This window comes from Balaenoptera ricei, chromosome 2 (genome assembly GCF_028023285.1).
Source record: "Balaenoptera ricei isolate mBalRic1 chromosome 2, mBalRic1.hap2, whole genome shotgun sequence".
Classification (NCBI taxonomy): domain Eukaryota; kingdom Metazoa; phylum Chordata; class Mammalia; order Artiodactyla; family Balaenopteridae; genus Balaenoptera; species Balaenoptera ricei.
The window spans coordinates 26,341,556-26,413,644 of NC_082640.1; the positions used below are offsets into that span (position 1 = coordinate 26,341,556).

General features: G+C 39.8%; 3 protein-coding genes across 6 annotated transcripts in view; 2 read left to right on the forward strand and 1 right to left on the reverse strand.

Annotated features, from left to right (window-relative positions):
• Positions 1-313: 313 nt before the first annotated feature.
• On the forward strand, positions 314-37,885 carry LOC132359023 (dihydrodiol dehydrogenase 3). Of its 3 annotated transcripts, XM_059912224.1 has the most exons (11): positions 314-426; positions 15,096-15,145; positions 18,940-18,977; positions 22,492-22,659; positions 23,511-23,627; positions 24,787-24,864; positions 25,594-25,716; positions 28,292-28,401; positions 29,334-29,499; positions 31,875-31,957; positions 37,813-37,885. In XM_059912224.1, the coding sequence occupies exons 1-11, from the start codon at positions 314-316 to the stop codon at positions 37,883-37,885; spliced, it is 1,119 nt and encodes a 372-aa protein (XP_059768207.1). The 3 variants fall into 3 exon arrangements, with proteins under 3 accessions (XP_059768207.1, XP_059768208.1, XP_059768209.1); XM_059912225.1 differs by lacking the exons at positions 314-426; positions 15,096-15,145; positions 18,940-18,977; positions 37,813-37,885 and adding exons at positions 20,091-20,174; positions 34,162-34,204; XM_059912226.1 differs by lacking the exons at positions 314-426; positions 15,096-15,145; positions 18,940-18,977; ... (4 more) ...; positions 31,875-31,957; positions 37,813-37,885 and adding exons at positions 20,091-20,174; positions 23,718-23,720.
• A 12,110-nt stretch (positions 37,886-49,995) lies between these two features.
• Positions 49,996-72,089, reverse strand: part of AKR1E2 (aldo-keto reductase family 1 member E2) — a 32,228-nt gene continuing 10,134 nt past the window's right edge. The window contains exons 3-5 of one of the 2 annotated variants that reach the window (XR_009500690.1): positions 67,779-67,957; positions 66,965-67,043; positions 49,996-51,101 (exon numbers count right to left, since the gene is read on the reverse strand). The gene's annotated coding sequence lies outside the window, so the exon portion shown is untranslated. The remainder of the gene's footprint in view (positions 51,102-66,964; positions 67,044-67,778; positions 67,958-72,089) is intronic. The other variant, XR_009500689.1, reaches the window with a different exon arrangement.
• On the forward strand, positions 50,018-67,828 carry LOC132359024 (aldo-keto reductase family 1 member C3-like). The gene is made up of 9 exons (XM_059912227.1): positions 50,018-50,104; positions 51,781-51,948; positions 54,132-54,248; positions 54,932-55,009; positions 55,988-56,110; positions 62,862-62,971; positions 63,694-63,859; positions 64,449-64,531; positions 67,786-67,828. The coding sequence occupies exons 1-9, from the start codon at positions 50,018-50,020 to the stop codon at positions 67,826-67,828; spliced, it is 975 nt and encodes a 324-aa protein (XP_059768210.1).

Consider the following 72,089-nt stretch of genomic DNA (forward strand, 5'->3'; position numbering starts at 1 on the left):
TAGATTTTCAATTTCCTGGGTGACCAACACTTAAATGACTTACCTTCCCATCTGGGCCCCGAGTGGACCATCTCTGGACGCTCTGCACAGAGAAAGAAGATGGAGAATAAGTCAGCCCAAGGAAGGGAGGGGATGCGGAGCTCAGCCGTGGACGTGTGGGGATAGGCCATGATTAATGACACGCATCTCTCTTGCCTGGCAGAGTTAAGTTTTTCACTTAGCCCTAAGTGACCCCTGCCACTCGGAGATGTAATTGCTTCACTTGCCAAACTGAAACAGATTCACTACTGAGTTTGGAAAATGAGACAACCTGATGGCGAAGCTGCCTCCTTCACCTGGGACAGCCAGGGAGTCAGCAGCACTGAAGGCCACGGAGGAGGGAGGAGATGTTGATCCCCAGGTTGCCCTCCCTACCTTCCTGCTCAGGTACTGGCTCTGATGGGCCCCGACCCAGCCCCACCCGGGGGCTGAGATGCAAAATGCTGCAGACATCCTTCCTTGACTGGGATCCTTGCCTGGCATTTGGTCTCTGATTTATGGTCAAAGTGACTCTCTTTACTGCAAGAGTGACTAGTAATGTATTCATTTGCTTAAACATGAAAGTGAAAATTGGGGGATTTAGCTTCAATAGGTTTGACTAATTTACCCTTCAACGTGGTTACACCCAGTTTTCATCCCGCCGGCTGGGTATGAGTGTACAAGTTCCATATGCTCTGTGTCATCAAACACACACATTATCTTCAGGCTGATGAGCGGGAAGAAATATCTCACTTTGCTTTCATCGGCATTTCCCTGATCACGAGTTGATCAGCTTCTCATATGTTGATTGGACATTTTTGTTTCCTCTTCTTTGAGTTGCTTGCTTATATCCTTTGCCCATGGTTTCTATTTTTATAGTCCTTTTGTATTGATTTTAGGAATTTTTTATATTTGATGGCTTTAAGTCCTTTGCTGGATATTTATGATATTTCTCCTGGTTTGTCCCTTGATTTTAATTTTCCTTGTGGTCTCTATTAGGAAACTCGAGTTTTAAATTCTGATGTAGTCAAATTGATCAGTCTTTTCCCTTTTTTTTTTTTTTTAAAGACCTGACTTTTTTTTTTTTAATTCTTTATTTTATTTATTTATTTTTGGCTGTGTTGGGTCTTCGTTTCTGTGCGAGGGCTTTCTCCAGTTGCGGCAAGCGGGGGCCACTCTTCATTGTGGTGCGCGGGCCTCTCACCATCGCGGCCTCTCTTGTTGCAGAGCACAGGCTCCAGACGCACAGGCTCAGTAGTTGTGGCTCACGGGCCTAGTTGCTCCGTGGCATGTGGGATCTTCCCAGACCAGGGCTCGAACCCGTGTCCCCTGCATTGGCAAGCAGATTCTCAACCACTGCGTCACCAGGGAAGCCCAGTCTTTTCCCTTTTGATTTTGTTTTCTTGTGCCTTAATTATGAAGGTCTCCCATCCTCCTAGAGAGATTCCCCTATATTTTCTTGTAATATTTTTCAGATGTTGCCTAATATTGCCATTTTAACTGAGGTTATCCATCTCTCATTTTTTTGGAAAATGTTGTGAAGTGGGGATTTAACTTAATTCCCCCTCAACTATACAAACACTAGTGCTAATACCCATCAGTGACTGCTTCTCCACCCTCCCCCTTCCTATGGCCACTGCCTGAAATGATGTCTATACACATGTACTAAATTCCACATCTACTTTGTTTTGTGTCTGGGCTGCATATTCTGTTCCATTGACGTATTTGCTGATTACTGTTCTGTTAACACGCTGAATCACAGTAGCTCCAGAATATTTGCAATCTGAGGGCGGGCTCCACGTCTTGTTCTTTTTCAACACTTTCTTGGCTCTTCCTGTGCACAGGAATTTTAGCATCAGCATTGTTTTGATGATTGTTCTTTGCTTGTTTCCTTTCCTTTCCCAGTTGAATCTTTCACTCTTTTCTCTTCCCCCCCCCCTAGTTTTGTCGCTTTGCTTACTTTGTCACCCACATTTCTTGTTTTCCTTTGTTTTCTTTGGGGAGGTGAATAGAGCCCTGGAGGGGAAATCAGGGAATCTGAGTTTTAACGCAAATTCTGTCACGAGCGAGCTGTGTAACCCTTGGGCAAGTGGTGCCTCCTCTCTGGGTTTTAGTGTCTTTTTCAATAAAACGAGAGAGTGGACAAGTTCTGCTCTTCTTTCACAGGGCAGCCCATTCTTCCAAGTGACTCAGCTCTACTCATCAACGTAGGACGTAGCAAAGCCCTCCTTTCTCTCTCTGCAGCCTCCCACCCCAGCCTTCCCCTCTGAACCGCCTGCACCTGTACCCCACCCCGTCCCCCTCATTCAGGTGTGTGATGACCAGGTGCTGCTGACCAAGATGCTTGGACTCAGTATTTCCAGGCTGCTCCTCAGCAGAACAAAGAAAGGGAGCATCTGGGGCTGCCACAGCGAGGCTGAACTGGCTCCCCTTTCCCGGAGTCCCACTTGAAGACACAGAGGGCCTCGCTGCCCTGCTCACCCGGGGAGGATTAGCTGACAACTCGCTGCCCACGTAACCACCACCTGTCGGCCATGAGGCCTCCATCTTCAACCTTGCAAATGGCTGGGTTGTATTTGCCTTGTCCGGCTGCTGTGTTTGCGTTTCTAACTGTAATGGTCACAGTTAGAGAGTTAATGAGGCAATAGATGCTCTTCTGGGTAATTAAACGCTCAGTGAAGGTGAAGCATTAGCTCAGGCTCTCTGCATCCTCATTTGTCTGGAGGGAAGACTAGTGGGCCACCCTACTCATGTGAATTTTCTAAGGTCGTGGGGGAAGGTCTGTTCCATTCACCTGGGACGCGATGTACCCTCTTCAGACATTTAAAAGGGCGTGTGTGTGGCCACTGTGGCTTGATGATTTGGTCTAAAGTTCTAGACATTCTTGGAGGGCAGGATGGTTCACATCTGTATCCCCCATTGGAAAATTTTTAATTTTTATATTTTTTTATACAATTTTAAAGGTTACACTCCATTTACAGTTATTACAGAATATTGACTATATTCCCCGTGCTGTACAATACATCCTTGTAGCCTGTCTTACACACAGTATTTTGTGCCTCCCCTCCCCCACCCCTATGTTGCCCCTCCCCCACTCTCCCCACTGGTAACCACTAGTTTGTTCTCTATATCTGTGAGTCTGCTTCTTTTTTGTTATATTCACTACTTTGTTGTATTTTTTAGATTCCACATATAAGTGATATCATACAGTATTTGTCTTTCTCTGTCTGACGTACTTCACTGAGCATAATACCCTCCAAGTCCATCCATGGTGCTGAAAATGGCAAAATTTCATTCTTTTTTTTTTAACTTTTTTTTTTTTAACATCTTTATTGGAGTATAATTGCTTTACAATGGTGTGTTAACTTCTGCTTTATAACAAAGTGAATCAGCTATGCATATACATATATCCCCATGTAACCTCCCTCTTGTGTCTCCCTCCCACCCTCCCTATCCCACCCCTGATCTCCCTGTGCTGTGCAGCTGCTACCCACTAGCTATCTATTTTACATTTGGTAGTGTATATATGTCCATGCCACTCTCTCACTTCGTCCCAGCTTACCCTTCCCCCTCCCCCTGTCCTCAAGTCCATCCTCTAGTAGGTCTGTGTCTTTATTCCCGTCCTGCCCCTAGGTTCTTCATGACCTTTTTTTTTTTTTTTTTTAGATTCCATATGTATGTGTTAGCATATGATATTTGTTTTTCTCTTTCTGACTTACTTCACTCTGTATGACAGACTCTAGATCCATCCACCTCACTACAAAAACTCAATTTCATTTCTTTTCATGGCTGAGTAATATTGCATTGTATATATGTGCCACATCTTCTTTATCCATTCATCTGTCGATGGACATTGGTCTTCTTTATGGCTGAGTAATATTCCATTGTGTGTGTGTGTGTATATATATATATATATATATATATATATATATATATATATCTTGTCTTCTTTATGCATTCTGTTGGTGGACTTGGAAATTGACCCCGGAAGCAAGAAACTGCCTCACCCAAGGTTGTATGTCCTACTGGGGTGATTCACTGCCACGGATTGCTGGTGCCCGTACACAAAGGCCTGGCCCCCGCCTAAACTCAAGACAACTTGCAAAGCTCCCCAGCCCAGTGGAGCCTCAGCTGCCACTGCTTTGCCGGCCGGCTCCTCCCTTGGCCCAGTCTCGCCGTCCTCATCTCCTCACGGGTGTGTCTCCAAGAACATTCACCCAAACCTGCATGTAGCTCTCTGTCTCAGAGTCTGTCTGGGGACCCTGACTTCAGACACACAGAGGACACACACACTGCATTGTCAGCTTGGGTACCAGCGCCTTCTTTGGGGTCAGGTGCTCTCGTGTCTCCACCTCCTTCATGTGGGGTCTGACCCAGAGCGCTCACGCAGTGTTCATCGAATGAATGAATGAATGAAAACAAAGTGTGGTGGATGAGATGGGAGAAGTTTGGAATTATGTTCAGGCATATCAAAGTGAAAAACAGGAAAAATTCACAAAAAGTCACTTTTAAGGCAGTTTCTGAGAGAGCATGGAAAATGACTCCGGGGAGTGTATGTTGAGATGGTACAACTTTTACTATATTGCCCAGTGGGCGTTTTTGTTATCTTTTCAGCAAAACGACTTCAGATTTGACAGGTGGGTGGTGGGACTTGAAGTGGCCGGCAGCTTGGGACCTGAAGGGGTGCTGATGCTCTCAGCTCCTTGCTGACTCTCTCCCAGGGACCCACAGGCAGGTCTCGGCTGTTCTCAGCTGAGCCGTGTCTTTATCCATCCCCACTCCCGCCCCAGCCCTGAGCTCTGCTGACACCGGCCTTGAACTTCTGGCTCAGGTCTGTGGGCTCCTCCGTACCCCTCCCACCAGGCGGGTCTGCTGGCTGCCAGGCTTCCAGCCAGGGACTTTGCACCTGGCTTTTCTTCTCTCAACCTTGAAGCCACCCTAAGAGGCTGTTCCTGTTCTTCAAGAATCCAGTCTGTGGTGAGCTCACGACAGCTCCAAGGGCAGGAATCTGGCCTAGCTGTTCTTCTTTGCCCTGCAGCAAAGAGTAATTATTACTGGGATTTTTCCACTTTTGTTGACCTTTTCCATGGTCACAAGGAGTTCGATTTTTTGCTAGACATTTTGTTCTTCCTTCACTCAGGCTCTTTTCAGATACAATCGTTGTCCAACACTTGGACTGTAATGTCCCGGAGAGGCAATAGTAATAAATTAACGTTTACTGAGTGCTGCTGATATGATGAGCTAAGGCTTAGGTTATACACACATCCCAACACTCCTAGGAGATGCAGCCCAGGGAGGGTAAGTAGCTTGTCCAGTTTACTGCAGATGAAGGAAAGTTTCGGGAAGCTGCCCAAGGTAACACAACGAGTCAGGGATGGGATTTGAGCCCAGCAGTCTGGCTCTACAGGCCACCCACTGGGGTACCCCTAGATGGGACTGCTCTGCTGAATAATGTGACAATTTTCAAAGAGCCTCAGGTCACTTGGGTTATAATCTCAGCTCTGTTTTGGACTTTCTGGGTGAGCTCCGGAGAATCACCCAGCTCTTCTGGGCCTTAGTGAAACAAGAGTGCTTCTCTGGGTCACCTTGAAGATTCACGCTGGCTGGGTGATTCTAAAAACCCTCTTTCTTCTTCCCTCCACCAGTTAAAATCTTCCTCTCCTAGCCCATCTTCCCATTCTTGACATAGAACACCGGTGGTATTTGGGGAGAAAGGATAGTTTCCTGGTACAAAGAAAACTTCAATGCCTACTCCCTCTCAGGGAAGAGGTGAACAGCTGGTTTGCTACTGGTGTCAACTCTTGAAATATGCTTATTACAAATATGGGTGCCCCTGATCAGCAAAGAAACTCTATGGTTCCAGCCAGCATCAGAAGGTGGTTCATAAGTGTTATTCTCTCATGAGCTATGGGAATTAATAGGGAACTTGATATCATTTAACAGCCTCTCCAAGGGCAAGACAGTTGATTGTTGCTATTTTAGTTTCTTCCTGGTGTCGGATAATATTAACTAGTTAACATCTGACATCCTAAGTCTTTGTACTGCACTTAAAATTTCCTTTAAGGGACAATCAAACAAAGAGGGTCACAGAGTTTCAGCTTGTTGGCTGTGGAATGTGATTTAGCCACCAGAGTGGCCAGATGACGGCAGCGTGACATCTGTCTCAGCTGGCCTGTGGCCCAAACAGAAAGGAGCGATAGTCTTGGCCTAAGAACCTGTTTTCCCTTATAAAAGGTAAATATCTTATGGGTAACATACCAAGGTGGTATTCATGAGTTGCTCCCACCAGTATGGAGTTATACAATTCTTAATAGAGAAACTGTAATTTAAGAGCAGCTTTTCTTAGAGGGAGCAAGTGAATTTCTCATTTTCTCATTTTTCTTTCTGGCAAAAGTGCTTAAAAATATCCAGTACCCAATATCTCCCCTCCCTTTCCATCCTCTTTTAAGTCCACTCCCATGGAGCTTTCTCCTCCTCAACCCCGTGAAATCCTTCTTCTCAAGGACACTAGCAACCTCCGTGCTGTCAAATCTCACTGTCCATTCTCTCTCCTGCTTTGCCTGACCTGTCAGCACCACTGACCTTCTGGGGGCCTGGATGGATTCCCCACGTGCTGGGTCTGGGGTGTGCTGTACAGAGAGGAACACTGAGCCTGGAGGATTCACCACTTTGGCAGCAAGCGGAAGGAGCCTGCCGTTTGGGGAGAGACGTTACTCCACGCTGAAAACTGCTTGCTGTGAACACGACCCTGAGAAACAGCCTTGGTAAAGAGCAGTGAGGCCACACAGTCTCAGTCCACCTGGCAAGAGTATGCAGGGATACCCAGGGCCCAGGGCCATTCGCCTCTGCCAGCAGCGTGTCCCAAAGGCCATCATTCTCCAGTTCTCAAACATCAGGTCTCCAGCCTAGCCCTGACTACTGATCATCAGCAAATATCCCATCATTAACCTACACCTTATCACGTGATGTATGTAACCAACGTGCTGATCATCTCCCATGGGGTGAGCCTGGAAGTAGCCTCCTTTAACCTCCACGGCCTCCCAGGAAGGGCAATATTTCCCAGCTCATACAGGCTACTAATTCAATCAGTGAACAGTCAGTGGTGGAGCTGAGAGTCCCAGCTGGGTCTGCCTGGTTCCAGAGCCTATTGTCTTGATGCCTCTCACACTTCCCGACTCAGTATGCCGCGTTGCATGAAGTGCACACACGGGAGGGGATGAGGGAAGAGGCATGGACCAAGGATCACACATTGAGGGACCTTGAAGAAGCCAAGAGGTGAACTTTTTACAAGAGGGACGGTGAGCATCAGGACACAAGAGCTTAGGTAGATAAAGTCTGAGGTGGGGCCAGCGCCTGACTCCTCACGTAGAAAAGGCATTAGTGGTGGAAGCTCCTCGTCTTCTCTGACTACTAGACTGTCAGTCAGAGCCGGGTTTTCAGATTAGCTGATTGATAGCTTGTCCACGTCATAAGACACAGAGAACTTGAGGCGATGTCTTTCCAGAGGTGGAGGGGACGTAAGGGAACGTGGGGCTGCAGGACCGGCTGGCTGGGAGTGGAGGTGACCGAGGGAAGGAGGCTGATGATGCAGTGCTGGTCTCTGGAGTCGGGCAGACCCGGTTCAAACCCCCAGGCCATCACCTCTTAGCTCTTTGGAGAACCCTTTCACATCCCAGACTCTACATCTTTCTCATTTATGAAATAGGCATTGTGATACCCGTGTCTCAGGTTTTTGCAGGAATTGAATGAGCTAAAGCACTGCCTCAGGTGTACAGATTTGAATGTGGTTGAAAAAGAGATCATTACACTTTCAACTCAAAAGTTAGCGTCATGTGGAGCAACTAAACCCATGCGCCACAACTACTGAGCCCACGCGCCTAGAGCCTGTGCTCCCAACAAGAGAAGCCACCGCAATGAGAAGCCCGCACACAGCAATGAAGAGTAGCCCCCGCTTGCCACAACTAGAGAAAGCCTGCGTGCGGCAGTGAAGACCCAACACAGCCAAAAATAAAATAAAATAAAATAAATAAATTTATTAAAAAAAAAAAAAAGAAAGATAGCATCATGTACTCAACTTACATTCTTACTGCATTGTGTTCTTCACCTCACCCTGGATTTCATCCTATCCTGAATCTCTACTTTCTAGGGCTGGGGTCTATCGTTTTTGTGTGTGTGTTATGGACCCCTGGCAGTTTGATGAGGCCTATGGGCCCTTATCATAGTAATGTTTTTAAATCCAGAAAATAAAATAAAAATACACAGGATTGCAGAAGAAACAAATCCTATTGAAATTCAGTTGTACTGGTTTCTTATTGCTGCTGTAGCAAATTAGCACAAACTCGACGGCTTAAAATAGCACACATTCGTCTTGCAGTTTTGGAGGACAAAAAACCAAAATGGGTCAGCTGCGTCCCTTCTGGAGCTTCTAGGGCAGAATGCTTCCTGGATGGTTCCAGCTTCTAGAAGCCTTCTGCCTTCTTTGGCTCCTGGCTATTTCCTCCGTCTTGAGAGCCAGCAATTGCCTCCCTCTGACCTCTGCTTCTGCTGTCACATCTCCCCTCTGACTCTGATCTCCTGCCTTCCTTTTATAGGGAGATTTGTGGTTATGTGGGGCCCACCTGAATAATCCAGGATCATCTTCCCATCTCAAGATCCTTAATTTATATCTTCAAAGGTCTTTTACTCTATAAGGAAACATCTTGTAGGTTTCTGGGATTAGGACATGGACATTTTGGGGAGGCCATTCTCTTGCCTCCACAACAGTTAACAAAACATTTTTATTATCTGGTAATACATAAGCTTCTTTACTGATGCATTAAGTAGCCAGCTCTGGTGGCAGGTCTAATAAGTACTGTGATTTCAAAACTGCCATGAGGGTAAAGGATCGGATATCTGTAGCAACTGCACTGCGGTAGGAAAACCCCTGCTTATGCTGTTGGTGAGCCCCGGGCACTGTGAAAATCGCTGTGGTTTGTTGTCTACAGTTAGAATGGCAAGGATGTTAACTTCAGTTAAAGCTCAGTGAAGACGAGGATGTGATTTTTTTGCCTTTCAAGTTCATGGACGCTCAGAACTCTGTCCCTAGGCAGTCTGCGGGCCCCAGATTAAGGAACTCTGCTCCAGAAGGCGTCTCAGAGATGAAGTGGGCCTGGCGGGTAGGGGAGCACCGGTGACAGGCCAGGCTTATCGACAGTGGGAACCGAGATGTTTGTAATTATGGTTACCAAGGGGGAAAGGGGTGGGGGAGGGATCAGTTAGGAGGTTGGGAGTAACACATACACACTATTATATATAAAATAGATAACCGACTAGGTCCTCCTGTATAGCACAGGGAACTCTACTAAATATTTTGTAATAACCTGTAAGGGAAAAGAATCTGAAAAAGAACAGATATATAACCTAATCAGTGTGCTGTACACCTGAAAGTAACACAACATTGTAAATCAACTATACTACAAGAAAAAAATTTTAAAAAATCAGGAAGTGTTTGTAGATCGCACCTAAAACCTGCCTGCTTCCAATAGCCTTTGACAAAATATCCCTTGTCACCTGACACATCGGAAGCTTTCAGTTGATTGCACCTGTTGTTCTTTCTAGACTGAGTTGCAAGGTCAGGAGCGACAGGGGAGAAGGGGGAAAAATGAAGAAGACAGTCATCACCACACCGACACTAAGCCAGGGCTGGCCCTGACACGGCCTCCGAACCCAGAGGTGGCTGCAGCTTTGGCCTAGTGCACTGATTTTGGTGCTTTGCTGTGGCTCACTGTCTCCCCCACTTCCCGTCCTGTGAGCACCATCCAGAGCCAAAGATAGAGGTGGGGCTGTTGGCCTTGTCATTGTCACCTTATGACGATGATGAAGGAGTAGGGGTGAGTGCACAGTGACAGGGTCACCTGAGCGCACCAGGCTGAGACAGGTTCAAACTCAAATGTCAGTTTTGTGTCCATATTGTCTCTGAGTTATTAAAAACCTTCATTGACATTATTCTTAATAGTTGTCTAATATTCCAGTTACGTATGTAACATAACTTACTTAATGATTCCTCTACTATGAAAAATTTAGTTTGATTTCTGTTTTTCCTAATATAAATGGCCCTGAGCTAAACATCAAGCTTTCTCTGTATTATAGAAGACTTCTTTAACTAAAAATCCTAGAATTGGAATTACTATATTGAATGATGTAAACATGCCAATGCACTGCAAAATTGTTCTAGGAAATGATAAATGTTAATTTACATTCTTACAGCGGAGGCTTGTTTTACCCTGTCCTCATCAGCATGATGCTCATTTGTTCATTTGTGTCACGTGTTCATCATTTAACACGGGACACGGAGATCTTCTTTCCCAAACACGTCACCCCACCCCCAAATCTGAGAGCCAGGTTGTGATTCAGACCCTATTGTTAATTTGAATTTCCACTTAGGGCATTGGAACCTCTAATATTTCATATGATGAAAAATTACTTTTCCCTCCATGAAGAATGTGACAGTGACCACAAGGACATAGGACGATCCTATCATATTGGGATACCATCCTATCTTCCTTCTTCCTCTCTTCATGTCTTGGCCTCCCTCTCTTCTTTGAGCAACTTGTGTTGTTCTAAGATCGTTGATGGCTTTCACCAGTAGCCCCTTGATGTATTGTGGGCAGACTGGAGTTACTTTTTGGGGGTCAGCATTTGACAGTATTTACAACATGTCTTCTTGGAACTGCTTTCCTCTCTTCTGTGATGTGAGGCCCTGCTGTTATCCTGACAGCTCGGACTTTACTCCGTGACCCCTGTGGAGTTCTCCAACCCTATAAGGTGGTGCTCTCCCATCACGATCCCCCGGGCAGCCCCACCTGTCCCCAAGGCTCAGCTATGATCTTGGTGCAAAATCTGTAACTAAATCTACATTTTGCCACTGAGCTCCAGGCCTGCTTGTTTATTAACCTAGTAGATACTTCCACCTGGATATGCTAAAGGGCCTTTAAACTCAGTATGTCCAAAATGGAAATGATTATTCCTTGACCTCACAAACCTTCTTGCTCCTCTCCTGTGTCCTCCATATCGCTTGATAGTACTGTTGACCCTTTAGTTCTTTAAGCTAGAAAATGAGGGTCTTTAAATCCTCACCGTGCATACCCCGTATCGCACAGACAAAGGCTTGCTGGTCTTTTTGTCTCCAAGCATCCTTCAGCTTAGCCAGAATGGCCTTCCTAAATTGGACAAGAGTTTATAATTCTCCTCTGCTGAAGATCCTTCAATAGCCACCCAGCTTGCCAGGATGAAGTTAGAAATCCTTAGTTTACTTGGTGGTAACTTAGTCTCTGCTAACTCTCCAGTTTTGCTGGTTTAATAGGCAAATCCTCTCGCACAAGGACTTGCATGGATTCAAATTGTTTTTTATTTGAGATTTGTCATCACCTTCTCCCCTGTTTCTGATGACAAATTCCTAGGGGACGAGCACTGTTCTTTATGGGAGTTTCGTCTCTAGGTTTTCCTCAAACTCTTTTCTGTCTGTGGTCACAATCCTGGGCTCATGCAATGTCACGGCCACACACGAGAGGGAAGCATTGGTTAAACTGTGTTGAGAAGCCCATGTCAGCTTGACTCTACCTTGGAAGTTGATTTTGCTTTGTTTCAGCAAATAATGGTGATCAAGATCACGGTAGAGTGAATGCATTTTATCTCTCAGAGCATGAGGGTTGCATAATGTCATTATTTGTCTTGACAGGAGGCTCCCTTAACCTTCCCAGAGGGGCACATGAGTCAGAGGGGGTGGTGTCCACCAACCCTTCAACCCTATGAGGGATGACGCCGAAGTTCTCTTTGCAAAGTGGGCCAGGATCACTTTCCTGGAGTCCAACTGAAATCCTTCTGACTGAAATAAGCTCTTCTGATCCTGTCCCAAGTGGGGATGAATAACAGATTGGGGGACCATATAAGAAAACCTCAAATATTTAAAATGATTAATTGCCAACATTACATCTCGGTTTATTTCAGGATGAAAATTTTCAATTTGTTCGAACTCTTTTTTCCTCACAGGATGCTCTGAGTTCTGCCTTTGGCTGTGGCATAAGAATTTGCTAATAAGGATTCTGATCATGAATCCAAGGTAGAGCACGGATAGATCAGTGTCTCACTGAGGAATACTTAGAGCCACTCACATCCTTGGAGGAGCTCAACGTTTTGGAAATACCTGTTGTCTTTACCTGTGGAGAACGAAGGGCACGTTCCCTCTGCAGGCTCCAGGGGAGACTCCTTCCTGCCTCTTCCAGCTTCTGCTGGTTCCAGGGGTTCCTGGGCTTGGGGCTGCAACCCTCCCATCTCTGCCCCCATCTTCACCCTACCTCCTCTTCTCTCTATGTCTTCCCCTTTTCTGTCTCTTATAAGGACACTTATCCTTGGATTTGGGGCCCACCTGGATAATGAAGGATGATCTCATCTCAAGATCCTTAACGTAATTACACCCGCAGAGACCCTTTACCCAAATATCTCATTTATAGGGTGAGCATATCTTTTGGGGGCCACCATTCAATCCACCCTAAGGCCTCTTCATTTTTCAGCAGGGAGCTCTTGTGTTATATCTTCTCTGAAGACTTTTATATGTGTTTTTATGTATGAGGATGGATTTATAGTCACGACTGATAATACTTCCATATGTGCCCTGCAAAGCTGGATGTTGCAGAGTTTAGTGGTTCTCAGCCTCAAGTACCATCATTATTCAAATCTAAGATGTTGACAGTTGTAAGATGCACTATTGCTTTATGTGCTACCTAAGAAAGAAAAAACTCTGTCTGTTAAATGATGACCTACTGTCAAGTTTAAGATGCACCTTGATTTCATTTTATGTGAAAGAATGTGCAACTAATGAAATGCAGCATAACCTATAAAAAGTCAATGTGAATCATGAAAGTTTTAAACATTAGGATAAAGAATGTCTAAAGTAACAGTGGTTGTTTTGCCAGGAGAGGAAACTTCTCAGAGTAGGTATATTCAAATATCTTAGTAGATTTCCTGTAAAAGCCTGGTTAGATGGTGGTTTTGTCAAGCTTTGGGATCTATACCAATTACCTGGAGGTGCTTATTAAGTATATGGATTCCTGGTCTCACCTCCATTGATACATTGTGTATAATACAGTTACCCCAGTAATACACTATACATCACTGCATAATGCTGATGCAGGAAGTTTGGGATAGAACCCCCAAATCTGCATTTTTAACAGGCAACCCTGAGATTCTGAAAGGGGTTATCTAGGAACAACTCTTGGAGGAATATGGGATCAGATTGATGCTTTTTAGTTCCAAGTATTCAAACTTTGGACTAACACTTTTCAACAATAAAAAGGAACATGTTGGTACATGAAGCAACATGGATGAGTCTCAAAAATATTTTGGTAAATGAAAAAAGAAGATAAAAGACTACACATTGTATGATTCCATTTATATGAAATTTGTGGAAGAGGCAAAACTCTTTAGACAGAAAGGAGGTTAGAGGTTGCTTAGAACTGGGGTTTGGGAGCAATAATTGCCTTCCAATGGGCACAGGGGAACTTTTGGGGGGTGTTGGAAGTGTTCTGAAACAGGATTGTGGCGATGATTGCAAAACTCTATAAATTTACTGAAAATCATTGGACTGTACATTTAGAATGAGTGAATTTCATGATATGTAAAGTATACCTCAATAAAACTGATGAAAAATATCAATAAATATAGCTATTGCTATTACTATTTCTCTCATTCCACGATTGGTCTAACCTTCCTGGGCCTGAAAACCAGGAACAGTGATGGCCATAGGTGCAAGCAGCTGCCCTGCAGGCTCTGCTCTTAGTCTGGATAGGTGCTCTTGGGGTGGAGCAAAAGACCAGGGTCTCCTCAAGTCTTGAGTGTGTCTCCTGATTACGCTTTTTGGACTCTGGGCGCCTCTGCTCTTTCCACAGTTCATGGATTGTATAAGGTCTGGGGGCGGAGCAAATTTAGGATGCTGAAATCAGCTAGATTTTTGGTGTCAAAGGGGCAGTTCCATTGCCTGAAGTTGGAGTGTCTTTATTTGGGGCTGATCCCCCAGCAACTAGTACAAATTCCCTGATGTGGATTCTTAGGAAGATCTGGGTTAAGAAGGTGGGCTCCTAGACCAGCCCAAAGTCTGCACGTTAGAAAAGCCAGATTTTCAATCTGTTGGGCTCCCTTGGCCAAGTGTGTTATAACCAACAGATAACAGAGTCAAATGCACTCAAATTCCTGATATTTTTCCATGGCATAATCCATGTGTAATCCTTGGTCTTCTAGGTCATGGTTTGGGAGGTTTACCTCTGGACAAGGGGCTTCAAGATCCAGCAATAATTACTCCTGTGTCCCTGTTTCAAAGAAGGTTGCCATTTTAGAACCAGGGCAAGATTTGAGGATATAGTCCTGCAAAAGCAAATTTCAAAACTCTTAAGCTTGTTCTTACGTGCATGACTTAAAAAAAAAAAATTAGGAACAGTGTTTTCCATGTAGGAGAGACTCTGTAAATATTTGCTGAACTGAATTCTAGTTACAACACTTTCTGCAGCCCCACCTTTGCCAATCCCAACGTTTAGTAAAAGTGGCCCAAATCGTGTTAGTGCTACAGAATTTTTGCATTTCCCCAGGAGGAAGTTTTAACATCTCTAGTTACACATTCAGTGGACATTCTTACACTTACATAATCCAGTGTTCTGTCCCATTTGCATGGAGTACACAAGAAGACTATATCTGACCAACAGGTAATGTTTACATAAAATGTTAAAAGTGCTTAGAGAGGCTCCTATGGACACATTCCCCGAGGACGTTTCTCTTCTACACTAATCCTCATTAGAGCATTCATGTTCACCAAGCGTGATCATCCAAAAATGTTTCTATACCATTAACTCCAACCTCCCTCTTTCAAAAATGTTGCTGACTCACAGTGAACAAAGCTGTTTGATATAGCACAATAGGACTGCTAAGAATACATCCCCTGCTTTGCCTGCACAGGTTCTGAGCCTCGCAGTTTCTCTCTTTTGGTACCACTGGATGGAAGGAAGCTCACGAAATGAGGGCTTTTATTTTTAAAATCATTCTATTTCTTACAGCTCTCTTCCAGTGTTTCCATGGCTGGTGTCCAGCTTCACAGGAGGCGGAGGTGAGGCCACAGACCAAGGGTCTCTTGGTGCACTTATGTTTTTAAGGCTTATCATAAGGTGTGTCTGCATTTGGCATGGAAACCAGATGAGATAAAGGCAAATAATAAATGGCATTCCTAGAAGTAGCAAACATTACCCCGAAAATGGCATGGGGAAGGGGTGCACTGCCTATAGAGATGTATTTAGATAACTGAGGGTCAGAAACGGTAGACCTCTGATGAGCAAATATTTGCTGTTCTCTCTACAGGGGCACGTCTCTTTTACAAATGGGTGAGGAGAAATAAAAGCAATTATTTACTTGTGGCACAAGAGAATGCTTGCTTATAACTCAAGATGTCCTCTTCTCTCCCTCCCTTCCTCTTGTCCCCTTCTTCATTCTGGAAAGCATTTCTTGTTAAGATAAATAATACGAAAATTTACCTGCTTTTGCCACTCTTAGTCAACATAGAATTGGCAGTTCCAGCTAAAATAAGAAAACAAACAAAAAAGAAATACTCTACATCAAAATAAGTAAAATTACCTCTGTTCTGAGATGACATGATCATGTGTGTAGAAATCCGTAGAGATAAAACAAAAAACGTTAGACTAATAAACAATTTCAGCAAAGGCGTAGGATACAATATCAACACAGAAAAATCAGTTACATTTCTATACCTTAACGATGAACCGTCTGAGAAGAAAATTTAAAAAGCAATTCCATTTAAAACATTACAAAAAATACTTAGAAATAACTTAACCAAAAAGGCAAAAGAAATGTGATAAATGGAATATTGCCTGCCATATCAGTAAACAAAGAAAGTCACAGTCATCAGTGATTGCAGCCACAGCCTATGGTGAGCTGGTGAGCCCTGAGGGAACTCAGGGAGGAAACAGAATACCTGCCATCTAGCAGTCATCAGACTGCAGCCACTCCGTAAGGTGAGCCCTGAGCAAACTCAGGATGTGAAAACACAGGATACTGGTCCCAGAAGCTGAGGTGCATAGCAAAGGAGTGATTTCAGTGAGCCTAGACTCTTGCATCTTCCCATACATAGAAAAGTGCTAAATTCCTTAATTTGAGATAATCTGGTTTTTGTTAATTAACAATTATTTTGATATTCAGACTACCTGCCCTTTGTTGCAAAACTTCTATATAACCTGGCTTCCCCCTGCTTCCTTGGAACAGTTCTCTCAGGGTTACTTGAGATGCTGTCTCCCGGGCTTGAAGTCCTAAAAATTTCTGCTGACTAAAACATAACTCTCAACTTTTAGGTTGTGAATAATTTTTTAGTTGACAAATGTATAACTAAAAATTGTTTGAAGAAAGTAAAGACACAGATATTGGAAAGACAACCATGTTCGTGAATGAAAGACTTAATATTAGGATGACAATATGAACCAAAGTGATCTACACATTCCATTGAACTTTATATATAGCCTAACATCATTGTTTTGCAGAAGTAGAAAATCTCACCCTAAAATTCATACGGAATCTCGAGGGACCCTGAATAGACAAAGCAATCTTGAAAAGAAAGAAACAAGTCTTGGAAAAGAAAAAGTAAAGTAAAAAGAGAGAACAGATTTGGGTTTCTCACAATTCCAGATTTCATAACTTACTACAAAGCTACTATCATCAAAATAGTGTGGGTAATGGCATAAAGACAGATATAAAGACCAGTGAAATAGAACAGAATACAAAAATAAACTCAAATATAGTTAATGTTGTTTGACAAGGTTGCCAAGATCATTTATGGGAAAAGTGCAGTCCTTTCAACAAACAATGCTGAGGAAACTACATATCAACGTGCAAAAGAAGGAAGTTAGACCTCTACCTTACACACACACATGTACATGCACACACGTACATGCACACGCACACACACAGGCACGTACTGTATTTTAGATACAGAACCAAGTCTTGGCGGTCCCCCTGATCATCAGGGACTGGATCCACAAAGACACTCATTGTCCCAGGTCCTTTGGTCTATTTAGGTCTGGCTGCTCTGCATGATGGTCAATCCAGCTCCAGAGGGAAAAGAGATGGTTACTGTTTTGAGGTCTCAACATCTAAATGTTGATATAAAAGAGAAAGAAGGGGGGATTTCCCTGGTGGCACAGTGGTTAAGAATCTGCCTGCCAATGCAAGGGACACAGGTTTGAGCAGCAAGAGAAAAACGAGTCACATACAAGGAAAACCCTATCAGGCTATCAGCTGATTTTTCTGTAGAAACTATGTAGGCAGAAGGGTGTGGCATGATGTATTTAAAGTGCTGAAAGGGAAAACCCTACAACCTAGAATAATGGGGAATATACCCAATATTTTATAATAACTTTATATGGAGTATAATCTATAAAAATAACAAATCACTCTGTTGTACATCTGAAATAATATAATATTGTAAGTCAGCTATATTTCCATGAAAAAGATAAGGATGTTTGTTTTTCCTGATCATTAAAGTCATACATGCAAATTACAGAAATCTGGGGGAAAAAAGGAAAGGATAGAGAATAAAGATAACCTGTAACTAGCCCATTACATTGAACGTTTGGTACATTTTCCTTCATGATTTTCCTTTACAAATGTGTGAGTTTGTATTTTATTTACAAATCAATACCCAGGGCTGTGGTGCCCAGTATGTGGTTTGAACTGCTCACTCACTCTCCAGGGAGGATCTCCGAGACCAAATCCCTGTAATCCCCCTCCTCTTCTGTGTCCCTCCTTGGGGCACAAGTTCTGATCTGATTGCTTTTCTTCCCTTCACACCCAACTCTATGTGGATGTTTCTTTACAGCCTTGGCTGTGTAAGAACCTTCCTGCTGGTCCCCAGTGTGTTTTCAGTGATAATCGCTCCATATGTAGATGTAACCTTGATGTGCTCATGGGGGAGGTGAGTTCAGCATCCTCTTGCTCTGCCACCTGGATCTCCTCTTCAAGACAGTGGTTTTAAAACTCATTGTGTACTAAGTTTAATACCTGTGATTGTTCAGGAACAGTTTCTGCCAATTTAATTTCTTCCTTTCATGGACCATGTTTTCCTCTTTCTTTCCTTTCTTTCTTTCTTTCTTTCTTTCTTTCTTTCTTTCTTTCTTTCTTTCCTTCCTTCCTTCCTTCCTTCCTTCCTTCTTTCCTTCCTTCCCTCCTTCCTTCCCTTCCTTCCTTCCATCTTTTTCTCTCTCTCTCCCTCCCTCCCTTCTTCTTCCTTCCTTCCCCTTTCTTTCTCCCTCCCTCCTTTCCTTCCTTCCTTCCTTTCTGTCTCGTATGCCGTGTGTGTGTGTGTGTGTGTGTGTGTGTGTGTGTGTGTGTATGTGTCTCTGTTTGTGTGTTTACAATTGGGCACCTGAAACAACAAGAAAATACCCACTCATTGAAGATTTGTTCCATGCCATGACTGTCCTTCCTAATTAGCTTGGTATGCTCCTAGTCTTGGGATCAGCCCAGCAGGAAAGCTAAAGGGCTACTCAGTTCTTTTCTGACTCTGCATTTTGCCTGGTATCTGTGTAGCTTTTTGATTCTCCTGAATACATGAATGCCTTACTATCCCCCAAATCCACACCCCAGTTCTACTCAGGGTTTTATGTGGTCTATGCTATGTCTCCTCCCTTAATCCCTTTTCCCTGGCATCTGTGCATATATAATCCCCCTGCAGTTGTAATGAACCATTCCAGCTGCCCTTCAGTCTAAGCTTAGGGTTAGGTGAAGCAGACACCAGTCTTTAGACAGCCCCCAAATAGGTTGTGACATTGCAAATAAGGTTTTCTGTGATCATTCTGGTCTAAGGGATGTGACTGGGAGCTGAGCTGCTGTTCTTTACAGATCAAGACTGCAATGCACCAGGCAGGAGGAGGGTACAGGTGAGTAAAAGCACCATGAAATGTCCTACCACTCTGTTCTGGATTTTTCCTAATTGGGTGTTCACTTTGTTGCTCTAGGTTTTTGTTTGACTGTTTTCCAGAACACCTATGAGGTTTTATGGCAAGTTTCTGTTTTTTTCCTTATGTTTCCATGGGAGAATTCAGCACTTCCTACCTCACAATTTAGCTGACATTAATCTACATGTTAAATTTTAATTGGCTTCACAACATTCCCTTGTATCAATGTTTCACGATTTCCCTAATTCCTCCCAATTTTATTATAATTTAACTTGTTTACAGGTTGTTCTTTTATGAATAATGTTGAGCAAGATAATAAATTATATAAAGTATCATTTACATCATGACAATTTTCAGAAGTTCTCTAACTAGGTAAAAGGTATGAACAAAGATTCTGCTTGCATACAGCACACAGTAAAAACTATTAATAATTAACCTCCCGTAAGCACTTTGCTAGAATGTCTGATTTTGGTATCATTTTCAGGATTTCATCCCCATCTGTAAGCAAAATAATTTTGCTGGTGGGAAATGTCAAAAGGCAAATTTATTTTCATTTGAAGTCTTCATTCTTTATTAAGTGCTAACATTTTGAAAAATGCTTATTAGTCACTCCTTTAAGTTGTGTGATTGTGTGTGTTTGTGTGTGTGTGCTGTAATATAGTTAATTGTTTCAATTGATGTTTGGTCAAGATTGGGCTTCATAATTAGAAAAACAAAAAAGATTGGTATGTGGAGGTTTCTAGTCTTAACATATGGTCAATAATTGTTCAGCAAATCCCATGCAATAATTTACAGTAATGTAAGTGGATCCAGAATTGTAAATTTACTTATTAAAAATATGAGGTAAAATATTTCCAAGCAATTAGTGATTTATTTATCATTATACGATACTTAATATTATTCTGAAAAAAACCCCAAACAAGTTAATTACCTTCAAATATTCCTTACTCCATGGCTACTGATTTAATCATGCTCCTCCTGCAATATTTCTGCTAACATTGGACAGTACAGTTGGGGTGTTACCTTCCTGTTATTCATAGCCTGTGAGGGCAGAAGAAAAAATCAGAGTCTGCTTAGTCAGAGGAGCAACAGGCAATGGACCCCAAATGCCAGTGTCTGGAACTTAATGATGGCCACTTCGTTCCCGTTCTGGGATTTGGAACCTATGCCCCTGAGGAGGTAACAGTTGTGGGTTGGGGTTAGGGTTAGAAAAGAAAATGGATGTAACGTGAGTGGAAGCGGACTTAGGTTGTCAAGTCATTGAGTTCTTGTGCGACTCTGGGAGGGTCACTTGGTTCTACTAACCAGGCTACAACCATCCCCTATGAAAGGAGAGAAAGCATTCAGTATTCCCTCGGCATCAGGGTCTGAAGCTGTGGTCACCTACCGATTTTTCTGGGTTTCCCTCCAGTTTCCGTCTCTTTCCCAGCTTGGCAGAAGAGGTGAAACTCAGCCATCAAGAACACTGTCAGCTGTTTTGCTCTGAGGGTGATTGCAATGGTGTGGTTTCTCTGTATGCTTCATTCATTCAAGAACTCTTTCCTCTTTCCGAAAAGAAGTATTTGAGGTAAAAGGTCCTGAGATGAGGTGAATGAAAAATAATGGGAGAGAATTGCTCTTCTGCTGTGTTGTGCCTGCTAGGTGCCAGGCGAGAAATGCTCCGCCTGTGTTTTGCCTTGTTTTTCTGTTTCTGCTTGGAAACTTATTCTAATGGAATATATAATATCACTTGAGGGGATAAGCTACAGTCTTATAGGGCAAGGTTTCAATTCTTGTTTTTTTGTAATATATTTTTTTATTAAACTATAATCTTCAGTGCTTGGGTGTAAGAGGGGCAAAAGGGACAATTTGCTAGACTGGAAGCCAGAAAGTTTGCTGTCCATCTTGTCTTTGGAGTATATAGTTGTATGACAAAGAACTGGTCCTTAAACTTTGAGTCTCACCTTTCTCATCTATAAAACAGAAGGAAATATTCAGAGACACTTTGGAGATTGAAGACAGGACATGTTTATTTATTTATTTATTTTAAATTAATTAATTAATTAATTTTTGGCTGCGTTGGGTCTTCTTTGCTTCGCGTGGGCTTTCTCTAGTCGTGGCGAGTGGTGGCTTCTCTTGTTGCAGAGCACGGGGTCTAGGCACACTGGCTGCAGTAGTTGTGGCACGCAGGCTTCAGTAGTTGTGGCACGTGGGCTTCAGTAGTTGTGGCCCACGGGCTCTAGAGCGCAGGTTCAGTAGTTGTGGTACACAGGCTTAGTTGCTCCACGGCATGTGGGAACTTCCCGGATCAGGGCTCCAACCCGTGTCCCCTGCATTGGCAGGCGGATTCTTAACCACTGCTCCATGAGGGAAGCCCCACGGCATGTTTAATTTGCAGCGTAAAGTGGGATGAGGGGAGGGAAGGGTCCAGGCTATTCCTGAAGCTTACTGGTTAATTCCTGGGTACATTTCCGAATGCCCGTGCATTTAAGGAAAACCAGGACTAGACCCAACAAAGGGCAGTTAGACCAAGTATCTACCTCCTTGAAAAAGAAAAGATTCTGAATCACAGAAACGGAATATTATTCCGCCTTATAAAAGAAGTTATCCTGCCATTTGCAACAACATGGATGAACCCAGAGAACATTAAGCTAAGTGAGATAAGCCAGACATAGAAAGACAAATACTGCATGATCTCTTTATGGGTAGAATCTTAAAAAATCAAACTCATAGAAGCAGAAAAATCAAACTCATAGAAGCATAGAGGCATGGTGACCAGAAGCTGGGGACATGGCTGGGAAAAATGTAAAGATGTTGGTCAAAGGATACAAACCTTCAGTTATAAGATGAATAAGTTCTTGAGACCTAATGTACAACATGGTGACTATAGTTAATAATAATGGGTTATATTTTTGAGATTTGCTAAGAGAGTAGATCTTAAGTGTTCTCACCACACCCAAAAGTTAGCTATGTGAGGAGATGGATCTGTTAACTAGCTTGATTGTGGTAAATCATTTCACAATAGATACTTATATGAAAACATCACTTTGCACACCTTGAATAGATACAGTTTTTATTTGGTGTATTCTGTGTGGCTACACTGGTAGACAGAGGACTCTTAGAAGTGTTCACCTGGTTTCTTGATGCTTTGTACCATGAACCTTATACCTTTGTTGACTTTGCTTAAAATATCTCACTGTATAAATCATATCCATGACTACAACTTTATGCTCAGTCTTATGAGTTCCTCCAGCAAATCACTGAAACTGGAGGTGGTCTTGGGGACCTCTGATGCCAGTGATGAACCAGTGATTGCCTGGGACTGAAGGACTTCCTGGATGTCCAACTTTAATTACTTACCAGGAACATTCAGGGAAACTGTTATGGGTTCATCACCACACATGCAGAACTAACCAAGGGCATGAAGAAAAGTTGATTCTTGGGAAGATCAAAGCTTGCGTCTTAGCAATCTCTTAATCCTGTGGGTATCCAACTACTACCTTTGTTGCTTATGTAGGTTCCTAAGAGTGAAGCTCTGGAGGTCACCAAATTTGCTATTGATGTTGGGTTCCGCCATATTGACTGTGCTCATTTGTACCAAAATGAAGAGCAGGTTGGACAGGCCATTCGCAGCAAGATTGCAGATGGCACTGTGAAGAGAGAAGACATATTCTACACTTCAAAGGTGCTGTGTGTGTTGTGTGAGTGTGCACATGTGTGCAACATGATTGTGCACAGGTGACAATTATATAATAGGACCAGTAGTTGTTTGGTGAACTGTGCTTATTGGTACAACTTTTTTCACACATATTTGTACATTAAATCTGGTATCCAGAAAGAAAATGAGAGTGATGATGGCTTTCTCATCATTGCTGTGTTCAAATTTTAATTTTAAGGTAAAGTCACTTTACTTCTCTGAGCCTAGACCAGAGCTGTGTGATTTCATATGGGCTAATGAATCAGACAGAACTGTGATCAGATTATAGCTTTCCTTATCATCTAGGGGACTTTCTAAAATTTCTTCAAATTCTAAATCTCAGTTCTTACGTCCATCAGTGAGAGAGAGCAATAGGAGAGGCAGTTTGTATATTACACAAGATCTAGCAAAAGTGTCTTGAATTATGTTCTGCTCATATTAATATGTTCAAAGCACTTTCCCTACAGTTATGTAAACAAACAGATACTAATTCCTGAGAGGACTGATTCTTTGATAGAATTAGATTAAGTTGTGAACTGCTTTTAAACTCTATCAAACATAATTCGGATGATGAGTATGGTAATTATTTGATAATACTCTTTATTTCTTGGATCATTTCTTTTTATTGTGAATGATGTACTGATGATAAAATCAATCAAATAATAAAGTTTACTTCAGTTGGTTAGATCAAAAATGGAACTGAAAAAGAAACAGAGTGGTTTTCCTCTGTGGTCATCTGTTTCTAATCAGGAAAAATGTCTAATTTTTAGGTGAAAGAAGAAAAACAAAATTACCTAAGGCATTAATTTAACATAGCTCCCATTCTTTAACCTCTGCAGCTTTGGTCCACTTTCCTTCGACCAGAGTTGGTTCAACCAGCCTTGGATAAGTCACTGAAAAATCTTCAACTGGATTATGTTGATCTCTATATTATTCATTTGCCAACGGCTTTGAAGGTTTGCGATTTGTGTGATCACATCTATTTTATTTCTTGTGTGAGAATATCTATCAACTTGCATGGATGGTTGAATTCAGATTTTTCTTAGTAAGATGTAGGGATGATTACACTAGAGTAGAAGTCCCAAAATCATACTTTCTGATTATCTTTTTACTGGGTTTCTTTGAATCCTTAATTTCCTTTCCATGCCTCCAAGAGAAAAGAGTTCAACAATCTCACATCCTCTGCCTCAAAAACTTGAGGAAATAAAAATAGAGGCGTTCAACACAGGGTCCCGAGCCTCTTGGGGATTTCATGAACACACCGTTTGGTGCAGCAGTGGTGAGCAATGAAGCTGCCTTACACTTGAACATGATAAGTTTATCTCTTCTTTCACCCTTTCAAATTGACCGGAGTTGGTGGTGCTCTCTCTGGGTGGGTCTAAACCTAGCAGCCTTTATAGGGACTTGGGAGACCTTGCCTACACCATTGGCTTTCTTCACAATGAGTTTTGTAGACTGCACTTAGCCATTAAGAACTGCATTATATAGAACTCTTGATTTGAAGTTACAGAAATCTACTCAAGCTACCCTATGCAAAAGAGTTTATTGGACTATGTAGACGGGAAGTCCCAGCCATGGATAGATTTAAGGATTTGCAGTACTCTTCAGAAATGTCTCCTTCTTTTTCTGTCCCTTTACTTTGTAGTACTCTTGGTTTGCTTTATTTTTACCTCAACATTTTCCTTCAGTGGCAAATTAACCTTGATCAGTTCAAGGCTCATGGTCATTAACATTTGAGAGCATGTCTGGATCTTCCACATTCCATATTAACCTAAAAAGAGCCTTGCTGATTCATGTGACTGCCCTAGGGCTATCAGATGTTCAGAGGGAAAAGGAAATCTGATTGTCAGGCTTAAGTCAAGATTGCACTTTTTTTCTGGAAATAAAGCCATGTAACTTATTGCCATTCTTTGCATAAGTCACTCTGAGTCCCCTTTGGGACCTAGGAAAATTCTATTTATTAAAACATATAGTAAGTGTAAGAGATCTAGAATGTTGCTACACCTACCTCATGGATGTTTAGTGTCCTGGTCCTAGATGTGCCTGGCAGCCTGGTTAAGTGTGGGGAAATTATTTAGTGACATCTTTAAAATGACTGCTTCTATCCTATTCCAGCCAGGGGAGGCACTTTTTCCCAAAGATGAAAATGGAAAAATGATATTTGACACAGTGGATCTCTGTCGCACGTGGGAGGTGAGTCTGTGGAGGAGAGAGCCCAGGAGAGGAAGCCAGGAGAGGGGGAACCCCCTTCATTTCTTCCACCTGTGAGAATGGGCTGTGGACCATCAGATTCAGCAGTTCATGAACTTTAAAGGGCTGTTATGCTGGGGTGGTGTGGACGAAATCATTGCTGAAATGTTCACAGAGAGGAATGGAGAAGAATTTGGGACAATGAAGATAGCATCTCTTTCCTTCAGTGTGATATATCTTCTTCTGGGTTTTTCTAAGGAGGAGACAGTAATTCTTCTTCTTCTTATTTTTTAATAAATTTATTTATTTATTTATGGCTGCGTTTGGTCTTCACTGCGGTGTGCAGGCTTCTCATTGTGGTGGCTTCTCTTGTTGCAGAGCATGGGCTCTAGGCACGTGGGCTTCAGTAGTTGTGGCTCGCAGGCTCTGTGCCTCTCGCAGTAGAGCACAGGCTCAGTAGTTGTGGCACACGGGCTTAGTTGCTCCGTGGCATGTGGGATCTTCCCGGACCAGGGCTTAAACCCATGTCCCCTGCATTGGCAGGAGGATTCTTAACCACTGCGCCACCAGGGAAGTCCCGTAATTCTTATTCTTGTGTCACAACCTTCTTCCCCTTTTTTCTTCTTGATAATCCATGCTAATTCTTGACAGGTGACCGTGTTAGCATTTTTCAGCATTTATTCTTGCTCTATAGCCCATTGCAAATCATGTTCACCACCCCTTCCTCCCCAGGCCCTGGAGAAGTGTAAGGATGCAGGATTGGCCAAGTCCATCGGGGTGTCCAACTTTAACCGCAAACAGCTGGAGAAGATCCTGAACAAGCCGGGGCTCAAGTACAAGCCCGTCTGCAACCAGGTGAGCAGCCTCCATTTCCTCTCCTTTCTGCTCTTCATAACCTCCTTCCTGCAGTAGAGCCAGATGTCTATTTGTCTTCCCCTCATATTCATCCTACCTTTGTGGGACAGAAGATTCTAGAGAGCAGAGCCTCTGCCTGGAAGGGTGTGAATAGAACCCAGAATGTTTTCTCTGTGTGATAAAGTCTTGGTGGAAAAGATGGGGAGGGCTTCCTGCTAAATTGTGGGTAGGAATTTAGGGAAGGTAAAGGAGATAAAGGAGGGTTAGAATAGTTACCCAGAACTTAGAGGAAAGTGGCATTTCCCTGAGCTGTAAAGGATGACCAGAAATCGGATGGTCAAAGTGCCTTGGAGGGAACTGTGTACAGGTAGGAAGGCCATGAAAACACGGAATGAGAAGCAAATAAAGAGTGAAAATGAGATCTCATTGAGGTTTTAAGAGTTTGTGTGGGGTTCAGATGCCTGAGTCCTTAGTCTTAGCGTCTCTGCTTTTAGAGATCTTCAACAGGAAGCATAGTACAGAAAAATTTGCTGGAGACTATGAAAGTCATCCAGGTTAGAGGGTGAAGTTAACGTCTTATGGTGATACTAACAGTAGGTGAAATAGTCACTCAGGAATTAGAGCAGACCTTGTGATTTACTCGGTCTTGGTATGGTTCTCCCATTGATTTCTACCTTAAAATTAAATGTTTAAACACATTTTTTCTCTGTTTGATCCTGTGCTCATATATTTTTTGTTGTATTTTTACTTTTTTGTGGTGAGAAAACTTAATAAGAGATTCATCTTCTTAAATTTTAAGTATACAATACTATACAATACAATGCAATACAATATTGTTAACTGCAGGGACAACGCCGTACAGCAGATCTCTAGAATTTATTCATCTTGAGTACTAGACTTCACACCCATGTTTAGAAACTTCCGATTTCTCCTTGCTCCCAGACCCTGACAACCATCACTCTACTCTTTAATTCTATGAGTTTGACCAGTTTAGATATTAATATTTGTTTTTCTGTGACTGTTGTATTTCATATAATGTAATGTTCACAAGTACAACCTAAGTCAAGGAGTAAGAGTCTTCTACAGAAAAAGTAGCTTGTAAAATTCAAGATTTATATATATCTATATACAGCATCAGCATTTTCAATTATAAAAGTTTAAAAATTAATGTGATTTTAGCATTAATTTTGCCTCCAAGTTTTCATTGTGAAAATTTTCAGATATTAGCAAAGTTAAGGGTATGATAGAGAACATCCATTTTCCCTCTTGTATGCAAAATTCTTCACGTTTTGCCACATTGCCAGATGTATATATATATATATATATATGTATATATATTTATGTATGTAATATTTTGTTGACTTGAATCTCATTGTAATTCACATGTCACTTTGAGACATGTTTCTCAAGCTCTTTTAACCTAGCATGGTGGTCACTCAATCATTTTTTTTAACCATGATATCCAGACATGTTTTTGACAAATATAATAGATTTATCAGACTATCATCTTGTGATGTTAGTTAATTTGTTTCTCTATTCTCAATTCCTGTAAATGAGTAGATAGATCTGAACTCCTTACTACCTTAAGGTTAAACATTTTGACAAGAACACATCCTTTGCATGCTGTGCCCTTCAAATGCACTCCAGCAGGAAGCACATGATGACAGGTTGTCCCACTGTGAATGATGGTACTTTTGTTCTCCTGGTAAAGCTAGTGGTAGCTAGATTTTTTGTTTGGAAATGTGTATTTTCCCTGTTGAAATTACCTAGTCATCTGGGGAAGTTAGATTCTCCCCAAATTTTCACATAATGGTTGAGAATCCATCAACGACTTTCACCTGAATTAGTTATTTCATTGGGATGTTTTTCAATATTTTCAACTTAAATACTCGTTTTGATCTTCTTACCTGACATTTTATTGCAAAAATAAAATTCTGTTATTAAGTCAGCATAAAATACCTTATTCCTATAAGACAGGGTAAAAACTTAACTCCTTCCTCTTAATTCTCAGTTTCTGAGAAAGGATTTATTGTAATAATCACCATCAGTGGAGGCAAATATTTTTGTTCTTTCTCTCTCTCTCATCACTTGGGACTCAGGGATTTTTATTTACCCTCAGTGTTACATTTGCTTTTATTCATTATTCCTTTTGATGCTCAAATCTACCCAAATGTCACCAGTGGGATCCCCATCAAACTGGTTCTTTTAGTGCTTCAGACATTTCTTCATGAGTCTTGGAGCAAATTCTTTGCAAAATTTGATGTCCAAGACTCAAACAGTTGTTTTCCTGTCTCAGATCTGGAATTAGGCGTGTCTCCTGGTAGTGTATTTAGTAATTGAGATCTGGTCCCTAGAGTTGCTTGTTCTCAGGAATGTCATTATTTTTTACCTTTTCAGGGACAGAGATATAAAATGTATTTTAAAAAAAAATCATTACTTGACGTTGATAATTCCAGTTTAAATTTAATGTTACACAGTTTTTTTCTTTAGATTTTTTTAACTTCTAACATTTCTCTGTCATATTTACATTACCATTTCATATAATCTGAAACTCTTCTATGTTGGCCTTCTACAGGTGGAATGTCATCCTTATCTCAATCAGAGCAAACTGTTGGACTTCTGCAAGTCAAACGATATTGTTCTTGTTGCCTATGGTGCTCTGGGATCCCAACGATTAAAAGATTGGTAATGAACCCTAATGAAGACAATGGAAAGTTTACCTAAAATTCAGTTTTTGATGAAATATTTTTAGTCATACCGTACTCAGTGCTCTGGAGATAACTCTCAACTTGCTTGGGGCAGAGAGGGGAGGGATGGAAGGAATCCTTCTCTTTTGTATTCCCATCACCCAGCCAATTTTCTTATATTATATGTGTCCTGTTGTAGATTGATCAATAACATGTGTCTGTATTAAAATCTATATATAATCCCCAGGTTGAGACCTAAGACATAAGCTTAAATCATGATTTACTTATTTATTACCTAAGGAACACATTACTAGTAATAGACTCTCCAAGCTTCACTTACCTTATGTATAAAATCAGGATAATAACATATAACTCCCAGGTCTATCATGATCCAAAAAATTACAATTTGAACCATTCTTGTAAACATCTGTAGAAGTATTGCACACTGTAAGTAATGATGAAATGAATAGTTCTCATTTTGAGACTACTCAATTTTTATCAATACCCGAGAAAATTAAACTAAAAAGTATCCCAGTCTTTTCCTTCTCTTGCTCCTTTCATGCTCTTGTACTTACTTTGGGGCTGTGATTGGAGAATTAAAAACAGCCACTGAGATGTAAAACAGAAAAAAACCATGATTGTGGAGGCATTGATCTCAACTCAGTCATGCATCCAAATGACCTGGAGAGCTTTGTAAACACAGATTGCCAGGTGCCACAATTGAGTTTCTGATTCAGTTTGTCTGCAGTTAAGCCATGGAATTTGCATTTCTAACAAGGTCCCAGGTGATACTGATGCTGTTGGTCCATGGACCACATTTTGAGAAGCAGTGGTCTAGAGTGGACCTACTTTACTTGGTCTGTTTGGGAAGCCTCCTAACAAACTGAATACTCAGTCTCAGATAGTCAGCATTTCTGAATTTCCTTCCAGGGTGAACCCGAGCTACCCAGTTCTCTTGGAGGACCCAGTTCTTTGTGCCATTGCAAAAAAGCACAAGCAAACCGCAGCGCTGATAGCCCTTCGCTACCAGATGCAACGTGGGGTTGTGGTCCTGGCCAAGAGTTACAATAAGAAGCGGATCAAAGAGAACATGCAGGTGATGAGTGGGGCTGTGGGCATAGGGGGTCTAAATAATATCCTTCACGAGGGTCATTCTTTGTCCAGCTCTCAGGACTATCTTTGGGCCAAGATGAGTTACCTGTTATTTGTTGTGCATGTATGCCTTATGTATATTCCTAATGGTTTTCTCCTCCTACTGTGGCGACAGGAGAGGTGGCATGGCTGGATAGGATTAAGATTGGACAGAAAATGGAGATTTTAGTTCCAGCATTACATCTGCAATTTATTCTGTCACCCTGCAAGTGATATCTTATTTTCTTTATTCTCAGTTGACGAAATTGAATTGTGATTTTCCTAGACAGTTGGGCTGCTATAACAAAATACCACAGATTGGGTGGCTTAGAAACAACTGAAATTTGTTTCTCACTGTTCTGAAAGCTGGAGGTCTGAGATCAGGGTGCCCGTGTGGTGGCGTGAGGGCCCTCTTCCAGGTCACAGGCTTCTCCTTGTATCTTAATGTAGTGGGGGGCAACGGAGCTCTCAGAGTCTCTTATATGATATATGATATTATTTAAATCTCATTCATGAAGCCTTCACCATCATGACCTAATCACCACTCCAAGGTCCCACTTTCTAATATCATTACAGTAGGAGTGAGTTTTCCAGCATACGAACTTGGGGAGCACACAGATTACAGCAGTGATCTTCAACCTCCATGTCATCATGGTTTTATTTTGCATTCCTCTGAATAGTAACGTTGTTTCATTTTCATACTTCTAATCTCCCTGAGTTTCTGCCTTTGTGAAGTTCCTGTTCAAGACTTTGTCCATTTTTATTAGGTTGTCTGTCTTTTGATTTATATGTATGAGACGATTATTATACTGTTAGCCATAGCTGTACAGCAAACTCCCCCCCATTAAGGGGTTTAATGCAGAAATCATTTATGCATCTCATGATTCTGTGGTATGACAATTAGCCTGCACTCATATAGGCTGTTCTCTTCTTGGCTGGGCCGTCTCATGTATTTGCAGTCAAATGCAGAGCAGCTAGGCAGTGCTGCTTTAGCAGGTGGATTTGGCTGTTGTCAGAGGAGCCAGCCCTCTTCTCCATATGGTTTTTCATGTATAGTCGGCTAGACTGTGGCCACTAACCTGGTCTTCATCTCAGCACAATGGTATGATACCAAGGCAATGAGTGGGAAAAAAAAATCCTTGTCATGTCTAGGCTCAGAACTGACTCGCCACTTTTTCTGGCAAATTTCATTGTCCAGTGTAAGTTACAGGTCAGGCCAATTCAAGGGGCAGGGAAATATTACCCTGAAAATTTGTTTTTGTCTTTCCATTCAAATTTAGCCCTGTAATACACCTGGAACTGATTTTCTAATATGACATGAAAATGGATATATATACATATACTTAAATAGAAACCTAAATGTCCATATTTTCCCACAGATTTTCATTGTCAACTCTGTCATGTATCAAGTGTCCATAAGTACATTTCTGGCCTCTTTCTTCTAGTTAGCTATTTACTTTGCTGCACTGTCTTATTGTGGTGGAAAATAAGTCTTGCTTTAAAGAACGGTACATTTTTCTTCTTTAAGGATGTCTTGGCTGCTCTTGACTAGCTGTTCTTTTATATAAAATTTAGTATCACTCTACCAACTTCTACAAAAGAAAAAATCTTTAAGTCTTTGGTTCATGTTGCATTGAAACACTAGATCACTTTAGAGAAAACTGATTTCTTTTCAAGATTGAGATTTCTATTCCATGACTATGATATGAATTTCTAATTATTTAGGTGTTCTTTAATATTTTAAATACATTTCATAACTTTCTTTACAAGGCATTTACATAATCTTTTTTGTTCAATTTATTCATAGAGAATGAGTAAGTTTGATATGGGCTTCTCGGATAGGTTTTCACGGAGGGGGGTGGGTTCCTCCTTCCAATACTTGCTTAAGCTCAAAGCTGTGTCATACTTAGGGGTGTTGGGAAGGAAAAATCAGTGTAATGTTTGGTCAAGTACGAGTATTTTGTCCAGGTTGTCCAACTGCCCCTTTGTTTGGAAAAAGAAGATTTTTGTTTGTTTGTTTTCTGTCACAAGTAATTCACTTAGAAAGATTTGGGATTGATGCCTTGCAAGCTGTGTGAGCGTGTGTGAGCGTGTGTGAGCGTGTGTGTGTGTGTGTGTGTGTGTGTGTGTGTGAAATGGAGCAGAAAAGGAGAGGGAGTGGGAAAGAGAGGTGGAGAACCCCACAGAAGGGTTCCCAGGCTGGTTCACTTGGAAGCTGAGGACAGGCAAGTCTTCCCTGCACTCTATTCTTGCGTCCATCCAGCTGGAAAGTCCTCCAGTTCCCAGGGGGAGGCCAACTCCTTGGGGGAGAGGTTAATGTGATTCTTCCCTTCCTTCCAGGTTCTCAATTTTGAATTGACTCCAGAAGACATGAAAGCAATTGATGGCCTCAACAGTAATGTACGATATTATGATTTACTCTTGTAAGTGACTTGTATATATTTCAGACACATTGTTTTCTTTCTTTTTTTTTATTGGAGTATAATTGCTTCACAACGTTGTGTTAGTTTCTGCTGTACAAAGAAGTGAATCTGCTATATGTATACATATATCCCCTTACAGATGAACCTATTTGCAGGGTAGGAATAGAGAGACAGACGTAGAGAACGGACTTGTGGACACGGGGGTTGGGGGTGGAGGGGTGGGGTGAATTGGGAGATTTCGATTGACATATATACACTACCATGTGTAAAATAGACAGCTAGTGGGAACCTGCTGTATAGCACAGGGAGCTCAGTTTGGTGCTCTGTGATGACCTAGATGGGTGGGATGGGGGTGGTGGGAGGGAGGTCCACACACATTGTTTTCTGTAGCATGCAGGTCAGCAGAGAAACTGAGCTTCCCTAACCAGGAAGGCAGGCCTGATTTCCAGTGTAGGAGTAAACCAGGGCTTCCTGTAGACCTCAGACCAGAGGTTTCTTCCAGGGCTCAGTCTCTGACCTAACAGAAATGTTAGCAGGGCCCAGGACAACTCATAAGTAAAATCACCAAAGTTCACATTGTGGTGAATTCACTACTTTATGCCCCTCATCTCTGTGCCTGGTGTACTTCCTCTCAGGGCTGACGTACCCATTAGATACAGAAGGCACAGTGCCTACAGCCCACTATTCTTTTAGGGACCTAGGAAAATGTTTCACCTTTATTTTTTTTAAATCAGGGGAAAATGATTTGTATTAGTAATGACTATGTAACAGTGAATCCAGCCTGGATACATTCATTTTTATCCTAACACAATTGTAAAATGTCATGTTAATATTTTTATGGAGGAGGAGCCCATAAAGGCCAATGTGCGTCGGTGCTGTGAAGGTACAGTGGGGCATGCTTCCACCCCCTCCCCTAAATGTCTGGTGGCTTTTCTCCCTAATGTGCATTTCTTTCCCAAGACATCATCCATTTCTTCCAAATTTATCTCTTCATTGGACCTTTTTCCCTATTACAACTCCATTTCCTCATCCTTGTAATCTCACCAAACTGAATTACAGTTAGGTCATGAACTTAACTGACCCTCCAGTGAGTGACTGCTGTGTCCTTAGCAGGATACATCCAGATAAGATCGTGTGGGTCTCTCTGGTTTCTTGATTTAAGACTTAGCTCAGTGTTGCCTTTGTCCATCAGGAGTCCACCCCCTGGGGAGCCCCTACCTCCTCGACTTTGACTTAATTCACAAACATAGAATTCCATGTTCAATTACAGCAGGAGGATATCAGGACTGAAGGGAAAGAAGACTAATCAAACAGAGAAATTTGGAAGGGAATTTAGAGAGAAGGGAATACAAATTATTGATAAAGATCTAGTTTCAAATGAAAGATGTCAAAACTCTTTCTCTTGTTTGTAAAGCTATATCATGATTCTGAGAAAGGATATTATAAATGAAAAAAAGGTGGAAAGTTACTTTTCTGTACTCAAATCTTTGAAGTATACTTCTGTGTTCTCCTTATTAGGCTGTGACTATCTAGACTTACTCATATTTGTGGACTTAGGTCAACAGCATGGCTCCTGGCACATGGAATTGCTCAGAATGCACTCTTTAATGAATTGAATTGAAAAAGACAAACTTAGAAAGAAAAGTAAAAACATGGAATAAAAGGAAAACAGCAGTAATACTAATTCCTTGATAACCAGTGTTTTAATACATTATAAATTAAGAAAATAGTAATCCCTTTTTATCAGTATAGTTACTTATGTGTACATGATATCTCAAGAGATTAGAAGTTTTTTAACAGAGTGGCCTTTATTTTGGGGGGTGCTCCCTGTTTATGTGTTGGATGGATGTGTGAAAAAGATCAACAAAATTCTTACTGTGATTACTGTCATCATCCAGGGCCAAATGTTCCACCTGGGGCTGAAGTGACCTTAGCATTTCATCTATAGTTCTTAGACCTTCTTAGAAATTGTAATTCCAACCAAGGTAGATATCACTGTGGCTTTTATGCTGCATGTGAATGTGGGAACTGGATATGAAGATGCAGTTGACATATGGACCGAGAGCCTGCATATATGTATGTTGTAAATGAGTTGGTTGTAAATTTAGAGTTTTAGAGCATCCTAACTGCATCCACAGAGGAACACTCTCCTTGACAAGTGTGAGACAGAGTTAATAAAATTAATATCCCTCCTTCTCTTTCAGCATTGCTGATCACCCTGACTATCCATTTTCTGAAGAATATTGATTATGAGTGATCCGCCATGGTTGTATCAGAATTTATTGATTCTAGGGGTGTGGTGAGAATTGCTATAATCACTGGAGCTAATTAAAATCTGTGTCTGTAGTTTAAGGCTTCTTGCATGTTTTGGTGTATGTGAAATAATAAAGATTTCAAAGTAAGGATACTCGGGAGGGGGATCAAAAGGCAGAGTCGGGGGACCTTGAACTCACCTTCCTCCATGAAGACATCAAAACTACCACTACATATAGAGTAACTCTCACTGCAAACAACTTGAAGAGTAGCAGAATGGCTCTCTACAACCCAAGCTATCAAGAAAGAACCTCACAGAGCCTAGTAGGTGGGCAGGAGAAGCAATCCATTCAGGACCCACACCCCGAGCAGGTGACCCAGAGGAGTATAAACAGGCTCAGGGATCCTCCTAAAGAACGAGGGGTACAAGACCCATGTTAGGCACCCCAGGTCTGAGGACTGGCACTGGGAAGACGAGCCCCCTTGGCTGGTTTGAAAACCAGTGGGGCTTACCAGAGAGTTGTAAGAAACCAAGACTCCATTCTTCAAGAGCGTGTGCATACACTTGATTGCTTTCAGTCCCAACACAGAGACAGCAGATTGGATTCTGCTTGATGCTCTGGCCAGTCTGCCAGGACTACCTCAGTGCATGCCAAAAGCCTCCTGCTCCATCCCCTCCTGCTCTGGCACTGGTCCCTGCTAAGGCAGAGACAGCCATCACATGCACAGGGAGAAAGTGGTGGCAACTCAGAAGTGTGTCTCCAGCCCCTTGGGCCCTAGCCCTACCCCCAATAGGTCACCAATTGCCATTGAGCCTAGAAGAAGCCTCAGCTCACACCTAACTCTGGCTCTAGTCCCTCTGACTCCAGCTCTATCTCCCACCAAAACAGCAGCTGCCAGCTCACCTAGGGAGAAGACATGGCCTGTGCCCACTTTAGATCCAGCTCTCCCACCAATGCCATTGGTCACAGGCAGACCACATAGAGATGCTCCCACACAAGGACACACCTTTAGACTCTGGAATAGGTAACTGTTTGCCTAATCTCATAGAGACAAACAGAAAAGACCAAACAAATTAGAAGAAAAACACACATGTTCCAAATGAAATAACAAGATAAAACCTCAGGGGAAAAAACCCTATCAAAAGAGAGATAAATAATTTACCTGATTAAAAACTCAAAGCAATAGTAATAAAAATGCTCACTGAATGTGGTAAGATAGTAGAGGAACACAGCGAGAACCTCAAAGAACTAGAAAATATGAAACAGATCCAATCAGAGCTGAAGGATACAGTAACTGAAATACAAAATACACCAGAAGGAATTAACAACAGGCTAGGTGATACAGAAGAATGCTTTCACAACCTGGAAGACAGAATAGTGGAAATCACTCAATCAGAACAGCAATAAAGAATAAATTATTTTTCATAAGAACAGTTTAAGGGACCTCTAGGATAACATCAAGTGCACTAACACTTGCATTATAGGGGTCCTAGAAAGAGAAGAAAAGAGAGAAAGAGGCAGAAAATATATTGGATGAAATTATGGCAGAAAAGTTCCCAAATCTGAGAAGGGAAAAGATATCCAGGTGCAGGAATCACAGAGAGTCCCAAATGAGATGAAACCAAAGAGGCCCACACCCAGACATATTATAATTAAAATGGCAAAAGTTAAAAATAGAGAATTCTAAAGGCAGCAAGAGAAAAACAATGAATCACATACCAGGAAAACCACATCAAGTTATCAGCTGATTTTTCAGTAGAAATATTGCAGGCCAGAAGGGAGTGGCATGATATATTTAAAGTGCTGAAAGGAAAAAAAAACCCTATGATCGAGGACAGTCTACTCAGCAAGATTATCATTCAGAATTGAAGGAGAGCTAAAGAGTTTCCCAGACAAGCAACAACTGAGTTTATCACCACTAAACTGACCCTACAAGAAATATTAGTGTCTCCCTTAAGTGAAAAAGAAAAGGCTATAACAAGAAATAAGAAAATATAAAAAGGGAAAAATCCCACTAGTAAAGCCAAGTGCATAGTAAAGGTGGTGCATCAACCACTTAAATAAACTAGTACAAACGTAAAAGACTAAATTAAATAGTTAAGGGATAGACATGAAGATGTAAAATATGACATCAAAAACACAAAATGTCAGGACGGAGAGGGTAAAATGTAGATCTTTTAGAATGTGTTAGAGCTTAAATGATATCAGTATAAAACAAGTAGATATAGGTATAGGTTGACATATATAAACTTCATGGTAATCATACATCAAAAACCTACAGTAGATACACAAAAATTAAAGAGAAAGTAACCCAAATATAACACAAATAAAGTTATCAAAAGATAACAGACTAAAAGAAGAAAAAGACAAGAAAAACTACAAAAACAACCAGAAAACAAGTAACAAAATGGCAATAAGTACAGTACTATCAGTCACTTTAAATGTCAATGGACTCAATCCTCCAATCAAAAGACATAGAGTGGCTGATTGGGTAAAGAAATAAGAACAGTATACATGCTGCCTTCAAGAGCCTCACTCCAGAGCTAAAGACAGGCACAGAATGAAAGTCAGGGGATGGAAAATATCCTCCATGCAAATGGAGGCAAAACAAAAACAAAAACCTGTTCTAGTAATACCCATATCAGACAAAGTAGACTTTAAAACAAAGTCCATAATAAAAAACAAATAAGGGCATTACATAATGATAAAGGTGTCAATCGAAGAAGAGTCTATAACATTTGTGAACAAATATGCATTTAATTTAGAAGTACCTACATATATAAATCAAATATTAACAGACCTAAATAGAGAAATTGACAGGAATACAATAATAGTAGGGGACTTTAACACTCCACTTACATCAAAGGTTAGATAATCCAGACAGAAAATCAATAAGGAAAAACTGGACTTAAATGATACATTAGACCAGTTGAACTTAACAGATATTTAAAGGACATTCCGTTCAAAAACAGCAGAAAACAAATTCTTTGCAAGTGCACACGGAACATTCTCCAAGATAGATCACATTCTAGGCCACAAAAGAAGTCTCAGTAAATGTAAGATGATGGGAATTGTATCAAGAGGCTTTTCTGATCACAACATGAAATTAGAAATCAATTATAGAAAGTAAAATTAAACAAACAATAAGTGGAGACTAAGCAATATGCTACTAAAAAACCAATGGTTATTGAAGAAATCAAAGAGGAAATAAAAAAATCCCTTGAGACAAATGAAAATGGACACACAATTTCCAAAATCACAGCTTAGCATTTTGTTGACATCACTGTACATGTTAAATTTTATTTGGCTTCATAACATTCCATTGTATCAATGTTTCATGATTTCCCTAACTCCTCCCAAATTTATTATAATTTAACTTGTTTACAGGTTTTTCCTTTATGGATAATGTTGAGCAAGATAATAAGTTATATAAAATATTTATCATTTGGGGGGAGTTACATTGTGATAGTTCTTTAAAAGTTATACACTGGGTGAAAGATATAACCCCTCCAACAGTCTGTTTGCATACTGCAAAAACTATCAATAATTAACCTCCACTAAGCACCTTGCCAGCATGTCTTTTTTTGTTACCCTTTTCAGGATTGCACCCTTGTCAGGACTGGATATTCTTATTATAAAGCAAAGAAGAATAAATGAAATAATTTTTTTCTGATTGTAAAGGTAAAAAAGCAAATTTTCTTTCATTTTGAAGGTTTATTTCTTTACTAAAGGTTAATATTTTGAAAAACGCTCATTAATCATTCCTTTAAATTGTGTGTGTATGTGTGTGTGTGTGTGTGTGTGTGTGGTGTAGTGTAGTGTAAGATAGCTAAGTGTTTCAAACGATGTTTGGTCAAGAAGGGGCTTCATCATTGGAAAAACAAGAAAGATATTGGTATGTGGAGGTTTCTAGTCCAGCATATGGTTAATAATTGTTCAACATTCTCTTATAATAATTTACAATAATGTAAGTGTATCTGGAATTTAAAATTTACTCATTAAAAATATGAGTTAAAATTTTGCAAAAAATTAATGATGTCTTTATTATTTTATAACACTTTAATTAAGACCACTCTGATAGAAGTACAACCAAGTTAACTGGCTTCAATTCTCTTCTTACTCCATGGGTACTGCTTTAACCCTGCTTCTCCTCCAATGTATTTCCTAATAGCTGGTCAGTACAGTTGGGGTGTTACCTTCCTGTTATTCATTACCTCTGAGGGCAGAAGAAAAAATCAGTGTCTGCTTAGTCAGAGGAGCAACAGGTAATGGTTCCAAACGCCAGTGTTTGGAACTTAATGATGGTCATGTCATTCCTGTATGGAATTTGACACCTATGCACCTGAGGAGGTAACAATAGTAGTCTGGGGTTGAGGATTCAAAAGAAAATAGACTTAATATGAGTGGAAACCAGTGTGGGTTGTCAAGCCATTGAGTTCCTGTGTGACTCTGGGAGGCCCATTTTGTTCTACTAACCAGGCTAGAACCATCCCCTATGAAAGGGGAGAAAGTATTCAGTCTTCACTCCACATCAGGGCCTGATCATACAGTCACCTACCGATTATTCTGGGTTTCCCCCCGGTTTGCATCTCTTTCCCAGCTTGGCAGAAGAGGTGAGACTCAGCTGTCAAGGACACTGTCAGTTGCTTTGCTTAGAGATTGATTGTAATGGGAGTGGTTTCTCTGTATATTTCATCAATTCAAGATTCCTTTCCTCCTTCCAGGAAGACATAACCCAAAGAAATAGTTGATGTAAAAGGTCCTGAAGATGAGGTGCTGGGAAAATGATAGGAGAGAATTGCTGGGCATCTATGGGGTAGCCTGCTGAGTGCCGGGTGAGAAATACTCCACCTGTGTTTTGCCTTGTACTGTTGTTACTGCTTGGAAACTTATCTTGAATAGAAAATATAATATCATTTGTAGGAATAAGCCACAATCTTATAGGGCAAGGTCTTAGTTCTTGGTTCTTGTTACTGTATTTTGATTGAAACATAATTTAATTGCTTGGACATAAGAGAGGCTAGTGCACAAGTCTCTAGACTGGAAGTCAGAAAGTTTGCTGTTCATCTTGTCTTTAGTGTATGTAGTTGTATGACAAAGGACTGGTCCTTAAACTTTGAGTCTCACTTTTCTCCTCTGGAAATACAGAAAGAAATATTCAGAGACTCTTTACCAAAGAAGATATTCAGATGGCAAATATGCATATGAAAATTTGCCCAACATCATTTGTCATTAGGAATAGGAAACTAAAAAAAAATAAATAAATAAGATTCTCCTACACACCTATTACAATGGCCAAATTCAAAACAGTGACAGCACCAAATGCTGACAAGGATGTGGAGCAACACGACCTTTCATTCATTGCTGCGGGGAATGCAAAATGGTACGCCTACTTTGGAGGAAAGTTTGGGGTTTCTTACAAAACTAAACATACTCTTAATTATGTGATCCAGCAACTGTGTTTTTGGGTATTTACCTAAATAAGTTGAAAGCTTATATCCACAAAAAACCTTGCACATGGATGATTATACTAGCTTTTAATAATTGCCAAGTTATATATAGAGGTTCATTGGGTATGGATACATAATTTTATCCATCAGTAGAATATTATTCAGTGATAAGAAATAAACTATCAAGACATGAAAAGACACGGAGGAAACTTAAACGCATATTGCTATGTGAAAAAAAGTGCCTTAAAAGGCTACATACTCTACGCTTCCAACCGTATGACATTCTGGAAAATGCAAAATATAGAGACAGTAAAATGATCAATGTTGCCAGGGGTTTGGAGGAAGAGAGAAAGGGAAGGATGGATAGTGGAGCATGTAGGATTTTTAGGGTGGTGAAACTATTCTGTATTATGTATACAGTAATGGTGGATACATGTCAATACACATTTTTCAGTATGCATAGAGCTGCTGTACAACAATAAGTGTGAACCGTAATGTAATCTATGCGCCCTAGTTAATAGTAATGTATCAATATTGGCTCATCTGTTGTAACAAATGTCCCACAGTAATGCAAAATGCTAATAACAGGGCAAAGTGGGGGGCGGGGAGAGGGGGTATAAGAACTTGCGGTACTTTGTATACAATTTCCCTGTCAATCTAAAACTACTCTAAAAATAGTCTATTATTAAAAATAAACAATGTATTGTCCAATTTTTATTCTTTCTAACAGTTTATTACCTTTAATTAAAAAAAAACTTTTTTGAGAGTCTAAGAGTCAGATTTTGTGATTATCTCATGACACCACCGTTAAAGGATTTGATGCACCTGTAGTCAAATTGTCAGTGTTTCTAATAGTTCTCAGGTCTATGGAGGTGAACTGGAATGGGAAATAGGCCATTCTTTGGTCATCATCTACATCTTAGCAAAGTAGGTTAGCAGGTTTCCAGGCTTATTCACATGAGACTGTGTGGAATAGTTTTGGAGAAACTCATTTTCAAAGGGGCATTTCCCTCCTAAGGAAAGTGGAATCAGACCTCAAGGAACTTTCCATTTCTGTGAATTGACTTGCTTATCTCTGCTCTTTTGTGGCAGCTCTCTTTGTCCAGATATTTCCTGCCTGCACAGCATTTAGAGATGTCAAAATTCTTTCATAACCTGCACAGCAAAGTTACTATTTCATTTCATGCTGACTTGCAGTACCACAAAGATAAAGAACAGATATTCCCTGGGCCTATAGGAAGTTTCAAGATAAAGCCTGAGATGGCATGGCTTATGAATGGCACCTATGCCCAAGGCAGACTGAAAGAATAGCTTTGTGGTTGTAGAACTGAGCCAACTGGGACAAAATTCCTAGTTCGGTGATAATTTCTGTATTTTATTCTTTGGAATCAAAGCTGTCAAAAATAGTCTTTGCCAACAAGAGCCCATGGAAATTGCAATTCCAAACACTATGGGCTTGAGATATCATGGAATTCATTCAAGAGATTCAGCTAGGATACTCCCAGTAAAATACTAAAAGGTCATACCAATATTGGCCTATTTGGAATTGATGTTAGGAAACCTGACATTTGGACTGCAATAATCCTGAATCTTAACATAAGACCTGGAACCACAAGAGTTACCACAAAACCCCAAGACATGCAGGCACAAGATTGTTTCTCAAATGAAAAATAACGATGCAAATGAGGAAATCTACCACCATGGAACAGAACCAAAAGATGTAACAAATAGGAAAAAAATCACACAAGAAGACATAAAAATAATAATGTAATATGAGCATGATGTAAAAATAATGTGGTTTGGCATTCTCAAAGGAAATTAAGAAGGGACAAACATTTATGAAAGGAGAAGAAAACTAAGTAAGTAAAAAAAAAAAAAAAAGATAGATGGGAGAAAGAACTAATTGGAAGTATTATGAAAAATAAATTATCTGAATGAAAAAAGGAAAACTTCAATAGATGCAAGAAGCAGGAGGTTAGACACAACAGCTGTTAATTTTTATTTAAATGAGTGATTGTTTTTAGCACCTATTTGATGTCTCTTTATCTGGAAGAGACAAATTCTAAACCTGAAATGAGTGAATCAATGAATTTGTCTGTTTGAATCTTCCTTTCCAGTTTAGATGCCTTTTATTTCTTTTTCTTGTCTAACTGATCTGGGTAAGACTTCCAATACTACGTTGAATAAGAGTGGTGAGAGCGAGCATCCTTGCCTTGTTCCTGATCTTAGAGGGATAGTCTTCATTTTTTCACCATTTAGTATAATGTTTGCTGTGGGTTTGTCATATATGGCCTTTATTATGTTCAGGTACATTCCTTTTATACCCATTTTATTGACAGTTTTTACTATAAATGGGTATTGAATCTTAGATGCATTTTCTGCATCTATTGAGATGAACATATGGTTTCCATCCTTCATTTTGTTAACATGGTGAATCATTGTTTTATTTGTGAATATTGAATCATCCTTGCATCCCTGGAATAAATCCCACTTGATCATGATGTATGATCCTCTTAATGTATTGTTGTATTCAGTTTGCTAACATTTTTCTGAGGATTTTTGTATCTATGTTTATCAGAGATATTGGCCTGTAATTTTCTTTTTTTTTAATGTTGTCTTTGTCTGGTCTGGTATCAGCGTAACGTTGGCCTCATAAAATGAGTTAGGAAGTGTTCCCTCTTCTTCAATTTTTTCTAAGATTGTGAGAAGGATAGGAGTTAAATATTCTTTGAATGTTTGGTAGAATTCACCTGTGAAGCTGTATGGTCCTGGATTTTTGTTTCTTGGGAGATTTTTGATTACTGTTTCGATATCTTTGCTAGTGATCAGTTTATTCAAATTTTCTATTTCTTCATAATTCAGTCTGGGAAGGTTGCGTGATTCTAAGAATTTGTGCATTTCTTCTAGGTTTTCCAGTATGTTGTCATATAACTGCTCATAATATTCTCTTATAATCCATTGAATTTCTGTGATATCTGTGGTTATTTCTCCTCTTTTTTTCTGATTTTATTTATCAGAGACTTCTCTTTTTTTCTTAGTCTAGTTAAAAGCTTGTCAATTTTGTTTATTCTTCCAAAGAACTAGCTCTTAGTCACTGATATTTCTATTGTCTTTTTAGTCTGTATTTCTCTTAGCTCTGATTTTTATTTTCTTCCTTCTACTGACTTTGGGCTTCATTTGTTCTAGTTTTTTAGTTCCTTTAGGTATAAGTTTAGTTTGTTTATTTGAGATTTTTCTTGTCTCTTGAGGTGGATCTGTATTGCCATAAACTTCCCTCCTGTTACCACTTTTGCTGCATCCCATAGATTTTGGTACACTGTATTCTCATTTTCATTTGTCTTCAGGTAATTTTTGATTTCTCTTGATTTCTTCATTGAAAAGAAGAAATCAAAACTTGTTTACTAGCATGTTGTTCAGTCTCCACATATTTGTGATTTTTCTAGCTTTCTTGTTGCAGCTGATTTCTAGCTTCAGACCATAGTTATCAGAAAAGATGCTTGATATGATTTCAATCTTCTTAAATTTATTGAAACATATTTTGTGTCCCAACATATGGTCTGTCTTTGAGAAAGTCCCATGTGCACTTGAGAAGAATGTGTATTCTGCCACATTTGGATGGAATGGTCTGTACAAATTTATCAAATCCATCTGGTCTTATGTTTAATTTAAGGCCTCTGTTTCCTTGTTGACTTTATGTCTGGATGACCTATTCATTGACATAAGTGAGGTGTTAGCTATTATTGTGCTGCCATCAATTCCTCCCTTTAGGTCTGTTAATAATTTATGTGTTTTGTTGCTCCTATGTTGGGTGCATATATATTAATCACTGTTATGTCTTTGTGATGAATTGTTCCCTTTATCATTATATAATATCCGTCTTCGTCTCTTGTTACCTTTTTTAGCTTGAGGTCTATTTTCTCTGATATGAGTACGGCTACATCTGCTTTCTTTTGGTTGCTATTTGCTTGGAGTATCATTTTCCAACCCTTCATTTTTAGCCTGTGTTTGTTTTTAGAGCTGAGGTGAGTCTCTGGGAGGCAGCATATAGTTGGGTCTGGTTTTTAATCCAGCCAGCCACTCTGTGTCTTTTGATTGGTGAATTCAATCCATTTACATTTAGGGTGATTATTGGTAGATGAGGACTTAGTAATGCCATGTTATCTTTTGTTTTCTGGTTGCTCTATATCTCCATTATTTTTTTCCTTGTGTTTCTGTCTCCCATTTTGGTTTGGTGGTTTTCTATGGTGTTTTTCAGTTTCTTTTTTTTTTTTTTTTTAATGTTTCATGTCTCTGCTCTGGGTTTATGTCTTGTGGTTACCGAGGTTTGCATACAACATCTCATAGATAAAATAGTCCTTTTCCTGCTGATAGCATCTATTTTCATTTGCCTATACAAGTTCTGTTCTTTTCCACTTCCCTTTTATGTTTTTCTTGCCTCAAATTATCCCTTTTATGTTGTGAGTTTGTTACCAGATTGAAGTAGCTATAGTTATTTTTTCTGCTTTTTCCCCCCTTTTAACCTTTATGCTATAATAAAGCATTTTAAAAAAACCTATTCTGATATAGAGTTTCAACTTTCTGATTAACTCTGTCTACTTATCACCTTGCTCAAAGTTTTGCCTTTTTGTTTCTGGTACAAGAGCTCCTTTTGACATTTCCTTGTAAAGCAGGAAAAGTTGATGCACGTCCTCAACTTTTGTTTATCTGGGAAAATCTTTATTTTGCCTTCATATCTGAATGATAACTTTGCTGGGTATTCTTGGCTGACAGTTTTTATCTTTCAGTATTTTGAAAATGTCATTCTACCCTTCTCCCTTCCCCCCAGCCTATTAAGTTTCTGTTGAGAAATCTGCTGATAGCCTAATGGAGGTTCCTTTGTAGGTTACCATCCTTTGTTCCCTGGCTGCCATTTTCTTTGTTGTTGACTTTTGACAGTTTTAATATAACCTTGGAGAAGGTCTTTTTGCAAATATAATATGGGCTGATTAACTGAGTCCCCTACTTATTTTCCCAGAGTCTTGGTGAATCCAAGAGCCTTGTAACCCCACCTACCACAACAGATTGTCGTAAATGCAGAGGGAAGAAAGAGAAAAGAAGGTGTGAAGGATTTTCAGAGGACTTGCTCCCCTTAGTGGTCAGGGGTGAAAAGTTAAGCAGTGAAGTAACATTTTTCTCATTGCTCACATGATTGATTCATATCATGGTATCAGTAGTTTTAGCTCTATAAATGACAGCCTAAGGCTTCCCTGGTGGCGCAGTGGTTGAGAATCTGTCTGACAATGCAGGGGACACGGGTTCGAGCCCTGGTCTGGGAAGATCCCACATGCTGCGGAGCAACTAGGCCCGTGAGCCACAACTACTGAGCCTAAGCGTCTGGAGCTTGTGCTCCACAACAAGAGAGGCCGCGACAGTGAGAGGCCCGTGCACTGTGATGAAGAGTGGCCCCCGCTCGCCACAACTAGGGAAAGCCCTCGCACAGAAACGAAGACCCAACATAGCCAAAAATAAATAAAAATTAAATGACAGGCTGATTGTACCCATATTAGGACAGTCAATACTCTCCAATGGAATACAGTGTCTGGGTAAATTCTGCATTTCCAGATCAGACTCAGAGCTGTCCCTGAAAGACAGATTCATGGCTGTTTTCACAGTTCGAGAAGGGTTGGTGTTTGCCATGTGGAACATCAGAGATAATTTTGTTCCCTTTCTCTAATATTTAAAACTGTGCTTGACTGTTTCCTCTTTGATTGTAATACATAATTTTGTGTATGACTTTAATTGTGGCATAGAAGAGAGGTTCAAAAACAGTGTGGTGCCAATCAGCACCTATGTGTAAGTTTTGCAAACAAAAACCAAGGGCAGATGAGCACATAAATACCTTGCCAGGGTCCTGCAGGCAACGGTCTCAGTGTTTACGGCCGCTTTTTCACGTTCAAGGTTGGATATATACTAGATATCCACTTAGAGGTAAGGACCCAAATCTTTACATAGAGGAAATAATTCTCTGAAGTCAGGGATTCTCCCTTTCTTGGTGTGGAACCATGTCCAGTAACTCAACAGTGAATTATAGTACATACCTCTTGGTCTTTTTTTTTTTTTTTTTTTTTTACAACATTTCACAACATTTACAATATTGTGTTAGTTTCAGGTGTACAGCTAAGTGAATCTGTTATACATATACATATATCCACTCTTTTTTAGATTCTTTTCCCATATAGGTTATAACAGAGTATTGAGTAGAGTTCTCTGTGCTATACAGTAGGTCCTTATTAGTTATCTATTTTATATATAATAGTGTGTATGTGTCACCTCTTGGTCTTTTAAGTGATTATATTGAGTGCTTTATCCTTTGCTGTCTCTGTAATTTGATATTGCTTACTGAATTATTTTATTTATACATAAAGAAAAAAGATAAGTATATAATTTTAAATACATATGTAAATGATCATATATTTGCTTTTTTGTTGAATTTTTTTCTTTTTGCCCTTTTTGTCCCCCATGCCCTCTTTTTCCCCCTTCACTCGTTTCAGCAACACTTCACAATAATGAATGTTAACAGCTTAATATGCACTTCCTATATTTTCTCCAGGCTTATATAATATATACCTATATATACATTTATATACACAAACATATATGTATGTATATATGTACACATATACAACATATGGAAATTATTTGTCATGTTTTAACAAAACCAGATCCTGTGTTCAGCACATGGAAATTCCTCCAAGTGCATTAGCAGAGCAAATACTACATGGAGTGAAGTCACTGTAATTATTTACTGATTTTCTTATGGGTGAGTGTTCACTTGGTTCTGGGTGTTGGCACTAAATATGGTTATGTAAAATATCCTTATACATGTGCCATTACACAGGTGCTTTCATTTCTGGGGATCAGGATTTATGAGTTAAAGGGTATATGAAATTTTAGTTTCAATAGTTGTTGGCAGATTGCTTTTCACATTTAATTTCACATACCTAGCTACAATATACGAAATTACTTTCTTATCCACACCGCTACCCAATAGATACCATGACTCATTTAAATTTTGCCAGTCAGGTGGCTATAAACTGAAATCTCTTTTGTTACTTTAACTTGCTTTTCCCTAACGACTAGTGAATCTTTTACTATGCTCGTGGACATTTGGGTTTGTATTATTATTTGCAATTTATCTTCATAGCCTCAGTCAAATTTTTATAAATTACTTGTCTTTTGCTATATCAGCTCCCTGTTATCTAGTTTATAAATATTTTCCAAATTTATCATTTTCTTATTAACTCTGTTAAAAGTTTGGATTTTTATATAGCCAAATATGTTTATTTCTCCTTTCATAGCATTTGATTTTCTTGTCTATTTAACAAGCTCTTCTCTCAGACAAGATTATGTCTTGAAGTTTCTTGTATTTTTCTCCTCATTTTTCACACTTTATGTCACTTACATATTTGGAATTTATGTACAGTTGACCCTTGAACAACACAGGTTTGAACCATGTGAGGCCAAGTGGCTTTTTTTCAGTAAATATGTACCACACTAGTAATCCACGGTTGGTTGAATCTACAGAGGCAGAACTGCGGATATAAAAGGGAGACTGCAAAGTTATATGTGGATTTTCAACAGTGCTTGGGTTGGCGCCCCTAACCCCTGCATTGTTGGAGGGTTAACTGTATATATATGGTGTATTTGTCTTCTATTCCATCAATGACAAAAGTCTTTAGTATATTCTAGTAAATTTTTTTTACTAGAATCTCTGTATTTGTTAATATATTTGCATCCTCCAAGATGCTTTTACTATAGTCAATTCTAAACTATGTATATTTTCACAGTAACATCTTTTTATTATCAGATATTAATGAAATGATATTAGTATTTTGCAACACAAGAATTAGTAGGTTTTTTTTTGAAAATTAAATTTATTTCTATCTTACCAGATCTTAGAGTAAAACAATACTTTCAAAGATCAACCCAAAGAATTTATAGAGTGTCTTCAGGAAAAATGGCATAATTGGAAGCACCAGGAATCCATCTCTCTACCTTGACAAAAAATTATATTGGTAGAATCTGTCTGAAGTAAATATTTTGGAACTCTAGAGTCTATTTGAAGGCTTGCTGCATCCAGAGCAAAGCTTGGCTGGTAAATTGCGGTTAGTACCGGTCAGTTACAGCCCTCAGGGTGGTGTTTACCCACTGCCCACCTTCCAGACCTGGGGCAGGCAGCTGTGAGGAAGGAAACCCGAGGTTCTGGTGTGGTTTGCTGTATCCAGAGTGGGAAATAAGGAGCTTGTCTTCCACATATCAGTGTTCTGTGTTCTGATGGTAGGTTGCTGCTCTGATTGAAGAGGTACAAACAAGGCTGCTGCCATTGTTTTTTACCTCACAAGCTGAAGTGGCTTCCTGGGGATCTAAATAAGCCATTTCTGTTTTGGGGGGCATTCAGAAAACACTTGTTTAAGGCATTAGCTTTCTGGAGGGGGTAGTGTCGATTTATGGCCCCTGTAGGCTACTTAGCTGTACAAAACAGATGCCAATGCAGTGATATTACAGAGTAGTTTAGCCAAATTCTCAACAAAGACATATGAAAAAAGTCCAGGTAACATCATACTCAATGGTATGATGAAAGACTGAAAGTTTTCCTCCTAAGATCAAGAATGAGATAGGATGCCTATTTTTACCTCAGCTATTCAGCATGATACTGGACATTCTAGCCAGAGCCATTAGACAAGAAAAAGAAATAAAAGCCATCCAAATTGGAAAGAAAGCGGTAAACTATCTCTGATCACAGATGACATGATTCAACATACAGAAAACCCCAAAGAGTTCACAAGAAAACTACTAGAGCTAATAAATTCAGCAGAGTTGTAGGGTACAAGATAAATACAGATAAACACACAATCAGTTGTGGTTCTATACATCAACACTGAACAATACTAATAATCCAATTTAAACTAACAAAACTAACAAAACTAATAATCCAATTTAAAAATTGGGCAAAGGACTTCAATAATTTCTCCAAAGAAGACATACAAATGGCCAATAGGTATATAAAAAAATGGTCAGCATCACTGGTCATCAGGAAAATGCAAACTGAAACTACGTGACATGACTTCATACCTGTCAGAATGGCTATTATAAAAAAAAAAAAAAAAAACAACCTGACAGATAATAAGTCTTGGAGAGGATGTGGAGAAATTGGAAAGCTTGTACACTGTTAGTGGGAATGCAAAATAATGCAACTACTTTGAATGAATGTTCCTCAAAAAACTGAAAATAGATCTACCATATGATTCAACAATCCCACTTCTGTGTACTATTCCAATAGAATTGAAATCAGGATCTTGAAGAGATATTAGTTCTCCTATGTTCATTGCAGGACTGTTCACACTGCATAAGATGGCTATAATAAAAAAAGATAATAAGCAGTGTTGTGAGGTTGTGGAGAAATTGGAACCCTCATAAATTACTGTTAGGAATGTAAATGGTGCAGCCAATTTGGAAGACATTTGGCAGTTCCTCAGAATGTTAAATATGGATTTGCTGTATGACCCAGCAATTCCACTCTTAGGTATATACCCAAGAGAATTAAAAGTGCAAGTCTACACAAAAACTTGTACATGAATGTTTATAAAAGAATTACTCATAATAGCCAAAAGGTAGAAAAAGCAAAATGTTTATCAACTGATGAATATATAAATAAAATGTGGCATATCCATACAGTGGGATGTTATTTAGCCATAAAATGGACTGAAGTACTGATACATGTTTCAACATGGACAAGCCTTGAAAATATTATGCTAAGTGAAAGAAGGCAGTCAGAAAATGCCACATATTGTATGAGAGCATTAATATCAGATGTCTAGAATAGGCAAATCTATAGAGACAGAAAGCAGTTGCCAGGAGTTGAAGGGAAGGAGGGGTGGGGACTTGTTTCTAATGATTGTGGGTTTCTTTGGGGATGATGAAAATGTTCTAAAGTTGTGTAGTGGTAACAACTCTATGAATATACTAAAAACCACTGAATTGTATACTTTAAAGGGGGTGATTTTTGTAAGCTTTTTATTTTATATTGGAGTATAGTTGATTAACAATGTTGTGTTAGTTTTAGGTGTCCAGCAAAGTGATTCAGTTATACATATACGTGTATCTATTCTTTTTCAAATTCTTTTCCCATCTAAGTTGTTACATAATATTGAGCAGAGTTCCTTAAAGGGGGGGATTTTATGATATGTGAATTTTATCTCATTAAAGCTGTTAAAAAAAAAAATAACAATTGTATTGAATACTATTTTCTTCCCTCTGCAGATTTCTCTTAATAAAGAGGAAAATTAGTGTTTGTTTAGCCAGAAGAGTGAGAGAAGATGAGTCAAATGAGACTTTTTTCTTTAAAGATGAATGATGGATGCTTCATGCCTATGCTGGGATTGGGCACTTCTGCCCCTCCTCAGGTAATCAGAATGGTATTGGAGATGGAGGAGTAGCAGACTTGGGTTCTGATCAGAACCAGTCACTGTGTGAATTTGGGAAATTCAGATGGACCACGCTTTCTTAATGTGTAGTATGCTTCTCTCCAGGTTAGGTTATTTTGTGCATTGTCAGTGCTTTTCAAATTTTAATAGGCATGAAAATACCTGAGGATCTTGTTTAAAATGCAGACTTTGGGGTTCTGCCCACAAAGGTTCTGATTCATTCGATCTGGGATAAGGCTCAAAAATCCACATTTCTAACGAGCTGGCAAGTGATTCTGATGCTATAGCAAGAGATATGGAAGTTCTTCATCTTTCAGCAATTCAGGGGTGGGTCCATCTTTTCCCTTTATTCTCATTTGCTGTCCAGTTGTAGCCATTCCACAGTAGGTTAGAATCAGTGAAACCTAGTTGTCTTGATTACCACGTATCAGAGATGTTGCTGCAAATTTCTTAGTGATGAAGTTTCTCTGTAATTTCTAATGTCCAAGTTGTCCCCATCCACCTCCAATCGTAGAGCATCCAGAGAAATCTCGGGGGCAAAAAGGACCTGGAGAATGAGAGACCAGATTCATCTTAGAGGGAGTTTTGGTGGTCTGAGGTGAAAAGAGTCTCTTACAGGTCAGGCTGTGAATACTGTGCTGTGGGGAGAGGCATGTGGCACTTGGAAGTTTCTCTCTGTTTGGAAGACTGAACTTCATGCTTGATTCCCCAGCAGGAGAGCCACGTGGAGTGTGATGTTGAGGTCTGTAGCAAGGACACTGGCACGGACTGTTGCTTTTACTTTGACTTGGCTCTTTCATCTGTGGACAGTCAGCTCATCCCCCTGGGACTGGTCAATTCATCAGGAGTTGCAAATGACAAAAATATACCCAAAAGACCTTTTAATTACTGAGTGAAGTAGAGGGGATAATGGAGCTGTGAAAAGGATTGATAACTTCAGAAGTCCAGCCTGGTGGTCCAGCAGAACAGTAGGCAGCTAAGAAGAATAACAAAATTGTGAAGGAGAATATTAGCTAAGGATTAACTTAGTAACCAAAGAAGGAATTAATTATAAGATATTTTTAAGTGAAAAAAAAGAGGGTTTTTTTGGTTTGTTTTTGTTTTTTACATTTTAGTTCTTCCTCAAATGTTGTTTGAAGTGTTTCTCCAAGTTTACAAAGGTAAATCACAAATTTATTCTCTCTGAAGTTACATCTTCATCGCATTGATCATTTTTTTGCACTGGATTTCCGGGTTGAAACCAGTTTAATGATCTCTTACAGAGTGAATTAATTTAGAAAGGTAAATCTATATATTGTGTAAATCTATACATGTATATACTGTAAGTCCAGAAATAGAGAGTTCATGATGTGATGTGCTGGGACCAGCTCATGAGCTCGAAGATTCAACTGTAAGAGTCTTTTCCCAGCATCGGTTGCGTGAAATTAGCAATGGTGGGAATAGTTCCACCATAGAAACTGGCTAATACTACAAATCAGGACTCCTTCAGAGTCAGTTGTTAAATATTTACTGCCGATCATAGGTCAACATTAAGCTTTGTCACCGCTAGCTCTTAACCCTTAGAAAAACAATGGGTTCTGCTGACTAGCTCTGCTTATGGAATTGGTCATCTGTTCCTGAATCAAGTAGGTCTTTATCTTTTCATGCTCTTCTAGGTTGCTAAGAGTGAGGTAGAAAAGGCCATCAAGAGAGCAATCGATGTAGGCTACCGCCATATTGATTCAGCTTATATGTACCAAAATGAAGAAGAAATTGGGAGGGCCATCCAGATGAAGATTGCAGATGGCACTGTGAAGAGGAGTGACTTATTCTACACTACGAAGGTGTTGTGTATAGTTGCATATGTATCTGTGGAAGCTCACTCTTAGCTGAATCATTTCTTGGCATATTTCTTTTCTCATTGGTTTAATTCTCATTCACTCTCAGACCTTGAACTATGAGAAGGCTGGTTTGGAACAGCTGGATAGGAATGTGGGTTCTGTGGTCAGACTTCCTATATTTGAATCCAGGTTCTGCCACTTCCTTACCTTGGACAAACTACTTAAAGTCTGTGCCTTAGTTTCCCAAGCTGTAAATGAAGATAACAGTATTTGCCTCACAGGATTTTTATGAGTATTACTTCAAAAAAAATACATGTAAAGCTTTAAAAATATTTAATGTATTTTAAATGTTCAAAAATACTAGCTGTTATTATTATCATATGTTTTCAAACTCAAGGATGGGTTTGGCTTTTCCAACTCTGTTATACTCAAGTTTTGATGAAGTGACAATCTTTCTTAGCTGTAGTGTGAGGTAAAGCAACTTAGTCAGAAAGTGTAGGCTTTTGGAAACTACAATCAAATTTTAGTTTTTTAATATTCTATATATTTGACTTTGTGAAATTTTTTTTTTTAAATGTTGAGTTTCTTTAGGAGTTTTTGTTTAAATTCCTCTACTTTTAAAAAAATTGATTTATTTATTATTTATGGCTGCGTTGGGTCTTCGTTTCTGTGCGAGGGCTTTCTCTAGTTGCGGCAAGTGGGGGGCCACTCTTCATTGCGGTGCGCGGGCCTCTCATTATTGCGGCCTCTCTTGTTGCGGAGCACAGGCTCCAGACGCGCAGGCTCAGTAATTGTGGCTCAAGGGCCTAGTTGCTCCGCGGCATATGGGATCTTCCCAGACCAGGGCTCAAACCCGTGTCCCCTGCATTGGCAGGCAGATTCTCAACCACTGTGCCACCAGGGAAGCCCTGTGAAATTTCTTAATCAAAAAAAAGTCTTTTAACCTCTTTAAGTCTTAGTCTTTATATCTCAATCTATTGTGTTGTCAATAGACATTTATTTCTCTTTCCTATGAGGTAGGAAAAATAATATAATACCACGGAACTGATATGAGGATAACATTCATGTTTATAAAAGTATTTCTAATGCAATTTTAAACTTTCAAGCCATTTTTACTAATATAATTTATACCCACTGATATCACATCTGAAACAAACAAAAGAACTTAGTATTTAAGTTGGATTGGAAATGGAACACAAGAGGAATTTTCCCCATCGTGTTCATTGAACTGACTACTGCTAGAAAAAAAAGCATTTGAATTTGAGGTAAAGTAGCCCAAGAGGAGGGAGTTGGTGTCCATGATAGTGAACCCTATACTGGTCTATGAATGGATATTTCTTCCTTCTCGCTCCCGAATGTGAATCTCTCCACACGACTGTGTTTAGATGAGGTATTGCTAGAGCACTACCCTCTTAACTCTCAGCTTTAATCCTCTTTACATGGGATCCGTTTGTTTCCTTACCTTTAGTAATTTTGATGGATTTTCCTTAGATTATTACTTCTTAAAATGAAGTAACTAAAATGCCCTCCCCCCAAAATTCCTAAAGGGCCTAGCTTTCTTTGGCAAACCTAACAATTGAATGCAGCCAAGATAGAATTTCCTGGATCACAATCACTTGATGTGCTTGTTTAAAATGCAGTTTCCCAGGGACCTCCCTGGTGGTCAGGTGATTAAGACTTCCCCTTCCAATGCAGGGGGTGTGGGTTCAATCCCTGGTCAGGGAGCTAAGATCCCACATGCCTTGGGGCCAAAAAATCAAAACATAAAACGGAAGCAATATTGTAACAAAATTGATAAAGACTTTAAATATGGTCCACATCAAAAATTCTTAAAAAAATAAAAAATAAAATGCAGTTTCCCAGCCCAGTCTCCAGATATTATAATTTATGATGTTTGAGGGAGAACCCAGGGATATATTTTGCACAAACAAACCAAATAATTCTTTTTAGTATTTTCAGTTTTGAGAGCATCTGTGTAAGACCATATTTTAACTTTCTACCATGTTTTCTTAATTCAATGTGAAAATAAGCTATGATGATAAAGAATCCTGAGCTTCACAGGATGACTTGTCACTTCCCAACGACCACGAGTGGGTTTTTGGTTGTTGTTGTTTATTTGCCATTGTATTAATCTCTCCTAAATATTCTTAAATAATCCCACCCCACTTGTCTTTCCACCACTGCAGTTGTGGAGCACCTTTTTCCGTCCAGAATTGGTCCAAACTTGCCTGGAAAGCTCATTGAGGAAACTTCAAATGAGCTATGTGGATCTTTATCTTACTCATTTCCCAATAGCTATGAAGGTTAGTGAAAGTTATTTTACTTTGGTTATCAACATCATTAGTAGCTAAATAAAAAGAGGATATAGTTTGTGAAAATGAGAAGAATCATATATAATACTTAAATATTCTCTCTTTTTGTTTTTTCTTTTTTCTGCAACTATCCCTATCCCAGTTCACTATTCCAGCCCCAGACTGATGGGTTTACTGGTTTCAATGTATTTGCCTTGATCTTGTGGACAACTGTCTATATTTTCAAGTCCCTGTACTCTTGAATTTCAACCTCATGCCCACTGGTGTCTGGGGAACATCCCAGTGTGGAGACCTGTGAAGGCACAGAAAATTTAATGAGGATGAGACTCAGCCCTTGAGATGGTGACAAGTCCCTCTCTCAAAAGACCACCTCCAGGTGGAAAGCAGGGATGGAAGAGCCTTATCCCACAAGGATCTGGGACAAAGGAGCCCATTCAGCTATGGCACCACTCTGGGCTCTCACTAGGATGGGGTGTTGGGTATCTCAAGTTGTCCTTGACACAAACAATATTTATTAAACCTTTAGAGGTTAAAAATATTTCTAAGAAGTGTACTTTCTCAATGTACTAAGAATAAGGATAGATGGTTCCATTAGCCTCAAGGTCTAAAGGCTCCAAACATCTTGGCTGAGGCCAGACATAGCTTGATCCAACCTCTTCTTTCCTATATTCCAGCCTGGGGAGGACTTTTTCCCAAAGGACACATATGGAAACATCATTTTTGACACAGTGGATCTCTGTACCACATGGGAGGTGAGTGCAGCTCCACAGAGGCCATGTCTCTGCACCCTGGGGTGGAGAGGACAGAAATGGAATTGAGGAGAGGAGGATGTAGTCCAATTCTGCCCCCCATGTAGACTTGGGCAAATCCCTGAATGTCCCTCTGCCTCAGTTTCACATTCCTTCTATTTAGTAATTCAATAAGTAGTTATTGAGTGCTTATGATTACTGAGTACTTCTAAGTACTCAGGCTACATCCATGAACAAAACCAAGGTCTCTGACCCCATAGAGTGGTAGGTGCTACTGGTGCAGTGGTATGAGAAAGAGTAAGGGAACTGAGTGTGCCAGGCTGGGTTTGGGGCACAGATAGGCAATTAAAAACAGAATGGACAGGGCAGGTCTCTTTGAGAAGGTGGCATTTGACCGAAGACTTGCAGGAAATGAGGAAATTGATTAAATGGATAATGAAATTGATTAATTGATTAATGGATTAAGTAGATTAAGTGGGTATCTGGAGGAAGAGTGATGCAGGCATAAAGAAAATCAAGGCAAAGATTTTAAGGTAGGAGAGAGCTTACCATGTTCAAAAACCAGCAAAGGGGTGTGTGTGGCTGGAACAGAGTGAATTTGGTGGACAATAATAGGAAATGAGGTCAAAGAGAAAACAGGGAGCTGGTGGTCTGGGAGATGGCATGGCCACTTCCTGTTTCCCAGGCTGCAACTGACTCCACCTCCATTCTCCTGGCGCTTGTTCTACTATTGTTCTATCATATTTTTTTAGGTGCTAGCTAAAGATCGTACTGGCTCTCTTAGCCCTGCCTTGGCTGCTTGCATTCTTACTCTATCTCCTTACCCATTTCAAAAACTATTTTATTTCCCATTCTCCTCCTATTGGCCAATTCTTGTCTTATTTACTGACATCTGCATCACGTATTGTCTCTCACCCACAGCATGCTACCATTTGTTATGCTTCTCTAGCCAGTTACTCCTCACCACCTCTTCCTCCCCAGGCCCTGGAGAAGTGTAAGGATGCAGGACTGGCCAAGTCCATTGGGGTGTCCAACTTTAACCGCAAGCAGCTGGAGATGATCCTGAATGAGCCAGGGCTCAAGTACAAGCCCGTCTGCAACCAGGTGAGCCCCACCAATTGGCCCCCCAACCTCTTATCCCTCCTCATCAGCTTACTCTTCCCTCACTTCAACAAAGTCACCAATGGCGCTCCTGCTTATGTACTGTACCTTTGGACACTAGCTGCTTCAAGAAAACAGAAAGTTTTTTAAGTTACTGAAGATCTAAAGGCTATGCCACTTTATTTTTATTTCATTTGTTTTTGTTCTCATGTCACTTTATAAGAAACATTTAGGAGTCAGGTTGAAGTATAATCTAGTAGGTGTTATAGTGGTTGGTCCTAAAAATTCAGAGCTAGCAAACGACTGACTTTTCTTAAAAAAGGTCAGTAAAGTTGGAACACTTATGTGTCAAAGAAAATGGGTAATTCATCTTTAACAGCTCTTTTGAGTTCTGTGTCATGAGATAACCATTGAGACTCTTGATGGTACAAAATCACTCCCAAACAATGCGAATGTACTTAATGCCATTGAACTGTGTACTTAAATATGGGTAAAGTGGTAAATAATGTATGTTATGTAGATTTTACTACCATAAAAAATTTAAAGTTAAAAAATTTTTAGAAGTCTACTTTGTTAAGATAAATTCACTTTAATGAGCAGCACATCCATTCCTGATCTTGGAGAATAATGAAAGAAATCATGAGTGTAGAAATAACTGGCAATACTTGTGCCCAGCAGAGGACCAATATTCCCATGTTATCTCATCTCCTTTTAGACGTCTCACATGTAGACTGAGAGAGGATGAATCTAATATCAACCCATAAATTAGATATTAGTAAGGCTTATTGTTTTCTTACTTGTAGATGAAAAATACAAACAGGAGTTCTAAAAAATTTTAATTTATGTCCTTTGGGAGATTTACCTCTGCTTTGGATATCACCAATTTGAGATAGGAAAGAAAATTGGTTTTTAAAAATTTTTATAAAATTTTAATAATTTTGTGACAGATGTTAGCTAGAATTACTGTGACGATCATTTTGTAATATATACAAATATTGAATCATTATTTTGTACAGCTAAAACTAATATAATGTTATATGTCAATAATACCTCAATAAAAGAGATCAAACAAAATATCGTAAGGAACTAAGCCAATATAAGATACCATGATATATAATTTTTGGTTTTACTAAATTAGTAAACTGAAATCTCATGTTTAAAAATGTAGTATGTTTTTTAAAATTTTTAATTAATTCTTTTGTCTTTTAAATTAAAAAATTTTTATACAAGTTTTAAAGGTTACTTTCCATTTACAGTTATTACAAAATATTGGCTATATTCCCCATGTTGTACAATACATCCTTGAGGCTATCATATACCCAATAATTTGAACTATTGAGAAAATTAGTTTTGACTGGAGGAGTGGTGAAGAATTAAGGGAGAAGCTGGACATTACCCTGAACTCTAAGGGGTGAATGGAATTTGGCCAAGTGGAGGCTGAGCAATTTAAGAATGAGCAAAGGTTCTGAACAGATACATCAACAAAGATATACAGGCATCCTCCTTTCATTGCATTTTGAAGCTAGTGCATCTTTTATGAATTGAAGGTTTGTGGTGACCCTGTGTCAAGCAAGTCTGTCAGAACCATTTTCCCAACAGCATTTGCTGAGTTTGTGTCACGTTTTGGTAACTCTCACAATATTTCAAACTTTTTCATTATTATTTTACTTGTTATGGGGATGTGTGATCAGTGATCTTTGATGTTACTATTGTAACTGTTTTGGCACTTTTTAGCAATTGAGTCTTTTTAAATTAAGGTATGTAGTTTTTAGACATATGCTATTGCACACTTAATAGACCACAGTGTAGTGTAAACATCACTTTTTATGTTTACTGGGAAACTGAAAAATATGTGGCTCCTTTATTGCAATATTTGCTTTATTGTGATGGCTTGGAACTGAACCTGCAATATCTCCAAGGTTTGCCTGAACAGGTAGCAAATAAGCATATGAAAAATTGTTAAACATCACATATCATTAGAGATTTGCAAATTAAGACAAAAGTGAGATACAATAGTTCCCTCTTATCTGCGGGATGACACCCCCCCCCCCCCAACAGTGGATGCCCCAAACCATACCATGGATATTACTGAACACTACATAGACTATGTTTTTTCCTATACGTACATGCCTATGATAAAGTTTAATTTTAATTAAGCACAGTAATGGGACTTCCCTGGCAGTCCAGTGGTTGACTCAGTGCTTCCAATGCAGGGGGTGCAGGTTCGATCCCTGGTCAGGGAACTAAGATCTCACATGCCGTGTGGTATGGCCAAAATATATATATATACAATTAAGCACAGTAAGAGAATATTTGATTTGTTAATTATGGTGTATCACAGTGATTGATTTGCATATATTGAAGAATCCTTGAATCCTTGGGATAAATCCCACTTGATCATGGTGTATGATCTTTTTAATGTGTTGTTGGATTCTGTTTGTTAGAATTTTGTTGAGGATTTTTGCTTTTGTGTTCGTCAGTGATATTGGTCTGTAATTTTCTTTTTTTGAGATATCTTTCTCTGGTTTTGGTATTAGGGTGATTGTGGCCTCAGAGAACAAGTCTGGGAGTATTCTTTCCTCTGCAGTTTTTTGGAAGAGTTTGAGAAGGATAGGTGTTAGCTCTTCTGTAAATGTTTGATATAATTCTCCTGTGAAGCCATCCGGTCCTGGACCTGTGTTTGCTGGAAGATTTCTAATTACAGTTTCAATTTCATTACTTGTGATTGGTCTGTTTATATTTTCTTATTCTTCTTGGTTCAATCTTGGAAATTTGTACAAACCATATGGTCATCTCAATAGATGCAGAAAAAGCTTTTGACAAAATTCATCACCCATTTATGATAAAAACTCTCCAGAAAGTGGGCATAGAGGGAACCTACCTCAACATAATAAAGGCCATATGCAACAAACCCACAGCAAACATCATTCTCAATGGTGAAAAACTAAAAGCATTTCCTCTAAGGTCAGGAACAAGACAAGGATGTCCATTATTGCCACTATTATTCAACATAGTTTTGGAAGTCCTAGCCAAGGCAATCAGAGAAGAAAAAGAAATAAAAGGAATATAAATTGGAAAAGAAGAAGTAAAACTGTCACTGTTTGCAGATGACAATATACTGTACATAGAAAATCCTAAAGATGCTACCAGAAAATTACTAGAGCTAATCAATGAATCTGGTAAAGTTCCAGGATCCAAAATTAACACACAGAAATCTCTTGCATTCCTATACCCTAACAACGAAAGATCAGAAAGTGAAATTAAAGAAACAATCCCATTTACCGTCACAACAAAAAGAATAAAATACCTAGGAATAAACTTACCTAAGGGGCAAAAGACCTGTACTCAGAAAACTATAAAACACTGATGAAAGAAATCAAAGATGACACAAACAGATGGAGAGATATACAATGTTCTTGGAACACTGGAAGAATCAATATTGTGAAAATGATTACATTACCCAAAGCAATCTACAGATTCAGTGCAATCCCTATCAGATTACCAATGGTGTTATTCACAGAATTAGAACAAAAAATTTTACAATTTGTATGGAAACACAGAAGACCCTGAATAGCCAAAGCAATCTTGAGAAAGAAAAACGGAGCTGGAGGAATCAGGCTCCCTGACTTCACACTATACTACAAAGCTACAGTAATCAAGACAGTATGGTACTGGCACAAAAACAGAAATATAGATCAATGGAACAGGATAGAAAGCCCAGAGATAAACTCACACACCTATGGTCACCTAATCTATGACAAAGGAGGCAAGAGTATACAATGGAGAAAAGACAGTCTCTTCAATAAGTGGTGCTGGAAAAAGTGGACAGCTACATGTAAAAGAATGAAATTAGAACACTCCCTAACACCATACACACACAAAAAAAACTCAAAATGGTTTAAAGACCTAAATGTAAGACCAGACACTATGAAACTCTTAGAGGGAAAACACTCTTTGATATAAATCACAGCAAGATCTTTTTTGATCCACCTCCTAGAGTAATGAAAATAAAAACAAAGATAAACAAATGGGACCTAGTGAAACTTAAAAGCTTTTGCACAGCAAAGGAAACCATAAACAAGATGAAAAGACATCCCTCAGAATGGGAGAAAATATTTGCAAACAAAGCAACTGACAAAGGATTAATCTCCAAAATATACAAACAGCTCATGCAGCTCAATATCAAAAAAACAAACAACCCAATCAAAAAATGGACAGGAAAAAAAAAAAAGGGCTGGAGACCTAAATAGACATTTCTCCAGAGAAGACATACAGATGGCCAAGAGGCACGTGAAAAATGCTCAACATCAATAATTATTAGAGAAATGCAAATCAAAACTACAATGAGGTATCATCTCACACCTGTCAGAATGGCCATCCTCAAAAAATCTACAAACAATAAATGCTGGAGAGGGTGTGGAGAAAAGGGAACACTCTTGCACTGTTGGGGGGAATGTAAATTGATACAGCCACTATGGAGAACAGTACGGAGGTTTCTTAAAAAACTAAAAATAGAACTACCGTATGACCAGTAATCTCACTACTGGGCATATACCCTGAGAAAACCATAATTCAAAAAGACACATGCACCCCAATTTTCATTGCAGCACTATTTACAATAGCCAGGACATGGAAACAACATAAATGTCCATTGACAGATGAATGAATAAAGAAGATGTGGTACATATATACAATGGAATATAACTCAGTCATAAAAAGGAACACAATTGGGTCATTTGTAGAGATGTGGATGGACCTAGAGTCTGTCATACAGAGTGAAGTAAGTCAGAAAGAAAAACAAACATCATATGTTAATGCATATATGTGGAATCTAGAAAAATGGTACAGATGAACCTATTTGCAGGGCAGGAATAGAGATGCAGATGTAGAGAACAGACATGTGGACATGTGGGGTGGGGAAGGGGATGGTGGGATGAACTGGGAGATTAGGATTGACATAGATACACTACCATGTGTAAAATAGGTAGCTAGTGGGAACCTGCTGCATAGCACAGGGAGCTCAGCTCGGTGCTCTGTGATGACCTAGATAGGTGGGATGCGGGGTGGGGACGTCCAAGAGGGAGGGGATATATGTATACATATAGCTGATTCACTTTGTTGTACAGCAGAAACTAACACAACATTGTAAAGCAACTATACTCCAATAAAAAAAAAAAAAAGAGAGAGAGAATATTTGAATTGCCAGCATCACTAATTTTGTGTTTTGGGGACATTACTAAGTAAAATAAGGGTCACTTGAACACCAGCACTGCGATACCACGACAGATGATGTGATGATCTGATGGTTACTAAGTGACCAACAGGCTGGTAGCATATAGCGTGTGGGTACCTTGAACAAAGGCATGATTCCTGTCTTGCGTGGGATGGAGCAGGACAGCACAAGACTTCGTCACACCATTTAGAACAGTGTGAAGTGTAAAACTTATGAATTGATTATTTCTGGAATTTTCCATTTAATATTTTCAGACCATGGTTGACTGTGGGTAACTGAGACCACAGAGAGAAAAACGACAGATGGGGTGGGGCCACCCTCCTGCCATGCACCTGTTAAAAGTGCCCAAATCCAGAACACTGACAACACCAAATGCTGGTGAGGATGCGGAGCAACAGGAACTCTCATTCATGGCTGATGGGAGTGCAACACGGTGCAGCCACTTTGGAAGACAGTTTGGCAGTTTCTTACAAAACTAAACATACTCTTATCATATGATCCAGCATTGTAGTCCTTGGTATTTACCCAAATGAGCTGAAAACACACAAACCTGATCACAGAGTCTTATAGAAGTTTTATTCATAATTGCCCAAACTTGGAAGCAACCAAGATGTCCCTCCATCCCTCCATAGGTGAAAGGATAAACAAACTCTGGGACAGCCTTAAAATGTAATATTATTTAGCAATTAAAAAGTGAGCTATCAAGCAAGAAAAAGACATGGAGGAAACTTAAATGCATATTGTTAAGTGAAAGAAGCCAATCTGAAAATTCTGCATACTGTATGATTCCACCTCTATGACATTCTGGAAAAGGCAAAACTATGGAGACAGTAAAATGATCAGTGCTTGCCAGGGGTACAAAGGGACAGAAGGGTGGATGAATAGGTGGTACACAGGGGAAATCTTAGGACAGCATAACTATTATTCTGTTGGGTATTGTAATGAAAGATACACATCATCCATTTGTCAAAACCCATAGAATTTACATCACAAAGAATGCACCCTAATGTAAACTATGGGCTTTACTTAATAATAATCTGCCAATATTGACTCATCAATTTTAATAAATGTACCATACTAATGTAAGAGGATAATAATAGGGGAAATTGGAGAGAGGGAATGAAGGGAGATATGGAAACTGTATTTTTTGTTCGATTTTTTCTGTAAACCCAAAAGTGCTCCAAAAAAAAAAAAAAAAAAGAAAGAGAGAAAGAGAAAGGAAGGAAGGAAGGAAGAGAAGGGAAGAAAGAAAGAAAGAAAAGATCAGTGGTTGCAAAGTGTTCATGGGAAGGGAAGGAGGGATGAACAGGTAAAGCACAAGACATTTTTAGGCAGTAAAACTACTGTGTATGGTGCACCATGGGTACAGCTGTGGATGATGGTCACTTACTGGCCCACGTTGCTGGTATTTCTAAGTATTTCTGATACCATGAATCTGTATTCACTGTATGTTCCTTGTAAATTTGGTGCTGGCCATCCTGCTGGTCCTACACTCCAATACTTCTGCTTGGCAATTTACAGGTGGAATGTCACCCTTACCTCAACCAGAGCAAACTGCTGGAGTTCTGCAAGTCCAAGGACATTCTCCTTGTTGCATATGCTACCTTGGGATCTGACTTAAGGAAGAAATGGTAATGATCTCTATAAAGGTATTCCGACCCTAGATGCTGTGGCTTCTGGAGACATCTCTCAACGTCTGAGGGAAATTAAGTACAGTCAAGAGGAATCATCCATCTTTGCAAACCCTTTACCTAGTCTACATTGTGAGGACTCAATGAAAAATTATTGAATAATAAAGTAATTATTATTACTGATTAAAATGTTCATCCAATTCAAAAGCTTTGGCTTTAAAGAGTGACAAGGTAATTCCAAGCCATGATTCTGACACTTAGCAGTTGCGGGATATGAGACAAGTTACAACTTCTGTAAGTTTTAGTTTCTTTACCTCTTCAAGAGGAATATAGATGTGTACCTTTTAACACTTGAGGACAAAATGGAGACAATTAGTTGAGAGCATTTTTTGAAATAGTAAATTCTTATAAAATTCTTGGTTATTTGTTATGATGGTGGTCATTGGGTCTTACTGTGGACAACAATTTTGTCTTCTTGACTTATTCAATCTTTTACCAAGTTTCTCAGAAATGTTTAAAAGATGAAAAAACTACCCGATTTTCCCTTTCTTTCCCTTGTCCTTCTTCTTTGGATTTACCAAAAGAAGCCAAAGAAATATTGAGACAGCCAGAAGGTAATGAGGAAGATTCTAGAGGATCAACCACCCCTAGCCTGAATGAACTATCCCCAAGTAGAACGGATACACAACCTCAGACACATAGCACCTCTGCTTCCCTCCCAGGGTGAAAAAGGACAATCCAGTTCTCCTGCAGGATCCAGTACTCAACACCATTGCTGAAAAGCACAGGCGAACTCCAGCCCAGGTCACCCTGCGCTATCAGCTGCAGAGAGGGGTGGCTGCTCTGGCCAAGAGCTTCAATGAGAAGAGGCTCAAGGAGAACTTCCAGGTACCTGGTAGGGTTTTGGGCAGCAGGGGGCTGACAGAAGCACACCGTTTTCCCCGGGATGGGTTATTTGGGAGGCTCCCAATGTGTATATGGGCAAAGCTTATCTCCCTGTATATTCTATGCGTATATGTGCTATATTTAACTATCCTGTCCTCTAAATCCTACAAGGGAGGAGGCATGGTGGTTGTAAAGAACAGTCGACAGAGGGTCAGGTTTGAGTCTCAATCCTGGTTTTCACTCAACAGTATGGCCCTGAGTAAATCATCCCTTGATTTCTTCAGCTGAAAAAATGAAGGAGTTAGCTGAAGTGAGACCTGGGCTCAAAAATCTCAAGGATTAATTGGCTACCACCACAGCTACTCAATTCAAGTCTCTGAGGGTGACCTGAATTGCTAGTCTCAATGCTTTGAATGGACAAATTCCCATGACTTCTGCCAGGGGATGAACCCCAAGTTCATGACAACTGTCTCATGAAACCTACATAAGTTCCTACATAAATTTGTGTGTGTGTATCTGCATGTGGGGGGCATGTAGGGGCTGCAGTAATTGCCTCCAGGAAATTGAATTGATCTTCTCACATTTCTGACAGGTTTTTGAATTCCAGTTGACCCCAGAGGATATGCAAAGTCTAGATGGCCTAAACAGAAACATGCGCTATTTTGAAGAAGATTCGTAAGTACCCTGTTCCATTGTAGATACTGGGGGAGCAGGGTAATGAAGGAATTCCGTTTATTCTAATCCACAAAGGGCAGGGTCTTCTCTTGCCTCTTCTTTTAGGGAAGTGGATGGAAAACATTTTTCCTTCAAGCCCTCATAGCCCTGTTACTCCATGCCCCTCTGTCCTTCCTCTGCTTAAATTCCAGGATCAATCAATACGATGACATCCTTTGCACGTATTTTCAAGTCTCCTCTCTCTTCTTTGTCTTACTCATTGGTCTAAAACCTGGTTACATCCTGCTCTCTCTCTCTCTACTTCATCAGATTTCCCCTCCCCATGAGATTACTCCTAGAGGCATTGGAACATTCCCTCATCTTCAAAAAAGCTCTCTCTCAAACTGATGTCATCTGCAGTTCACCCTGCCATCCCCATTTCTCCTTTTACAGCAAAACTTCTTGAAGAAGTCCATGCTTTCTTCCTTCGTGTCTCTCTCCCCGTTCTCTTCTGAACCCACACAAACCAGGCATTTGCCCTCCTCTCTGCCAAAGCTCCTCTTGTCAAGGTCAGCCATGACCTCCTCTTTGCTTAACCCAGCAGTGATTCTCATCCATCTTATTTTACCTAGTGGGTCACTCCTCCTAGAAACACTTTCTCAGCTTTGCTTTCTTCACTGAAGATCTGGTTTCCCCTTATCCCCCATGCCATTCCTTCTCCTGGTCTTTGCAGGTGTCTCCTCATCAACCTGACCTCTTAACTGTAGAGTGACCTAAGGCTCAATCCTTGGACGTCTTCTCTTTTCTATCCACATCCTCATCCTTGGTACTTCATCTAGTCCCGTGCTCTAAACACTGGGTAAATATACATTCCCCCAAATTATATCCAGCCCAGACCTAGGCCCTGGATCAAGACTTGTATATCCATTTGCTCTACTCCACTCAAACTTATCAAGTCTACACTTGAGCTCATGATGGTACCTGCACCCACCCCACCCCCCCAAACCCCACATACCTCACATGCTTGTATCAGAATCTTCCTGATCAACTAACTGGCTGCTATTTGCTCTCTCTGCTTCTGTACTTTGTCTCTGCCCGTACTCACCACAGTGAATGAGGTAAAAATGTAGGTCTGTATATGTTAATCCCAAACTCCTAATATCCCTCCCCCAACACCTTTCCCCTTTGGTAACCATAAGTTTGTTTTCTACGTCTGTAAGTCTGTTTCTGTTTTGTAAATAAGTTCATTTGTGTCATTCTTTTTAGATTCCACATATAAGTGATATCATATGATATTTATCTTTCTGTCTGATTTATTTAACATATACACGCTACTACATATAAAATGTATAGTACAGGGAACTCTATATTCAATATTCTGTAATAACCTATATGGGAAAAGAATCTGAAAAAGAATGGATATATGTATATGTATAACTGAATCACTTTGCTGCACACCTGAAACTAACACAACATTGTAAATAAACTATACTCCAATATAAAATAAAAATTTAAATCAAAAAAAAATAAAAACACTATTTTCTGAAAAGAAAAACCCACAAAAAACAACAAAAAAAAATAGTAGGTCTGATGGGGAAGTCCTCTTCTCGGTATCTGGTGGCTTGCCTCCTCACTCAGAGCAAAGGCCAGAGTCCTCACAAAACCTACAAAGGCCAGCAGGACATGGTCTCCCCATGCCTCTGCCTCCAAGTCCTGCTGTTCTGCCCCTTCTGACTCCAGTGCAGCCCAATGGCCTCCTTGCTGTCCCCCACATGTGTCAGGCCCATCTTGGGGCCTTTGCACTGTCTGTTCCCTCTGACCAGAATGCTCTTTCTCCAAATACCTGGATGGTCACTCCTTCACCACTGTCAGTCTTAACTCAGATGGCACCTCTGTGACACCTTCTCTGTCACTTTATCTAAAAACGCAGCCCTGTACAGCCCTTCCTTCCCCTCGATCCTGCTCCATTTTTCTCTTGGCCCACCTCCCTAATTAACATACCGTGTGGTTTGCTAACCTATTCTGTTTACTTTCTGTTTACCACAGAACGCTAGATTCGTAGGGAAGGATTTTTAAAAAACTGCCCTCTTTCTGAGTAATTAGTAAATGTTTGTTGAATGAATAATATAAGAAAATGATAGGGAAAAGTAAGGGACAGTGAAGAAGCAGGTAGTAATTTTTAACAATTAATATCAGTCATTTTAATCAACAATAATTATCCAGTGGTTTAGCACTGCCTACCTCAAAAATGATTACAGTAAGTCCCCTACATACGAATAAGTCCCTTTCCGAGAGTGCATTCGTAAGTCCAACAAGGTTAGCCTAGGTACCCAATTAACACAATCGGCTATATAGTACTGCACTGTAATAGGTTTATAATACTTTTCACACAAACATACATAACAAATAAACACAAAAAATAAAGAAAACATTTTTAATCTTACAGTACAGTACCTTGAAAAGTATGGTAGTACAGTACAACATCTGGCATCCAGGGACTGGCATCGAGTGAACGGACAAGAAGAGTTACTGCCTGCAGGAGGGAGAGGAGGTGGGAGATGGTAGAGCTGAAGGATCGTCAGCAGTAGGAGACAGCGGGCAAGCTGCAATTTCACTCATGCCTGATGTTGATGGAACGCATGTTCACAACTTTGAAAGTTTGCAACTTGAAGGTTCGCATATAGGGGACTTACTGTACTTCATATATACAAAGACAGTTCACTTCCCTTGCTAAAAATGGAAACCCCTGTTGAAGTGGCTTATATTATAATCACTCTATCTCTAGATCTAATATATAATTTTTCACCCAGCAAAGTCATAGGTAAATTAATTCTGAGTGCTTGCAAGAAATTGAACAACAGTGATATTCTTGTCACCTTCCTCATCATCACCTTGAAATATTTGTTAACTTAAGGTATTAAACCAGATTGGCACTGTTTTAAAAGAGGAAGAATTTATTTCTGCCCTCTTGGGAGTTTATAATATCAACACAAATAGTTTATCTCCTTAAGTTGTAGAATAATATACCTAAAAAATGGAATATATTGGTTTATTTTTGTGTGTGTGCCCAAGTGCATGTAAGCATATTTATTTTCCACAATGTGTTTGTTACATTGTAATACAATTGTATATGGTTGTTATAAAACTCGTTGGGTTTGTACTTGTCCAAAAAAGAAAACTACATTAATTCTCATGCTTAAGCCAGTTTAAAAGAAACCTTTCTTTACCCAGCCCAGAAACAGTTACTTGACTAAGACTCTCCCTTTACCTTTTAGACTGTCTCATCATCCAAATTATCCATTTCATGATGAATATTAACAGCAGTGTCTGTGGTTGCTCCAGAGTTCTTGGTTTTGGGTTGATGATTGGAGGACATCTCAAGGATGAGAACGTACCTGCTTCATTCCATGTCACTTAGCCTGATCAGTCCTGATATGGCCGGGGTCCCTGGGGCAGGAAATAAAAATCTCTAAACCCAGTCCTTTTCCCCCAAAGTAAATAAAGATACATTTCAAACAATCCAACCTACTGCTGCTTTGGCTTTGTTGGTTTATCTGTTTTGTTTTGTTTTGTTTCCCTGTGTAACTGAGGTTGAAATGCTATCATCCCTGGAAGTGATCATAGGAGATATGGATCCCCCAGAAAAAGCTAACCATAGCATATTTTCCAAATTTTCGAAGTCTGGCTTTTCACCTGTCTGTAGTTCTTGTGTGTTTTTTCCCCTTTTGTTCTGTGAATTTGCCACACTATATAATTTTATGAGACCTTTTAAAGGGATCTAAAACTTAATGAATACACAATACCCCAAATGTCCAGATTTCAATTAAAAATTACTCATTATATCTAAAACAAGGCATCAAATTGAATTAAAAAAGACAAGCTACAGATACCTACACCAAGATGACTGAGTATTAGAATTATCTGACCAAGATTTTAAAGCAGCCATCATGAAAATGTTTCAACAAGCCATTACAAACATACTGGGGACAAATGAAAAAGTAAAAAGTTTCAACAAGGAAATAGAGTGTCCTAGCAAAGAAATAGAAGACATAAAGAAAAACCAAATGGTAATTTTAGAACTGAAAAATACAATAATAAAAATTGAAAACTCAGTGGATAACCTCAGTAGATTTGAAGGAACAGAGGAAATAATCAGTGTGCTGGAAGATAAAGCGATATCAATTACCCAGTGGGAACAAGAGAGAGAAAGTAGGTTTTTTTAAAAAATAGGAACAGGGCCTTGGGGACCTGTGGAACAATAACAAAAGATCTAACATGCATGTGATCGGAGTGGGGAAAATAGGGAGATGTTTGTCAAAGGGTACCAAATTTCAGTTATGAGATGAGCAAGTTCTGAGGTTCTCATGTACAGAATGCTGATTGTAGTTAAAAACACTGTAGTGTATAATTGAATTTGCTTAGAGAATAGATCTTAAGGGTTCCCACCAAAACAAAAACAAAAAAAGGAATCTGACAGTTGATGGATATGTTAATTACCTTGATTTCGTGTGGGGATCATTTCACCATGTATATGCATATCAGATCATCACTATCTATAATTTTTTTTTTTTTTTTAAGATTTATTGATCGATTGATTGATTGATTACTATGTTGGGTCTTCGTTTCTGTGCTAGGGCTTTCTCTAGTTGTGGCAAGCGGGGGCCACTCTTCATCGCAGTGCGCGGGCCTCTCACTATCGCAGCCTCTCTTGTTGCGGAGCACAGGCTCCAGACGCGCAGGCTCAGTAGTTGTGGCTCACGGGCCTAGTTGCTCCGCGGCATGTGGGATCTTCCCAGACCAGGGCTCGAACCCGTGTCCCCTGCATTGGCAGGCAGATTCTCAACCACTGCGCCACCAGGGAAGCCCACTATCTATAATTTTAATTGTCAATTATACAACATTAAAGCTGGGGAAAAAAAAAGGAAAGGGTGATGAATCTCATCCAATGTCCTTTCATGGAATCAACCGATAGAGTTGACAATGAGGATAGTACTTTTAGTTTATAACTATTCTAATTTAAAAAATTGATTTTTATATTTATGGCACTAGTATCTACTACTTACTCTGTTAGAGTAAATCTTAAGCCTTCTCACCACACACAAAAAAGGGAGTTATGTGATGTGACGGGAGTTAACTAACTTGATTGTGGGAATCATTTCACAATGTGCACGTGTATCAGATCATTACGCTGCACACTTAAAACACATACAGTTTATTTGTCAATTACACCTCAAGAAAGCTGGAAAATTAAAGGAGAGAGTGGGGCAGAAGAGAGGGGGGAACAGTTAGAAAAGGGATGCCCATGGTGATGGAGAAGTTCTGTGTCCTAACCATGGCCACGATTCATGAAACACATAGGTGAAAAAATTGCACAGAACTAAATGCACACCCAGCACAAATTTGGGAAAATCTGAATAAGCTCAGTGGGTTGTATCGTTGTCGATATCCTGGTCGTGACATGGGGCTCTCATCTTGCAAGATGGTAACGTTGGGGGGAGCTGAGCAGAGGGGACACGAGATTTCTCTGTACTATTTCTTTCAACTGCATGTGAATTTACAGTTCTCACAAAATAAAATTTACTGTAAAAAGAGCAACTAGAAAACTGTCACCAGCTCCACACCCCCTCCTCCCTTTTGGATTCCTTTCTAATCAAAAGAATTTGGATGTGGTGCTAGCCTTAGGCACTCTCACCATTTACTGTGTAATCCAAAGATAAAATTCTGCCCAGAGCACAGACTGGAGGAAGTGGGAATAAAAACAGGAGTCTGGATGGTGAAAACCAGTGGCTGGATCCATACACACCCGTTCTATGAAAATGAACATTGGAAACTCCATGCCAGTCCTGGGATTTGGCAGTGCTATTACCAAATGGTAAGATTATTGAGAATTGGGGGTCATGAGGTCAAAAAGACCAGATGAACCCCAGGGGAGAAAAACACTTTCCGGAAAGTGTTTTTAAATTCAAATTTTAATCTGCCCCTGAGGCAGGAGACAGATGGGTCCTCAGGGCAAATGGTTTGAGTTCGTTCCTTGTCCGGATACTCCTAGACAGGAATAACAGGACAATATAGAGAGGAGGCTGGGCCGTGCTCAGATAGAAGATAAGAGACCACTTATCCTTCATTCGCCAAGTCCGGAGACCTCCCCGACTACACATGCGCAGAAAGGCTCCTTGGAGGTCAAAAGGGGAGTAATGCTAAGTGATGACAACTAATGCTCACTACCCATAGGCCTCTCCAGTAGACTCCATCTTGGCTAAGAGATGCTTGTGCACACATGAGAAAATCCTGAGATACACCAAATATGGACTTTGAACAAGGCAAATCAAAATGACTGGTCAAAACTACAATGAGGGGGCTTCCCTGGTGGCGCAGTGGTTAAGAATCCGCCTGCCAGTGCAGGGGACACGGGTTTGAGCCCTGGTACAGGGAGGTCCCACATGCCTCGGAGCAACTAAGCTTGTGCGCCACAACTACTGAGCCTGCGCTCTAGAGCCCGTGAGCCACAACTACTGAGCCCATGTGCCACAACTACTGAAGCCCGCGTGCCTACAGTCCATACGCCGCAACAAGGGTAGCAACTGCAATGAGAAGCCCGCGCACCACAGCGAAGAGTAGCCCCTGCTCACTGCAACTAGAGAAAGCCCGTGTGCAGCAACGAAGACCCAATGCAGCCAAAAATAAATAAATAAATAAAATGTATTAAAAAAAAAACAAACTACGATGAGGTATCACCTCACGCCAGTTAGAATGGGCATCATCAGAAAATCTACAAACAACAAATGCTGGAGAGGGTGTAGAGAAAAGGGAACTCTCTTGCACTGTTAGTGGGAATGTAAATTGATACAGCCACTATGGAGAACAGTATGGAGGTTCCTTAGAAACCTAAAAATAGAATTACCATATGACCCAGCAATCCCACTACTGGGCATATACCCAGAGAAAATCATAATTCAAAAAGACACATGCACCCCAATGTTCATTGCAGCTCTATTTACAATAGCCAGGTCATGGAAGCAACCTAAATGCTCATCGACAGACGAATGGATAAAGAAGATTTGGTACATATATACAATGGAATATAACTCAGCCATAAAAAGGAATGAAATTGGGTCATTTGTAGAGACGTGGATGGATCTAGAGACTGTCATACAGAGTGAAGTCAGAAAGAGAAAAACAAATATCGTACATTAATGCATCTATGTGGAACCTAGAAAAATGGTACAGATGAACCAGTTTGCAGCACATAAATAGAGACACAGATGTAGAGAACAAATGTATGGACACCAACGGGGGAAAGTGGCGGGGGGTTGGTGGTGGTGGGATGAATTGGGAGATTGGGATTTACATATATACACTAACAGGTATAAAATAGATAATAAGAACTTGCCGTATAAAAAATAAATAAAATAAAATTAGAAAAAAAAAAGATTGGTCAAAGGAAACCCGTAAGAAATGCCCCATAAAAGTGATTCAAACTGCCATTAGGGTGCGACTCTCTGAGTCCGCCCACGTGTCTATCCACATGTACTTTTTTCTCCTAATAAATACCTTACTTGTTTCACTACTTTCCGTCTTT

Coding starts and splice junctions, on each gene's coding strand:
- LOC132359023 (XM_059912224.1), top strand. CDS start 314: ATGGCGAAGCTGCCTCCTTCACCTGGGACAGCCAGGGAGTCAGCAGCA. Junction 24,865..25,593: donor ATCTCTGTCGCACGTGGGAG/GTGAGTCTGTGG, acceptor CTTCCTCCCCAG/GCCCTGGAGAAGTGTAAGGA. Junction 31,958..37,812: donor CGATATTATGATTTACTCTT/GTAAGTGACTTG, acceptor TACCCTTTTCAG/GATTGCACCCTTGTCAGGAC.
- LOC132359024 (XM_059912227.1), top strand. CDS start 50,018: ATGAGTCAAATGAGACTTTTTTCTTTAAAGATGAATGATGGATGCTTC. Junction 50,105..51,780: donor GCACTTCTGCCCCTCCTCAG/GTAATCAGAATG, acceptor ATGCTCTTCTAG/GTTGCTAAGAGTGAGGTAGA. Junction 56,111..62,861: donor ACAAGCCCGTCTGCAACCAG/GTGAGCCCCACC, acceptor GGCAATTTACAG/GTGGAATGTCACCCTTACCT.